The sequence below is a fragment of the Ictidomys tridecemlineatus genome, chromosome 15 (assembly GCF_052094955.1).
Source record: "Ictidomys tridecemlineatus isolate mIctTri1 chromosome 15, mIctTri1.hap1, whole genome shotgun sequence".
Classification (NCBI taxonomy): domain Eukaryota; kingdom Metazoa; phylum Chordata; class Mammalia; order Rodentia; family Sciuridae; genus Ictidomys; species Ictidomys tridecemlineatus.
The window spans coordinates 2,958,591-3,027,103 of record NC_135491.1 but is presented as its reverse complement, the minus strand read 5'-3'; the positions used below and the strand labels follow the sequence as shown (position 1 = coordinate 3,027,103).

At 55.8% G+C, this 68,513-nt stretch overlaps 3 protein-coding genes across 5 annotated transcripts in view; all 3 read left to right on the top strand.

Annotated features, from left to right (window-relative positions):
- Window positions 1-9,866, top strand: part of Cacng7 (calcium voltage-gated channel auxiliary subunit gamma 7) — an 18,369-nt gene extending 8,503 nt beyond the window's left edge. For all 3 annotated transcript variants that reach the window (XM_078031487.1, XM_078031489.1, XM_078031488.1), the window contains 2 exons: window positions 8,975-9,120; window positions 9,471-9,866. In XM_078031487.1, coding sequence (XP_077887613.1) covers window positions 8,975-9,120; window positions 9,471-9,728 — 404 coding nt within the window. In that variant the 3' untranslated portion in view covers window positions 9,729-9,866. The remainder of the gene's footprint in view (window positions 1-8,974; window positions 9,121-9,470) is intronic.
- An 11,872-nt stretch (window positions 9,867-21,738) lies between these two features.
- Window positions 21,739-44,176, top strand: Cacng8 (calcium voltage-gated channel auxiliary subunit gamma 8). Its single transcript, XM_078031485.1, has 5 exons — window positions 21,739-21,985; window positions 24,510-24,973; window positions 35,997-36,080; window positions 37,215-37,355; window positions 38,727-44,176. Exons 2-5 carry the CDS (start codon window positions 24,796-24,798, stop codon window positions 39,482-39,484), a joined length of 1,161 nt encoding a protein of 386 aa, XP_077887611.1. The 5' UTR covers window positions 21,739-21,985; window positions 24,510-24,795; the 3' UTR covers window positions 39,485-44,176.
- A 532-nt stretch (window positions 44,177-44,708) lies between these two features.
- On the top strand, window positions 44,709-57,589 carry Cacng6 (calcium voltage-gated channel auxiliary subunit gamma 6). The gene is made up of 4 exons (XM_005342262.5): window positions 44,709-46,127; window positions 49,642-49,716; window positions 50,907-51,044; window positions 57,140-57,589. Exons 1-4 carry the CDS (start codon window positions 45,794-45,796, stop codon window positions 57,376-57,378), a joined length of 786 nt encoding a protein of 261 aa, XP_005342319.1. The 5' UTR covers window positions 44,709-45,793; the 3' UTR covers window positions 57,379-57,589.
- Window positions 57,590-68,513: the final 10,924 nt, after the last annotated feature.

The window sequence follows — 68,513 nt, the reverse complement described above, 5'->3', positions numbered from 1 at the left end:
CTGGGCTAGGCACCTGGGGCTGCAGGGAGGGTTTTGATACATGAAGAACCCAGAAATAAAGTCGACCATTTGGTGGGTGACGACTCTTTGTGGTGGAGAGAGAGAGGGATGGAGATGACCCCTGCATTTGGTTTAGGCACCGAGTGGGGGTGGCATCTGGGCTTCCTTGGTATTCCTTTCCTGTATACCTGCCTGTCTTTCAACCCTGTCTCAAGGGCTTTCCACTGGATAGCACTTCTCAGGCTTTCTCTTCCCAAGTGTCGAAATTAAGGAATACTAGAGGTCGGAAGTGCTATGGTGTCCAGAGTGAGGAAAGTTTCATTATTAGAAGGGATGAAGGAATAGTGGGATTTGGAGTGAATGAAAGAGCAGGCCAGGCACCATGGTGCCTGCTTGTAATCTCAGCTACTCCAGAGGCTGAGGCAGGAGGATGGCAAATCCTAAGCCAGCCTCAAAGCAACTTAGCAAGATTCAGAATAAAAAATTAAAAGGGTCAGGATGTAGCTTAGAGTGTTACCTGGGTTCAATCTCCAGTGCACAAAAATATATGTTAGTTAAGATTGAAAGGAAGAGACAAAGGCAGTCAATGTGCCTTTGCAGAGGTTCTGTTTGCCTGGCAAGAGTATTCATGAACTCATCCTTGCTGGGTATTTTGTTAGGTGCCAAGAATGCTACCCAGGAGGACCAAGTGGACGTGTACTGGCATCATAGAGTCCCCAGCTTCCTCGTGTTGGGGGACGTGTACAATAAAGAAATGACAAGGGCTGGGGACCCAGCTCAGTTGGTAGAGTGCTTGCCTTGCATGCACAAGGCCCTGGGTTCAATCCCCAGACAAAAAAAAAAAAAGAAGAAGAAGAAGAAGAAGAAAGAAAAGAAATGACAAGCAGGAGCATGTGAAGTGGTGATGTGTGCCACAAAGGATACCAAGCAGGTTAAGGAAGGAGAGTGAGTCATTGCTCTGTCACACCCATCAGAATCACCTGATCTAAAATATCTGCCCCCCCCCACTCCTTTTTATACACACCATACACATTCTTGGCTTTGTTATTTGAAAGTAAGTTGTAGGCATTATGATAATTCATCTCTAAAAAGTCAAGGTCAGCGTGCATCCTTTAAGGATAAAGAGACTCTTCCATAGGACCACGATGCTGCTAGCACAGTTAGAAATTTGATAAACATTCCACAATATAATTTAATCCGTTTTCTTACTGTCCCAGTTGTCTCTCAAGAATGTCTTTTTTTCTGGACTGGGGGTGTAGCGCATTTGTAGGGCCCTTGCCTAGCATGCAGGAGGCCTTGAGTTCTGTCCTCAACGTTGTGGAGAAAGGAAGGAAGGAAGGAAGGAAGGAAGGAAAAAAGAAAGAAAAGGAAAAGAAGGAAAGGAGGGAGAGAGGGAGGGGGGAAGGAGGAAGACTGCTTTTGAGCTTTCCCTTCAGAACAAGGGTTGGGTCTAGGTTCATGCGCGGCATTTCGTTAATAAATCTCTTGTCATGGAGACTGGTTGTGCCACAATGTTTCTTTTCCAACGTTGACTTTCAAAATATATTTCATTCTGAAAATATGGAAAGACTGGTTAGGGAAGCCCCGGGCACCCTTCACTGGGTTCCAGCGATTGCCAGCATATGGCGGGCTTTTTATAGTCACACCACCGTGTCCCCTTTCTGTACTTTGCTGCCTTATTTTAAAGCCAGCCTCAGACAGCAACCCATTTTGTCCACAAGTATTTTAGTATATCCCTGAGTTAGAAAGTACTCTTTTATTTACTATAGCCATGTTGCCATTATCAACAAATAAGAAGAATTGCTCAATATCATCTCTTATCTGGTTAGCGTTCAGTCCTCCCACCGGGCTCCTCAGTGTCTTTTAATGGCTAGTTTGCTGCAAATCAGGATCCAAATTCCACATGTGCATTTCGTTGATAGATCTCTGAAGACTTTTAATCTCAGTTCCTCTCCTTGATTGTATGTTTTTATTTTTATTTTTTTTTCCATTTGTATTTTGAAGAAATCTGGTCATTTGTCGTGTAGAATTCCCACATTCTGGAGTTTCCCAATCATGTCCCCATGCTGTGGTGTAATACACTTCAGCCATCTAGGATCTCGGGAAGCCTGGGCAGATCTGGGTTTGTTTTTGGCAAGAGCACTTCATAGGTAGGTGGTGCTGTTCACGTCCTCCTGCTTTCCACCCATGGACAGACGCTTCATGTCTGGGCCTCTTCCTGAGCTACTGGGATTGCTCTCTGGCTCGGGCACTTTCACCTTGATTCACACATCATCCCCTGAAGGACAGGGGGTCCCACAGAGTATCCCCAGCCTTCATTGACCCGACTCCTCATTTCATCTATTCCTCTTTCTTATATTTTTTGTAAGCTGGAAGTTGTCAGACTAGAGGCTCGATGACAGCAGATAATACGTGGTTACCCAGAAAACTCGGAGGTGCTGCTCTGACTTTTGGATCACTTCAGTAGCAGCTAATGCCAGGCAGTCCCCGCCCCCTGCCCCTGTCAGCCTCAGCCACGTGAAACTGGAGCCCTTGGTACAGGTGATGTCCATCAGAGCTCTCCATTGATGAGGTAGGCTTTTCTCTTTGCAATGAAGAAGTAATTTCCAAGGCTACACTGCAGCATTGTGGAAAAAAAATATCCTGTTTTGGGGTGTTCATTTTTATTTAAAATTTTTTTTTTTAGAAAAAAATGCAAACCTATGGAAAAGTTGCAAAAAGAATACCAGGAACTGTCAGATAGCTTTCACCTAGACCAGCTTCTACCCACGTGTACATGTACACTTGTGTATGTGTGTGTTACGCACGTATGTAATATATACATTGTGCATACACATGGATATACACACAGAAACACCTAAGTTGCAAACACTTCACTCCTAAATAGTTTAGCACATGTTTCCTAAGAACAGGGCATCCACCCCCACCCCGACTGCACTGAGGATGGAACCCAGGGGCACTTCACTACTGAGCTACATCCCCAATCCTTTTTTAAAATGTTGAGAAAGGGTCTTGCTAAATTGCCCAGGCTTAAATAGTTTAGCACATGTTTCCTAAGAACAGGGCATCCACCCCCACCCCGACTGCACTGAGGATGGAACCCAGGGGCACTTCACTACTGAGCTACATCCCCAATCCTTTTTTAAAATGTTGAGAAAGGGTCTTGCTAAATTGCCCAGGCTGGCCTTGAACTTTCTATCCTCCTGCTTCATCCTCCTGAGTCACTGGGGCTTCAGGCTGGCTCTACCACACCCAGCTATAAGGGCATTTTCTTATGAAACCACAGTACAGTAGTCAAACTCAGAAAGTTTAATATTTCAGGTAATACCTAGTCCATACCCAGATTGCGCCAGTTGCCCCAATACTCCTTTGTGGTCTTTTTTTTTTCTGACTCAGGATCCAACCTAGGGCCATGGTTTGCATTTCCTTTGTCTCTTTAATCTCCTTATAGATTAAAAAAAATCATATTTTTTTTTTCTTTGAAAGGAGTGAGCTAGGTACAGGGGGTTAGATGCTATAAAGAGGAAAACGTCCAACATATCCATCTTCCTCCCCACTCCACCTCGCGCTCTGCGGTCCTCCCTGTCTCCCTGCTCTTGCTCCGTTTGGCTTCCTCCCACCTTGAAGACTCGCTCTCCTTGCCCCGCAGGCTTGCCTTTAGCCTCGCGGGCAGCAGTAGGCCTTTCCTGTTTCTGCTGCTTTGCAAAGTCACCGGTGGACAGGCCAAGATGTTCTCCTTTGATACTCTGAACAGAACAGGGAAAGGGCCACAGGAGGCCTCTTGGGTGCTTTGGGATCTTTGAACTTCTTTTTCTCGTTCAGGAGGATCTAGGTGTCCCTTTCCCTTTCATTCTGCCCTTGCCCTGTCTTCAAATTTTCCTTTCTCCTTGGCAGACTTTATTCTCTCTGAACACTTCTTAGAAACTCCGAGAAGCTGACCGCAGCCTCTGGGCACTCCTGGGGCGCCTCCAGCGAGTTTGTGCACATGCACACGAGGACATTTTCCTCTGGAATCCTGCTTTCTCGCGTTCTGTTGCTCTCCTCCCTCTGCGGCCGTGCCTGCTGCCTGCCTGCTCTGCTCGCGCTGCGCTGTCTCTGTGGGTCTGTGCAGTCGATGCTCTGCAGCGCTTTTCTTTCGTCTTTTATATAGCTCCGATGCTTTTTTCCCCCCAATCTTTCATGTTGGCGTTTTTGAACTGTGAAGTCAGTGGTTTTGTAGACTGTCCCACGGTGTCCCTGTGAGTGGATCCGGGTTACGCATTCTCAGCGGGAGCACTACCCGAAGGAAGCAGAGGCTAGCTCAGCCTTCCACACGGGCCCTTGGAGTCCACCTGCCCGATGATTGGCGGTTTCGGCCTCCATCGCTTGCTCAGGGGGAACCTGCCGTTTTAGGAAGTTTTTATCTCTTTGTAATTCACAGATAGTCTAGGGGGAGGTTCTGTCGTCTGTGATGCTCGCTTGCACCTGACACGTGCCACCCTCATGTACAAATGGGGATGCTACTGAAGCCAACCTTATTTCTCTTGTTAAGTTTTAGAAATATCAGCATGGACTCATACTTAAAAAAAGTTGTTTTTTTTTTTCATCTTGTCACGTGACTTTGCTTGAATCATTCACTTTGGTGATCATACTGTCCTCAATTTGACTATCAGGAAGCTCTTCTAGCTGGTCCTTGTGGGATGGGACCCAGGGCCTCACCCATGCTAGGGAAGCACTCTACCACCCATCCATGTCCCAGCCCTGGGTTTGTTTTCACAGTTTAAGACAGGGTCTGACTAAGTGCTGAGACTGGCCTTGAACCCGTGATGCTCCAGTCTGGGTCTCCACAGTAGCTGGGATTATAGACCTGTGCCATGGCTCCTGGCTCTTTACCACCCCACCCCGGCTTCAAATTGGCTGTTTCTTCAGGGAGTCTAGTTCCTTTTAGTGAGGAATGACATTAGGAACCAAGAGCGGGGGGGCTTGGTGTGCTCAGTGCTTTTTGGGGTGCCACTCTCGGGACCTTTGGGTCAGAAGGCTGGGAAATTATACATATTTAAGGAGCAGGAGCTTATCATGATATCAAAACAGTACATGAGTTTTCTTGCCTTACTTTGTTTGTACCTTTCTTCTTTCTGAGAAGCGGTCACTCCCTGAAGCATCAGTGTATTCATGGGTCCACTCAACCTCACAATGCACATAAAATAACTTCAGAACTGCTACCCCTAGATTCCTCCCCTGCCCCCCGAAAAAAATCTACTAAGAAAGGCTCAAGATAGATTACTTTGTAGGTCTTTGGTCTTTAGTCTGATATATATAGGCAAAGTGCTGTTTTTAAAAGCTGTTTGGGGGCTGGAGATGTAGCTCAGTGGTAGAGCACTTGCCTAGCAAGCACAGGCCCTGGATTCAATCCACAGCACCCCCCTCCATAAACATACACGAACACACACACACACACACACACATACACACACACATACACACATACACACTTAGGTTATGCTCCTTCCTACTGTGGCCATATTTTTAATTTAATGTAGGGTTAGATTCATTTATTTGCTTATTTTTAATTTCAGTTTTCCCCGTCTTGATGATTCTCTTTTAATATAAAGTATTTGCCTAGTTTCAGAGGTGCACTGTTCTCCTCCTGGTTGGCACCCACCCCGTTTGCCTCCTGTGTGCCTCTCCGCAGAGAAGCAGGTGCACGCCTGTATCTTCAAGCATGCTTCTTTCCCGCCTAAGAGGCAGCTTGCTGAGCACTCAGGTCCACGAGTTGCCTTGCTCCTTGCGCTTGGTGGTGTGGTCTGGACTGTGACCCTGCCCTGGGTCCCGGAGGTCTCCCTCCTTGTTTCACTGAGGCACAGCACTTTGTTGGTCGGATGTGCCACAGTGGATTCCATCTCCACGAGAGCATTTCCTGCTTCTCCAATTACAAATCATACTGCAGTGAGTTTGCTTGTGCATCTGATTTTCCACCGGATCAGAGGGATGCCTTCAGGATGAATTCCTAGAGGTAAAGGATTGATTCACATGGGGCTTTGTTAGGTATTGCCACATCCCCTGCTCAGAGTCACACTGTTCTGCACTCCCACCTTCTCCCAGTCTCACCTGAAGATCTTGGGAAGCTTTTGATCTTCTGACTGCTTAGTTTTCACCTGCATTTATCTAATTTTGAAAGAGGGAGGTCTTTAAATTTATTATCTATTTATTTAAGACAGGGTCTCACTGTGTTGTCCTGGTGGCCTCGAACCTCTGGAATCAAGCCACACCCCTGCCTCCATGTCCTAAGTAAGGGAATGCAGCAGTTGTGTGACACTGTCCCTGGCTTAACTCAATGCCTTTTTAAAGAGGTGACAAAAGCCAACAAATCCCAGCATCTCGGGAGGCTGAAGCAGGAGGATCATGAGTTCAAAGACAGTCTCAGAAATGTCGAGGCACTAAGCAATTCAGTGAGACCCTATCTCTAAATAAAATACAAAAATAGGGCTGGGGGTGTGGCTCAGTGCCCCTGAGTTCAATTCCTGGTATAGCCCCCCCCAAAAAAAGAGATGACAAACACTAGGCACAGTGGTGCACACCTGTAGTCAAGGTGACTTGGAACCCTGTGCAGTGGCTCAGGCCTGTAATCCCAGCGGCTTGGGAGGCTGAGGCAGGAAGATCACAAGTTCAAGGCCAGCCTTGGCAACTTTGTGAGACCCTAAGGAACTGAGGGAGACCCTGTCTCTAAATAAAAAATAAAAAGGGCTGGGGACCTGGCTCCCAGGTTAAGTGCCCCAGGTTCAATTCCTAATACCGAAGCAAGCAAACCAACAAAAACAGAGGTGACAAACTGGAGGAAGGCACTCAGGAAACTGGGAGAGGCATATTCCCGGGGCAGGAACAGCACAGGTGGAGGCCCTGAGGCAGAAACTAGCTTGATGCACTCGAGGAAGAGGGGAGAGCAAGGGAGTAGGTGGCTTAGGCAGAGGGACGGGAGGGCTTCTCAGGGATGAGGTTGGTGGGGACCAGGCAGTGCAGGTGTCAGTGTCTACAAGGTCACCCAGATTTTTCTCTAAAGGGTCAGATCACAAAGATTTTCATTTTTGCTGTCTGTCTGTCGCGATACTCTGCTCTCCACAGCAGTAGAAAGCAGTCAGCAATATATCAACAAATGGGTGTGGCAGTGAGCCAAGAAATTTGTGTTTATAGGGACAGAAATTTGAAATTCATAGACTCTTCAAATTTGAGATTTAATTCACAACATACCGTTCATGTAATGTGCATCATAGGCTTTTTGGTAGATTCACAAAGCTGTGCCGCCATCTCCTTAGCTAATGTCACAACACTTCATCACCATCAAGAAATCGCACCCTCGTTAACAGCCAGTCATGGTCGCCCTCCCTCCTAGGCCCTGGCAGCCACTGATCTACTTCCTGTCTCTGTGCAGTTGCCTGTTCTCAGTAGGAATGGGGTCACATGGTGTGTGGTCTTTAGCATCTGGCTTCTCTCTTGGACCAGTTTCCCGTGCATTCCCGTGGTAGCCTAGGTCGGCACCCATCCCCTTTGCAGGCCAGATCACATTCCTTCTGTCGATGGCCCACGGTTTGTTTATCCATTCATCAGCTGGTGGACATTCAGGCTGTTTGCACTTTTTGGCTACTGGGGAACGCTGCTACAAACATTTGTGTACAATTTTTTTTGGGAGAACATATGTTCTCGATTCCCTTGGGTATATACCTAGGAGTGGAATTGCTGGGTCATATGGTAATTCTATCTTTAACTTTTTGAAGAACTGCCAAAAGAAATCCATATACTTTCTGCATGCTACAAAATATCATTCTTCTTTTGACTTGTTTTTCAGCCGTTTATTATGTAAAAGCTGTTCAGAAACAAGAGGTGCACTGGATGTAGTCTATGGGTCATGGTTTACAGATCCCTCTTAGAGGCAATGAAAGGAGTTTGGATGCTGGGAGTGACAGTCACACAATGCTTATTTGTAGGACTCTGAGGGAAGACGCTGATAAGGCTGCGTTAGATGGATTTAGGGCAAGAAATGGTATGGCCTCCTTAAGTCACCCAGGTCTGGCTGCTGTGAAAAGCAGAGTTCATATTAGGAAAGTGATATTTGCCTTTTGAAATTCTCAAGCCAGACTTCTCCACACGCTCCATGTGCCTGTTTCTTCCGCTGTAAGTGGTGATAAAATGTGTCTACTTCAAAGGATTGTTTTGAGTTTTGAATGAGTTACTTTCTATTTAATGCTGAGAACAGCATCTAGCACAGACCAAGACCCACATAAGTAGCTGCTAGTATCAATGATGCTGTCACTTCTTTCCAGCTCAGGCCTCGTTCTCTTCCCCATAGAATATCACAACTCCAGTGACTCTCTGCCCATCTGCTCCCAACACCAAAGCCCTGAAAGGGTCTTCTAACACTGATCTGGCTGTGTCCTTCCTCTGCCCCAAGCTGCCATGGCTCCCCAGTACCCCTGGCATCATGCTCAGCTCCTCAGCCTGGCATTCAAGGCCTATCAGGACCTTGTCCCTGCTCCCTTCTCTAGCCTCAATTTTGTGGTTGTTGCCCATGTTGTAGGATAGACTAGCTCGGTGTGCCCCCCATCAAATCTTGCCCATGCTGTTCCCACTGCCAGGAAATGGTTGGGGCTCATCCTTTAGGACTTGGACAAAGGAAATTTTCCTGGATTTCCCTTGGTCCAGCCCCAGGTGGCCTTGGGCCTCTTCTGGACCCACAGAGCTCAGTGCCTCATGCCTCATAGCTCATATCACCCTGCTTGTGATTGTTGGTTGGTGTCCATCTTTAGCTTTCCCAGCTGCACTGAGAGTCTGGGTGGCAGGTTCGGGATAGGGTGAAGAGGAGGTTGTTGGTTCCTCTTCAGACTCCCTGCACCTAATCTAGGTCCAGCCCAGGGGGTCCTGGACATGGCGGGAGGGAAGGCGGTGCTGTGGGGCTGGGGTTCCACTTCCTCATGCACGAGGGCACCTGCTCTGCTCCCCCTAGGCCTCTCCTTGGTGGTGGGCTTGGTCCTTTACATCTCCAGCATCAACGACGAGGTCATGAACAGGCCCAGCAGCTCCGAGCAGTACTTCCATTACCGCTATGGGTGGTCTTTTGCCTTCGCGGCTTCCTCTTTCCTGCTCAAAGAGGTGATGTCGGTGGGGCCCAGACTCTAGGGTCAAGGAGGGAGGGTATAGGGGCCTGATTCCTGGGCCCAGGAGGACGAGGAGGCTGGGATGTAGGCTCTGGGTTATGAGGGAGATGGTGGGACTGGGGGGGGTCTAACCCCTGGGTCCTGGAGAGGAGGGATCTGGGAACTCCAGCTCCTGGGGTCCTGGTGAGGAATGGGGACTGGTTCTCCCGGGTCTGGAAGAAGGGGGTGCCTGAGGGCTTGAGCTCCACGGGCTTGGGGGAAGAGCGGACTGGAGCCTTGACTGTTGGGTTCTGCGAGAGGAGGGGACTGGGAGCGCCTCTGGACTCTGACGGTGCCTTGCCGCAGGGGGCCGGCGTGATGTCGGTGTACCTGTTCACCAAGCGCTACGCGGAGGAGGAGATGTACCGCCCGCACCCCGCCTTCTACCGTCCGCGTCTCAGCGACTGCTCCGACTACTCGGGCCAGTTTCTGCAACCCGAGGCGTGGCGCCGGGGCCGCAGCCCTTCGGACATCTCCAGCGACGTCTCTATCCAGATGACGCAGAACTACCCTCCCGCCATCAAGTACCCCGACCACCTGCACATCTCCACCTCGCCCTGCTGAGGCGCGGCTGCTCGGAGCATCCCCTCGCCCCTTGCCCTACCCCTCCCCGCCGGCCGCCCTGGACCGCAGCCCCGGCCAGGGGTACTCCGGCCAGAGTAAGCTGCTCCACCTTTAGGCCCCGCCCCGCCACCCTCCCTCTCTTCCATGGCTCCTCCCACTTTCCCGACCTCTCCCCTTCATTGGTTCCTTCACTTGAAAATGACCCCGCCCTCCGGTCTCCAGCCGCATAGGCCACGCCCAGACAGTTAGCCCCGCCCCTTCACCCGGTCAGCGAGCCCAGCATCCCGAGCCCGGCCTGAGCCGCTTCTCTGCAGGGGCGCTGGGCTGGAGAGTGGGTTCGGCAGCCGCCAGGAATGCCGATCATCTTCTCCCCTGCGCCCCGACTCCTCTCCCGACCCGCCCACAGCTCCGGGTCGGCTGGGGCTGGAGGTCGGGACAGGGCTCGCTCGGTCTCTGCCACCCCCTCTCTCTGCGCCTCCGAGCCCCCGTTCTTTCTCACTGGCTGGGCCTTTCCTGCCTCCTGAAGGTGACTTCCTTCTAGGGTTCCAGCCGGTCTTCTAGCTTTCCCAACTGTCCTTGGCCTTTCTTCCTCCCGCCCCCTTTCCTCCCTCCACCTGCACAACCCAAGCCCCTCGGTGCATCCAGCCCCGCTCTCCGAGACACGGGTGGGGACCCTAGGGTGGAGGGACCTTCCCCGCGCCATCTGCACACCTGTGCCCGCCTCTCCCCCCTCGAGACCCCGTCGGGGGAGGGAGGGGCAGTAGCGGGGGTCGACACCCCCCAAAACCTTTGTCTTCCATTTTCTGGCACTTCTCATTGATGTCCCTCTTCCCATTTCACACCCCCAACTTTGGCCTCTTTTAAGGGCCCGTCCGCCCCCATGGACAGATGGGGGAGAAGGGGAGAACACCAGGAAATCACCCAACCCCCCTTATTAGGGGAGGAGGGGCGAGGTAGCACAGTGTTGTACACGGAACCAGAATGCCCCCCCTGGGATTGGGGGAGGGGCAGGGGAGGGACGGGGGCTTTTAGTTTGCATCTTGGGGGGAGGGGGGAGGGGGGCCGCAGCAGTTAACCTGTCTTTACGCAGCGATTTTTAATGAGGCTGGGGGGAGGGGGGCCTGGGAGGTGGGGAAAGGGGTGGGGTGGGGGGCCTGGCTCTGTTATTTACCGTGTATCATATGTAAATATCGACAGAAACTTCAATAAACTTTATTTCAAACACGTCTTTGCTTGTCCAGAGGGAAGGGGCTTATAGCGCTGCAGAATAAGGTTAGAGTGGTTTTAGGGGACTTAATAATGAACAGACGCACTTTCACTCGGTCGTGTTAAGTATGAGGACAGCAAGTAACTTGGGTCAGGATTGATAAAAGTTCCCTTGGTATGACATCGTCACTCCCAATGCTGTTACTACTGCCTGCCTTTCTACTTCCGCTGCTTCCTGCAGCTCCCCCTCACATGGGCTTGATTGGCCTCCCCTGTGCAGATAGGTCCAGAGCGGTGAAGGGCTCATCCAGGATCACACAGAAATCAACAGAGCCTCTGGCTGACACAAGTCCATCCATCTGGTTCTGAACTTGACTTCCTTCGCCTTCACCAGGGAGCACTCTCCTCCCTAATGCTTGGCTCTGTCACTCTGTGGAGAAACAACTGCTGCCATTTGTTGCACACACCACAAGCCAGACACTTTCCTCCTGAACACGATCCCTTAGGCACTCACAGCAGCCTGTGTGGAAGAATTATCACTCTGCTTTTGCAGGTGAGGGAAGGAGACTCAGAAATAGGCTCCAAGCTCTATGGTCTCCCCCCACTATAGTGAGGGACTGGGAGCAACCTAGACGTTGGATAAGCTTATTCTTGAGATTGTTTTTCCCCAGTGCTGGGAATGAACCCAGGGCCTCCCACATGTAGGCAAGCACTCTACTGCTGAGCTACACACTCAGCCCCAGAAAACTTATTCTTCAAGTGTATTGGACAGGAAGAATAGGGCCAGCCCCTCATTCTTTGCCATGTCTAAATTTAGCCTCTTGAGGGGCAATAAGAAGCACCTCTGAATCACACCACAGTTGGTGACATCACAGCCCCATTCCTGGATGAGTTGAGCACTTTTTATTTATTAGCTCTTTGGAGCTTCCCACCTCCCCTGAACTAGGCATCCCAGTCTCCCCATCTAATAGATGAAGAAACTGAGGTGCAGGGAAATGAGGTCACCCAGCTGGTAAAAGGCAAAAGAGAATCCGTGCCCAGGCACATCTAACCCCAGAGTCAAGTCTACTCGCTGCTGTAATTTATGACTACAGATCTGATGCAAACTCATTCTGTGACCTTGAGCAAGTCTTTTAATCTCTGGGGCTTTGGCTTCCTTTCCTGTTTAAAAAAAAAAAAATGAGGGGGATGGTTTAGAATGATTCCAAATCCCTCTGGAACAGGGAGGGCGGTGTGAATAGGTTCTCGGGAAAGAACTCTTGTTCAGCAGGGTCAGACTCCCGGAGGGAAATATTCTGAGTCATTTTTCATGATTCCAGGAATTTCTGAAGGTCATGCTTGAGGTTTGCAATGGCAAATACATTTCAGCTTCTTTGTTAAGACTAATTGATTCATAGTGACTGCTTGGAGCACAGTATTAGAAGGATTCTGAACATTTGCTCAGTGGGGAAGAAGTCCCCATTGATTGGTGCTGTCTGTCGTGCTGATCGATTGGTGCTGCCTGCCTTGCCTGCAGCAGGAGTTTTGGTGTTGCAAGTGCTGGATCTTTGCTGACTCTGTCTGAGACCAAACAAGTTGAAATCCTATAGCTCATGTTCTTTTTAAATAATAAGCCAAAGAAAAAAATCATTTAAAAACAAAAAAATCAAATAAAAACTTAAGCAAGGTTTTTTTTTTTAATTTTTGTTTTTTACATTTTAAAAATGGAATAGGATCCCATAAAGATTTATTTATTTTTAAAAAGTCAAGAAAAGTTTCACATTGTTTATCTAAAGTAAACCTGAATATACCAATATCGGAACATATTTCAGGAATATACTATGTATATTCAAGCATATATGCATGTGTTTAAGTTCACTTATAAGGGAGGGTGTAACATACGCACATCTACTTGACATAATGTCATTATATTAGGGAGCACATGTAGTTCTGTACCTTCTGATTTCACATGTCATGTATTATAGAGCTCATCGAGTATCAGTTCACTACTGTTACCTGACTGTTTTCCAAGAATGCTTAATAATAATCGTTTGCATAAATTAGTTGCATAATTTATCAGGTGTTTCCTCTGTGTCAGTCACTTTGTATTCAAGTCCTAAACACCTTACATTCCATAACCCAAGGAGGTTTGACACTCTTATTATCATCTTCATTTTACACATGAGATTCCAGGGCATAGAGAGGTTAATTAATTTTCTCTTGGTCACACAGCTAGAAAATGGCCAAACTAAAATTTGAATCCTGGAAGTCTCCTGAGCCTACAATGCTCCCCCACTGAGCTCTAACCATGTATAATGAAGTCTCACCATTCCACCTGTTTATCTGTGACCATTTTTCACACACTTATATTTTACACACTTGTATTATTTACAAACCATGTTATACATCAGTGGTTCTCAAAGTAGGATCCAGGGTCCCTGGGCATCCCTGGGACTCATTGAAGAGAACCACAACATTGAAACCATTTTTATGACAATATGAAGATATTATTTTTCTTTTTCATCCTTATTCTCTCAGGAAATAGTGTCTGGAAGTTTCATGATAAATCAGAACACAGTAGATTCAACGCATAGGCAGGAACCCTACTTTCCTCTATCAGGCCAAACCTTGAGTCGATTTTTAATAATATTAACCAATAACACTCTATATTTTCTTTGTATTGGAAACCATAGTTATTTTTCTTTAAAATACATTACTTAGATCAGCATGCTCTAACTTCACTATTTTATGTATCAAACACATATTTAAATTATACATTTACTTTTTTTATTTTTTATCCTCAGCACTGCAATAAAGTAAAATAAAATAAATCTTTATTTCAAACTAAGAAATGTAAAGCATGTGAAATATCCACAGCTATAACACACACTCAGGTTGTGTGTGTGTGTGTGTGTGTGTGTGTGTGTGTGTTTTCCAGGGACTTTGGCACACGGTAGGCAAGTGTTCTATCACTGAGCCCCATCCCCAGCCACAAGTGGTGTTTTTGAAGTGTGTGCAGGAAAAACATCAGGTGTAGAGGTTTATCTCACTTTCTTTTCTTTTGTGGTGCTGGGGATGCAGCCTGAGCCCGCCGCCCCAGTCCCAGCCTCTTCTTTGGATGGCTATGCAGTGGTCCGCTGTGTGGAGGTGATTTATTTTGACACTCATTCATTTCATTATTATTACATGTTTTGACACCTGATCTCGAGTTTAAACTTTCAGCAGCAGAGAGGGTGGGAAGGGGAAGGTGGCTTTGCTTTGCCACCTTGGCAATCCCAGCCTCACCTCCAGAGCAATAGCTCCCTGCTGGTGGCTTCTCCTCTGTGTCCCTGGTCCCCTGGTGGGGTGACCTTGACCTCAGGTCACATCTGGCAACATGTGGGCACATTTGGGGTGTCCTACTGGCATCTAGTGTGTGCCCTACAAGGCACTCTGCATGGTGAAGAAGGAAAAGGGACAAAAGCTGGAACCCCTGGAATGTCCAGTCAAAGTCCAGGCCCTTGGCTTCCCCAACCAGGAACTGAGCAAGACACACAGAAGTCACGAAGGTGAAGAGAGCGCCCTGTTAGGTGGAGTGGAGCAGAGAAGGCAGAGAGAGAGAGGGAGAGACCCCAGTGTCCCGAAATTAGGGTCTTATATCCTGAGCCTCCTCTGCCCTGTGGGGCCTGATGGAAGACCTTACCCCAGTGGCTCCCATTGGTCACCTAGATATACCTGATTAGAATAGTTTCCAATTCCTCCTTCCCATTGGCTACTTTAGAAAAAACGAATTAGCATGCTGCCCACTTTACTTCCATTGGTCATTTTAAAATTTGAACCTGTGGCAGAAGTTGTCATGGTGACGTCCTCGTTGGTGGGAGTTGTCATGGTAATGGGATTTGTTGTAAAGCCTCCTGGTCTTGTCCTCCTGCAGCTTCCTGGCCATCCTGGTGTCCCTGAACTCCTACCCAAGAGAGGCAAGTCTGAGAAAACCCAGGCTGGACCTTGTCCCCACCACCCTTCCCACCCGGGGCCTCAGGCCTGCTAGGCCGACCTGCAGCTGAGTGCCACTGCCCCCATCTATATTGCTAAGCTGAGTGAGGAGCGGTGGTTCTTAATGTGCAGGGATTGGGGCCCTCTGAGAATCAGAGAAAGGCTGGGCCCCTAGGAAAACTGCGCCCATTCTCACAAAAGTCTGCACCTGATTTCAGGGGCTTCCCTGGAACCCCCAGGCTCTGCTAGAATTCCTTGGTTGTGTGACTTTGGAATGACCATCCCAGGGCATCGCGTCCCCAGAGACAGCACCGAGTGCATCTCCCCTTCCGAGGGGACCCGCCTGTGCTCTGTCCCCTGGAGAGGCGAGGAGGGGAGGAGGGAAGCTCAGGCCTCCCGGGCCCTGGCGCTGGAATATTTCCACTTCACCCCGAGTAAGGACGGCTGAGAAATGCTGATCATCTCCTCCGGGTGCAGCAGGAAGAGGAGCCACGCCGCCGGTTCCTCTTGAGAAAACACAAAGGCCCAGCTGCTGCTGACAAACCGCTCCGACACCTGGGGAGAGGAAGGGGACGCGGGGTGGGGACGAGGCGGGGCTGGCCGCGAGGGAGGGCCATTCCCTCCTTCATGCTCCCTGGACAGAGGTCTGTGCCCGTCCCTGGGCTGAGGGACAGGGCGAGGGGCACAGGCTTCCTGGCGTAGGGAGCGCTCAGGTTGACCCTCTGGGGCGGAGGAAGGGCTTCCACGGGGCTGAGAGAGGGCAGGCTCCAGGCAGGGGGCCACCCAGCGAGCCCCGCAGTGGGAAGGACCCGCAGGGCTAAAACCACCGTGTGCAGGAGGCCCAGGAGATGGAGCAGGCAGCTGGCGTCCGTCCGGGAGGACAGGAGCGCCTTCCACTGTCCCTGCTGGCAGAGGCGGGACAGGTTCAGCCCTGAACCGCAGAAAGTCCTTGGGGACTGTGTGGAAATGAGCCCAGAGGGGACCAGTGCCGTGGGGTGCAGGCACAGCCCCTGAGAGAGCAGGGCAAGGGAGCAGAAATGTGAGAACCCAGGAAGGAGGGCTCCTAGAGGGCCGCCTGAGGTCTGCACAGGGGCTGCCTGAGGTCTACACAGTACTGCCTGAGGTCTACACAGGGGCCGCCTGAGGTCTACACAGGGGCTGCCTGAGGTCTACACAGTACTGCCTGAGGTCTATACAGGGGCCGCCTGAGGTCTACACAGGGGCTGCCTGAGGTCTACACAGGGGCTGCCTGAGGTCTACACAGGGGCTGCCTGAGGTCTGCACAGGGCCTTCTGAGGTCCACACAGGGGCTGCCTGAGGTCTGCACAGGGGCTGCCTGAGGTCTACACAGGGCCGCCTGAGGTCTACACAGGGCTGCCTGAGGTCTGCACAGGGGCTGCCTGAGGTCTACACAGGGCCGCCTGAGGTCTACACAGGGCCGCCTGAGGTCTGCACAGGGCCTTCTGAGGTCTACACAGGGCTTCCTGAGGTCTACACAGGGGCTGCCTGAGGTCTACACAGGGGCTGCCTGAGGTCTACACAGGGGCTGCCTGAGGTCTACACAGGGGCTGCCTGAGGTCTACACAGGGCTACCTGAGGTCTACACAGGGCCACCTGAGGTCTACACAGGGGCTGCCTGAGGTCTACACAGGGGCTGCCTGAGGTCCACACAGGGGCTACCTGAGGTCTACACAGGGCCTTCTGAGGTCTACACAGGGGCTGCCTGAGGTCTGCACAGGGCCGCCTGAGGTCTACACAGGGCTGCCTGAGGTCTACACAGGGCCGCCTGAGGTCTACACAGGGGCTGCCTGAGGACTACACAGGGGCTGCCTGAGGTCTACACAGGGGCTGCCTGAGGACTACACAGTACTTCCTGAGGTCTACACAGGGGCCGCCTGAGGTCTACACAGGGGCCGCCTGAGGTCTACACAGGGGCTGCCTGAGGTCTACACAGGGGCTGCCTGAGGACTACACAGTACTTCCTGAGGTCTACACAGGGGCCGCCTGAGGTCTACACAGGGGCCGCCTGAGGTCTACACAGGGGCTGCCTGAGGTCTGCACAGGGGCTGCCTGAGGTCTACACAGTACTGCCTGAGGTCTACACAGGATTGACTGGGGTCTACACAGCGGCTACCTGAGGTCCACACAGGGGCCGCCCAGTCCGCACAGGGGCCGCCTGAGGTCTACACAGGGCCGCCTGAGGTCTACACAGGGCTGCCTGGGGTCTACACAGGGCTGCCTGGGGTCTACACAGGGGCTGCCTGAGGTGTGCACAGGGGCTGCCTGAGGTCTACACAGTACCGCCTGAGGTCTACACAGGGCTGCCTGGGGTCTACACAGGGGCTGCCTGAGGTCTACACAGGGCTGCCTGAGGTGTGCACAGGGGCTGCCTGAGGTCTACACAGGGCTGCCTGAGGTCTACACAGGGCTGCCTGGGGTCTACACAGTACTGCCTGAGGTCTACACAGGGCTGCCTGAGGTCTCACAGGGGCTGCCTGGGGTCTACACAGGGCTGCCTGGGGTCTACACAGGGCTGCCTGGGGTCTACACAGGGCTGCCTGGGGTCCACACAGGGGCCGCCTGAAGTCTGCACAGGGGCTGCCTGAGGTTTACACAGTACTGCCTGAGGTCTACACAGGGCTGCCTGGGGTCTACACAGGGCTGCCTGGGGTCTACACAGGGCTGCCTGGGGTCTACACAGGGCTGCCTGGGGTCTACACAGGGCTTCCTGAGGTCTCACAGGGCTGCCTGGGGTCTACACAGGGCTGCCTGAGGTCTACACAGGGCTGCCTGAGGTCTACACAGGGCTGCCTGGGGTCTACACAGGGCTGCCTGAGGTCTACACAGGGCTGCCTGAGGTCTCACAGAGCTGCCTGAGGTCTCACAGGGCTGCCTGGGGTCTGCACACCTCTGCCTGGGGTCTACACAGGGCTGCCTGAGGTCTACACAAGGCTGCCTGGGGTCTACACAGGGCTGCCTGGGGTCTGCACACCTCTGCCTGGGGTTCTGCGGGACCTGCCTAGGTGTGGTGTCAGGAATGGCAGAGGTGCTGCAGAGCACCCAGGAGTGACCTTGACAGTAAGGTGTGATCCACAGGGTCTGCTCCTCACCCAAGGTCCCCACCGGCTGGAGGCTCTAAACAACACCTGTTTATTGTCTCTCAGGTTCCCAGGGTCAGGCGTCCAGCCGCGGGCTTGGGTCTTCTGCTTGTGGCCTCTAAGGCCTGAAATCAAGGTGATTTACCAGGTGTACAGTCGAGACTGTTTTCATCTGAAGGCCCGACTGGAGAGAGATCTGCTTTCAAGCTGCTGTAATTCAATTCTTTATGTTTGTAAGACCGAGGCCCACTTTCTTGCTCCTGTTGCCTCTCAGGTCTCAGCCCTCTCTACAGTGTGGCAGTTTGCTTCTTCAAGGACATCAGGGGACTCTCTTCTGCTTCAGATCTCTCTGATTCCTAGACCCTCTATTAAGACATCACCAGATTAAGTCTGGCCCACCAGACAGTCCTTTCTGATCAGCTTAGTGTCAGCTGTAACTGAATCATGGGTATGATGTCATCCCATCCTATTCAGAGCCCTTTCCCACACTCACGAGGAGTGGATTCTACACACGTGTACCTGAGGGTAGGCATCTGCCTCCCCTGGTGGAGGTGAGGATGGAGGACCTTCTCAAGGGTAGGGCCCTGGCCAGCTTAGTTGTCTGAATGCACATCTCCAGGTCCCTGGGCAAGACCCACAGGGAGGCCATGGCACAGGTCAGGTGAGTTCATGAGCAAACATAGGGGCAAGGTCTAAGGGAGGCAGTGACCTGCAGCTTCTCTGAGGCGCCTCTGAAGCATCCTCCCTGAGCTGTGTGGGAGTGCTGGAAAGGGTGAACACTCCACCCCCAATTCCACCCCTAGGCACAGGCCTAAGAGACGCAAAAACACATCCACAAGGAAATGTCTACTCTAATGTACACAGCAGCATGATTCATACCACCCCAACACGGAGGCAATCCTGGGGCCTGTGATAGACAAATGGATAAAGTGTGGTAAGTCCACGCTGTGGAATATTACTCAGGCATGAAGCAGAACAAAGCCCTGGCACATGCTGCAACATGTGAATCTAGAGGACTGCTGGGCTGAACGAAAGAAGCCATGTGACTTTGCCTCTGAGAAATGCCCAGAACAGGGAACTCTGTAGAGAGAAAGTTTGCGGATTGCCTGGGGCTGGAGGAGATTGTGGGTGATGGCTGAGGGGTGACTGGCATTTCTGTGAGCTAATGAGATTGTCCTAAAGTTGATTTAAGTTGATGGTAGCACACCTCTGCAACTAACAGGCATCAAGTGACCCAGTGCAAGTGAGCGGGTGGCACAGCATGCAAATCTCCCAACAAAGCCCCTAGGAGAGAGAAGTCCCAGATATCAGTAGTGCTGAGGTTGAGGATCCCTGGCTTGTAAGGTCATCCGCTGCCCCGACTGTGACGTGCACTGACACTACGTCAAGCTACGGCACATGCCCGCCTCTCTCAGCCTCGGTTTCCACATCTTCCAAACAGGGGCCCATAACAGAACCCTAACCCTTTGAGGTCTGGGCTGATGCCTGCAAGCTTCGGAGTGTGTAATGGTAGCCACTCAGTCAACTGGTATTGGCTGCCACCTTGTTTCCTACTGGAGTCTTCTCCCTGGCAGAAGAGCGGATGAGTACATTCCAGGTCCCTTCCGTCAGGGACTGTTTTTCTTTGCTTCTAAACCAGTGGTGTCTGAATGCTTCTTGAAACTCCCATCCTTCTCAGGGCACAGTGAGAATCAAGTGAACTCAGCTAAAGAAATGCCAGTGGGCGCGGGAGCCACTGGGTACTGACAGACATGGAAGAGGCCAGCGGTACAGACACTGAGCAGAGCACCAAGAGGAGCACAGGCCAGCCCCAGGAGGTGGGTGGGGCTAGAGGGCTTCGCAACTCAGCCCTGCCCCAGTTTCTCCCTGTGAAGAGGCTGCTGCTTGGTCCCCGGCTCTGCCTCTTATTAATTTCCTGGGTGAGCGATCACACATGGGGACCTCAGTTTGCTCATCTATGACATGGGAGTCTGGCTGCCCACCATGCAGCAAGGACTCTGTCACGATTCCACCAGAGACCGGAGCTGCAGGCTGCCCAGCTGAAGGTGAAGAGGGCCTTACGTTATTTTTTATGACATTGGCTTGGGGAGCAGTCCTGGGAAACCTGCTTACCCAGGGACGCCCTCCTCCCCAGTGTGCTCCACGAACTGGAGGCAGCTGGTCCCCTCTGCCCCTCTGTAGCTGGGAACAGGCGGCGAGTGCTCTGTCCAAGGTCACACGGTGGCGCAGGGACATCCCTGAGATTCAGACCGAGACCAAACTTTCTGACTGCCCTCCTGTCCCAGTCCTGTTCGTGGCTAGTTCCGGGGTGGACACGTGCATCCTTCTGGAAACCCTTGGCTGGGCACCTCTCGGCCGGGCCCACAGGAAAGAGTGTTTCCACAGCTTGTCGCAGGCCACTTTCCTCCCCAGCCCCAGCCCCATGTTGGGGGGACTCTAACTGTACCCCTTCCTCCCCATCCATCAGTAGGGGGTGCAAGGAAAAAGAACTGTTGGTGAAAGTCAAAATGCTCTCTATCCTTACGGATTCAATCGGATTCGAGTCTTGGCAGGATCGTTGCCCCGGCTACTTGGGGAAGGAGGTGGAAAGACCCTGAAAAGTTGAGCTTTTCCTTGGATTTGGGGAAAGGGGAGCTTTCCTGGGGTCCTCTTTAAAAGGCCCTCCCCTCATTTCCGGCCGCGGCTGCCAGCCTTGGCTGGGCGCCTGGATCCTGTTGCCATGACGACAGGAAGAGGCGGTGGCGGCGGCAAGCGATGCTGAGAGATGGAGGCTAGTGGGGGTGGGGGTGGTGGCTTTGAAATGGGGGTGGGGGTAGGGTTCAGGGGCGGGGGACGCGAGGGGGGAGGGGCAGGTACCCTGCGTCTCTGGCCCCCTCAGTGCCTCTGAGCGGACCCCTCTCCTTTATTTTTCTCGGGCTCCCTGTGGTGTTCCCCCTGTCTCTGCCTGTCTCTGGGTCTCTGGGTCTCTCTCCAGTCTCAGTCTCTCTCCATCTGTCTCTCTTTCTGGGTCTCTCTTTCCTTCTGCACCTGGCTTTCTGTCTTCAGGCACCTTCTGTCACCCAGAGCCCTCTCCCCTAATTTTCTCTCCGTATTTACTCTCTCTTCCTGTCAGTCAGCCTCTCTCCACCAAGACCTTGCCCCCTCCCCGCTTCTCCCCCTCCCCCTTTCCATTGCTTCCCCTCTTCCCAGTTCTCCCCCAACCTCTCAGTCCCTCTGTCTGTCTCTCCCATCTGTCAATCCTTCCTCCTCTCTGGATGACTCTGTCCCTTGTCCTCCTTCCCTTCTGTTACTCAGTTCCCGACCCCCCCTCCTCCCCCTTACCCCAGCCCTCCCCCACTCCGTCCCTCGGTTCCTCTCTCCGGGTCTCCGTCCCTGTCCCCTTCTCTCCCCGGGTATTTCTCTCTGTGTGTGTCTCTCCAACTTCCTTCTGTTACCAGTCTCTGCCTCCCCCAAATTCCTCCCTCCCCCATCCCTGTTTCCCCGTCTCCGAGTCTCTCTTCCCGTCTCTCCTGTCTCGCTGTCTCTCTCCCTCCCTCCCCAGCTCTCACTCTCTTCTTCCCCAGCTTGCTTCTGCCACCCAGACCCTGCCCCCCATCCTCTCCCTTCCCCCATCCATCTCCTCTCGGAGGCTCCCCATCCCTCAGCAGCTCCCCTCCCCCTCCCTCCCTCCTCCCTCCCTCTCCCGTCCTCCAGCTCCGCACTTTACCCAGCGACACGAGAACCAAATTGTCTCCTCACCTTTTTTTTTTTTTAATCCAGACCCTCACTCCCGGGGGGGCCCAGACTCAGAGCTGCCCCAGCTCCCCCTCCGCCTCCGCACCCCCATTCCTCTTACGCCTCCTCATTTCGCCCCCACCAGGTCGGACGCCTGGGTCCCTCACTGCTGGGGGAGGGGGAAGCTGGGAGAATTGGGAGCCAAAAGGGCTTTTCTGGGGGGGTGTCGGCGGGGGGGCTGGACATCCCTGCCCAGTGCATCGGAGAGTTGGCCTATCGATCACAGAGGTGAGACCATCTTCTTATTAATCGGAGGTGGGTGGATGTAGAATTCAGGCTCTCTGACCCCCCTAATTCTGGAGAAAGGAGCCGGCCCGCAGAAGAGAGGACAGTGACCCCCTCCTATCCGGAAGCTTTAGAATTGGAGGGTCCCCTGTTCCTTCCTCCTTTGCAGCCGGGGGCAGATGGAGTCAATGAAGAGTCCCTAAAGCCAAACAGATTGTCCCCCAAATTGGCAAAATGAAAAGATCCTCAAATCTTTATTGATGGAGAAATTCCCTCCTTTCCCTCCTCATCCCTTCCTCTCTGTCCCAGGTGGTAGGGGCCCAGCAGTGGGGAGGCACATCCCGGGGTCACAGGCTCACCCCGTGGAAGCAGAGATTAGTCAGGACAGCAGAGGTGGCTGCGCTGGGGGCCAGGGGCTCCGAGAGGGAGAAGAGGCCGGGAGGCAGGAGAGGGGCTGGCTCTGGCGAGAAAAGAGAGGAAGGGGCCAAGACGGAGCGCCAGGACAGAGGCTAGGGACACCACGTCCAGCGTGCCCAGGGCCCAGGAGGGGGCTGTGTGGGCAGGCGGGAGTTGCAGTGGGGGAGGGAACACATGTGTGGGGCACTAGGCCCCGTTGCTATGGAGACGCCCCCCTAGACAACCTTTCTCAGCAGTCCCTCCTGGGAGGACCCCGGTCTGGGGCCAGCTGATGGGGGGCAGAGAGCCAGAGGAAACTGGGAGGCCAAGGTCACCCTGCAGGGGGACCTAGGTTTGGGGGTTGATTTCCCCTCCTGTAAGGCTGCCCAGCTCCTTACTCTAGGGGGACTTAAGGAAGAAGTCTAGGAAAGTGGTGGAAACAGCTAAAGGACACATGGCCAGGGGGAGTGGGTATGGTGGCATGGTGGTGGGGAGCTGTGAGAGAGAGAAGTGAATGGACAGTGGGGGGGCAGAGTGGGCAATTGTTCCCCGTTGAAAAGAGAGTTGTAGTCTTGCGGATCCCATTTTTCTGAGGGTGCAGTGGATTAGAGGATCTTTTTAAGTCTGGAAGAAGTTGGGGGCTTCTCTGTAAGTTCCTGCACATGTGAAATGGCCGTGGGGGATGATGTGGGGGTGTTCCCAAGAAAGACAGTCCATGGGGGCAGAGGAGAGGGTCTCCCTTTTGGCGGAGATGCTAGGAGCTAAAGAGGGTGAAGCTGGCAGGCCAGAGTGAGGGGACTGTTCGTGGTGTAAGAGAAGTTGGGAGGGCGCTTCCTTGAACCTGGAAGAGAGCAGGGTTCCAAGTGAGTTGGGAGACCCAGAGCAAGCGAGGGATCCTCTGTGATGCAGATGGGGAGCTTCTGATGGGGACTGAGGGCATGGGCCATGGTGCAGGGACAGAGGACCAGGGCCGGTGCATGCAGGGGTTAATTTTGGTTAGCGGTGGTGCACAGGTCAGGTATTGGGACTTTCCTGAATGGAGAGAAACTGGGGTTTGGAGGAAGCAGGTGTTGTAGGCAGAGACGCTCTGGAGCTCAAGGTGGGGGGGTGGTCCTAATGGAGGAGGATGTGATGGTTATGAGTTAATCTAAGTTGTAGAGGTAGCAGGGCCAGATTTGGAAGACTTTGTTAAGCAAAGGAGAGAGTGGGGAGCTCTCTTGGAGTCAAAGACAGGACTGGGGAGACATGGGGTCATCAGAGGGGATGTGACTGCCAGGGAGGCATACTCCTAAACCAAACCGGGGGTCTAACCCAGCCTGCACGTTCCACTTCCCCAGGGAGTTTTAAAAAATCTAGATGTTTGGCCACTCCAGGCCAATTAAGAGGAATTTCCCAGGTGGGACCCAGATATTAGAATTTTTAAAAGTCCTCTGGAAAGGTGTGTTGGAGGCTGCAAACCTGTGCCCTGAGGCACAGGGGCTGGGAAGGGAAGGGCAGTGAGTGGTAGTGGTCGGGGTATCCTGGCTTGTGCCGATAATGAGGGTCACTTGGGAAAGTTGTGTTTTTTGTTTGTTTTTTAAGCTGAGGTGGGATTGAACAATCTATTTTTCCTAAGTAGAGGAAATTGTAGCGGTCATGTCAGGCTTATGGAGGGTATTTCTCCAAAGAGGTGGAAGTGGAGGGACTGGGGATTCCCAAATTGTGGAGATACTTTAGGCAAAGCCAGGGTCAGGGGGGCATTTTCGGAGGCCTCCCAGCCATTGCAGAGGTGGGACCCGCAGGGAAGAGGAGAAGGGGAAGGTGGGGGGTCTTGACGGAAAGGAGGAGGGTCAGGCCTCCCTTGGGAGGAGGAGGCAGTGGGGCCCGGGTTGGGTGGCTTCCAAGCGGGAGGACAGTGGCCCGCAGAGAGCAGCTCTCAGGGTATAAAACCTGGCTGCGGGATCTCTCCAAGTGACTCGTGGACTTTGGGGGGCAGGGGACAATACTTGAGGAGGGTTTCCTTTCCAGGGATGGGGACGAGGGTGGAAGGAGTTTCTTCAGGGGACACAGTCTTTCCCCAGCGGGCGTGGGGGGGGACGGCTGGGAGAACCTCGGTGCCATCTAATCCCTTCTCTCACCCTGCCCTCCCCAGCCGGAGACCATGGCCCTGCCCTGACCCCTGCCCCGCCGCAGCCTCCTGCTCGCCGCCCCCACCCCGCCCCGCCGGTTCCCGGCCCCCCGCTTCTGCCTGCGCTGTGACCCCCCCAGCCGCCGGCACGGCCCCGCCCCCGCTGCCCCGGTGGTGGCCCACGGCCCCCCGGCTGCCCGTGGTCAAACTGGAGTCGCTGAAGCGCTGGAACGAAGAGAGGGGCCTCTGGTGCGAGAAAGGCGTGCAGGTGCTGCTGACCACGGTGGGGGCCTTCGCGGCCTTCGGGCTCATGACCATCGCCATCAGCACCGACTACTGGCTGTACACGCGCGCGCTCATCTGCAACACCACCAACCTCACGGCAGGCGACGACGGCCCCCAGCACCGCGGGGGCGGCGGCGCCTCGGAGAAGAAGGACCCCGGGGGCCTCACGCACTCGGGCCTCTGGAGGATCTGCTGCCTGGAAGGTAGGGTGCGGGAGGGCCTGCCGGCCGCCACCGCGCCAGCCCGGCGCTGCGCTGGCCCCCGTCGGGCCTCCGGAGCGCGTCCCTGCTCCGCCCCACTCCACCCATTCTGCTGCCGCACCGGCCTCGGCCCGCCTGCCCTCGCCTCTCTGCACGTTGGTGCCCCCTTCCTCGGGGGAGCCCCTTAGCTCATCTTTCATTCATTCTGTCCCCCCTTCCCCGCTCCCAGCACCCCTCCCTCCGCCCTCCCTCTCCCGCACTCGCTGGGACCTCAACCCTCCTCTCTTTCCTCCTGCCCTTAGTTTGACCCTTCTTCTCCTCTAACCCGCCCCATCCCATCTGCCCTTGGCCTCCTGCATCCCCCCTTCAACGCTCCTACCCCTCCGAATGAATCCACGCCCCTTCCTCCACCCCGGCTTGGCCTCCTCTTGGAACTTCTGCTTTACCTGGAAAGGAGGTGTGACCCGGGGCCCCTCCTCTTCTCCCCCTGCCACCCTCCTCCTGCAGGTCTGTCTTCCATCTGCAGCCCCAACGACTTCTCCAGACTCCCAGGGTGTCCTTTCCTCCTATCCCTTCATCTTCCCTCCCCTGTGCCTTCTACTTCTTCCTCTGCACATTCCTCCACTCCTCCTCCTCCTCTCCTTCCTGCTCCGTCTTCCAACTACTACTACTACCACCACCACTATCTCTCCTTCTCTTTGTGGCACTGAGGATGGAACCCGGAGCCTCACTATGCCAGGCAATCACTCCACCCCTGAGCTGCATCCCTGACACTCTTCATTTTATTTTGAGATGGTCTAAGTTGCCCAGGCTGGCCTTGAACTTGTGATCCTGCCTCAGTCTCCTGAGTCACTAGGATTGCAGCATGCATAGCTGGATTCCTCATTTCTAGACTGTACAGTTTCTCTCTCCTGACCTTGGTCCTCCTCAGATCCCCATCTTGATTCTTTTCCTTTGGGCTCCTCTCTTTCTCCTTGCTAGGTCCCCGTCCTCCTCTGTGATCCTCTCTTTCCCCTTGCTAGGTCCCCGTGCTCCTCTTTCTCCTTGCTAGGTCCCCGTGCTCCTCTGGGCTCCTCTCTTTCCCCTTGCTAGGTCCCCGTGCTCCCCTATGCTCCTCTCTTTCCCCTGCTAGGTCCCCATGCTCCTCTGGGCTCCTCTCTTTCTCCTTGCTAGGTCCCCGTGCTCCCCCATGCTCCTCTCTTTCCCCTACTAGGTCCCCGTGCTCCTCTGGGTCTGCTCTTTCCCCTGCTAGGTCCCCGTGCTCCTCTGGGCTCCTCTATTTCCCCTACTAGGTCCCCGTGCTCCTCTGGGCTCCTCTATTTCCCCTACTAGGTCCCCGTGCTCCTCTGGGTCCTCTCTTTCCCCTTGCTAGGTCCCCGTGCTCCCCTATGCTCCTCTCTTTCCCCTGCTAGGTCCCCATGCTCCTCTGGGCTCCTCTCTTTCTCCTTGCTAGGTCCCCGTGCTCCCCCATGCTCCTCTCTTTCCCCTGCTAGGTCCCCGTGCTCCTCTGGGCTCCTCTCTTTCCCCTACTAGGTCCCCGTGCTCCTCTGGGTCCTCTCTTTCCCCTGCTAGGTCCCCGTGCTCCTCTGGGCTCCTCTATTTCCCCTTGCTAGGTCCCCGTGCTCCTCTGGGCTCCTCTCTTTCTCCTTGCTAGGTCCCCGTGCTTCCCTATGCTCCTCTCTTTCCCCTTGCTAGGTCCCCATGCTCCTCTGGGCTCCTCTCTTTCTCCTTGCTTGGTCCCCATGCTCCTCTGGGTCCTCTCTTTCCCCTTGCTAGGTCCCCGTGCTCCTCTGGGTCCTCTCTTTCTCCTTGCTAGGTCCCCGTGCTCCCCCATGCTCCTCTCTTTCCCCTGCTAGGTCCCCGTGCTCCTCTGGGCTCCTCTCTTTCCCCTACTAGGTCCCCGTGCTCCTCTGGGTCCTCTCTTTCCCCTGCTAGGTCCCTGTGCTCCTCTGGGCTCCTCTATTTCCCCTTGCTAGGTCCCCGTGCTCCCCCATGCTCCTCTCTTTCCCCTGCTAGGTCCCCGTGCTCCTCTGGGCTCCTCTCTTTCCCCTACTAGGTCAGCGTGCTCCTCTGGGTCCTCTCTTTCCCCTGCTAGGTCCCCGTGCTCCTCTGGGCTCCTCTCTTTCTCCTTGCTAGGTCCCCCTGCTCCTCTGGGCTCCTCTATTTCCCCTTGCTAGGTCCCCGTGCTCCTCTGGGCTCCTCTCTTTCTCCTTGCTAGGTCCCCGTGCTTCCCTATGCTCCTCTCTTTCCCCTTGCTAGGTCCCCGTGCTTCTCTGGGCTCCTCTCTTTCCCCTGCTAGGTCTCTGTGCTCCTCTGTGCTCCTCTCTTTCCCCTTGCTAGGTCCCCGTGCTCCCCTATGCTCCTCTCTTTCCCCTTGCTAGGTCCCCATGCTCCTCTGGGCTCCTCTATTTCCCCTTGCTAGGTCCCCGTGCTCCTCTGGGCTCCTCTCTTTCTCCTTGCTAGGTCCCCGTGCTTCCCTATGCTCCTCTCTTTCCCCTTGCTAGGTCCCCATGCTCCTCTGGGCTCCTCTCTTTCTCCTTGCTTGGTCCCCATGCTCCTCTGGGTCCTCTCTTTCCCCTTGCTAGGTCCCCGTGCTCCTCTGGGTCCTCTCTTTCTCCTTGCTAGGTCCCCGTGCTCCCCCATGCTCCTCTCTTTCCCCTGCTAGGTCCCCGTGCTCCTCTGGGCTCCTCTCTTTCCCCTACTAGGTCCCCGTGCTCCTCTGGGTCCTCTCTTTCCCCTGCTAGGTCCCTGTGCTCCTCTGGGCTCCTCTATTTCCCCTTGCTAGGTCCCCGTGCTCCCCCATGCTCCTCTCTTTCCCCTGCTAGGTCCCCGTGCTCCTCTGGGCTCCTCTCTTTCCCCTACTAGGTCAGCGTGCTCCTCTGGGTCCTCTCTTTCCCCTGCTAGGTCCCCGTGCTCCTCTGGGCTCCTCTCTTTCTCCTTGCTAGGTCCCCTTGCTCCTCTGGGCTCCTCTATTTCCCCTTGCTAGGTCCCCGTGCTCCTCTGGGCTCCTCTCTTTCTCCTTGCTAGGTCCCCGTGCTTCCCTATGCTCCTCTCTTTCCCCTTGCTAGGTCCCCGTGCTTCTCTGGGCTCCTCTCTTTCCCCTGCTAGGTCTCTGTGCTCCTCTGTGCTCCTCTCTTTCCCCTTGCTAGGTCCCCGTGCTCCCCTATGCTCCTCTCTTTCCCCTTGCTAGGTCCCCATGCTCCTCTGGGCTCCTCTCTTTCTCCTTGCTAGGTCCCCGTGCTCCTCTGGGCTCCTCTATTTCCCCTTGCTAGGTCTCTGTGCTCCTCTCTTTCCCCTGCTAGGTCCCTGTGCTCCCCCATGCTCCTCTCTTTCCCCTTGCTAGGTCTCCATGCTCCTCTGGGTCCTCTCTTTCCCCTTGCTATGTCCCCGTGCTCCTCTGGGTCCTCTCTTTCCCCTTGCTAGGTCCCCGTGCTCCTCTGGCTCCTCTCTTTCCTCTTGCTAGGTCTCCATGCTCCTCTGTGATCCTCTCTTTCCCCTTGCTAGGTCTCCGTGCTCCTCTGGGTCCTCTCTTTCTCCTTGCTATGTCCCTGTGCTCCTCTGGGTCCTCTCTTTCCTCTTGCTAGGTCTCCATGCTCCTCTGTGATCCTCTCTTTCCCCTTGCTAGGTCTCCGTGCTCCTCTGGGTCCTCTCTTTCTCCTTGCTAGGTCTCCGTGCTCCTCTGGGTCCTCTCTTTCTCCTTGCTAGGTCTCCGTGCTCCCCCATGCTCCTCTCTTTCCCCTTGCTAGGTTCCCGTGCTCCTCTGTGCTCCTCTTTCTCCTTGCTAGGTCCCTGTGCTCCTCTGTGATCCTCTATTTCCCCTTGCTAGGTCCCCGTGCTCCTCTGTGCTCCTCTCTTTCTCCTGCTAGGTTCCCGTGCTCCTCTGGGCTCCTCTCTTTCCCCTTGCTAGGTTCCCGTGCTCCTCTGGGCTCCTCTCTTTCCCCTTGCTAGGTCCCCGTGCTCCTCTGTGATTCTCTCTTTCCCCTTGCTAGGTCCCCGTGCTCCTCTCTTTCCCCTTGCTAGGTCTCTGTGCTCCTCTGTGATTCTCTCTTTCCCCTTGCTAGGTCCCCGTGCTCCTCTCTTTCCCCTTGCTAGGTCTCTGTGCTCCTCTGTGATCCTCTCTTTCCCCTTGCTAGGTCTCCGTGCTCCTCTGGGCTCCTCTCTTTCCCCTGCTAGGTCTCCGTGCTCCTCTGGGTCCTCTCTTTCCTCTTGCTATGTCCCCGTGCTCCTCTGGGCTCCTCTCTTTCTCCTTGCTAGGTCTCCGTGCTCCTCTGGGCTCCTCTCTTTCCCCTTGCTAGGTCTCCGTGCTCCTCTGTGATCCTCTCTTTCCCCTGCTAGATCCCTTGCTCCTCTGAGGCTTCTGTAGTCTTCCTCCCCAGTTTCTCTCTCTCCTGCTCTCAGCATCTCCTTCGTACGTACCATGGGGTTGCTGGGCTGGGAAGCACGCATCCTCCCTGTGCACCTGTCCCCTGTGTGGCCTCTCTCTGCCTCTCTGAGCCTCAGAGTCCAGGTCTGCGAATGAAGGGATAGGACCAGCAGCCCCACAGTGCCCTTCTACCACCACAAGATTGAAATCCCTCTAATTTTCTTACTGGCCACTCTCTTTTCTTCTGTCCCTTTCTCCTGTTCTGCTAAGCACGTACTTACCACAAGCCAGAAATTCTGTTCTCCCTTAACCCCTATGAGGCAGACGCCATCTTCCTGTCAGGGATCAGGAAACTGAGGCTCAGGGAGATTAAGCCACTTGCCGAACGTTACCCAGCTGTGAAACAAGTGGGCTTTGCAGATGTGCTCACTGGCATCTGGAGTGTCTGAAACAAAATCTGAAATTTGAATCAGTCGCCAACAATTAAAAATAGGGAGACCATACATTGAAGACCCATTACTCCAGAGGCCTGGGAAGACCTGGCAGGGTGGGCTGCGTGGCACTGACTGTGACTGAGCAGCAGGTGCGTTTGCAGATCAGGCATGGCCTCTCCACCTCTCCTCAGTGGCCTCCACTCCCTCTTGCCCCACGCACGGGGACCTAGTCTCTCCTTGTCACTGTGGTCAGGATGTGTGAGTTCATGTCCACTCCCAGGTCAGGCACCAGGCACAGAGCCAGGTGTGGGGCTTGCACAGCGGAACCCGGGACAATCTGTACAAAGATTAAGAGCATCGTCCACTCACCCAACAACCAATTTTTATTGGCTTGATACTGTGTCAGGTTCTGTTCTTGATTCTGGGGCAGCAGAGGGGAAAAGACAAAAATTCCTGTCCTTAATTACCTTGTGTTCTAGAGAGACAGATAATATGGAGGGAAATAAATAAAGCATTTAGAGTGCCATGGAGAACCGAGTGCTAAGGAGGAGCAGGAGCGGGGGGCAGGTGTGTGGGGGGAGGAAGCCTAGCACCAGGGACATGGGTGTGCCCAGGGAGCTGGTGCCCTGTGGTGCATGAAGCCTGCAGGAGTTGCAGAGCCCCTGGGTGGGAGTGAGCCTGTGCGCCTGGCTGCCAGGGAGGGTTCGGCATGGTCGGGGCAGAGTGAGGGAAGGGGGAAAGCAGGAGGAATCGCAGGCAAAGAGGTAACAGTGTCCTGATCTCAGGTTCCCGTGCATCCCTCAGAGGACCTTGCTTTGACTCTCGACTTGGGAGCCATGGGAGATTCTTGAGCAGAGAAGGCACAGGAGCCTACTTGGCTTTTACCAGGAGGGCTCTTGCTGCAGGGTGGAGAAATGACTAAGGGGAAGGCAAAAGGGGAAACAGGAGGTGGCTCATCCCCAGTGGGAACTGTGGCTGAGGAGTGGCTTGAATTCCTAGTGCATTCCAGGGCTTCCGTGGGCAGGGGTTGCCACGGTCACTGCTGTGGGGCGTGAGGGAAGAGGGCCGGCGTCTCAGGCCGATTCCCCACTGTGGGCTGGAGCACGCTGGGCACCGCAGGACACTGAGCAGTCTCCCTGGCCTCCCCCACTGCATGTCCAAGGCCCCCTCCCCAGTGTGTTGATCAAAGCTGTAAATCATCCCTAGGTGTTGGGTTGAAATCGGCCCCTCGCCATGCCCAGGCTCTGGCCTGAGCACCTAAGGACATGGACAGCAGGTGTCTCGTTTCATTTCCTTATTAAGGAGGGACCTCGAGGCTCAGGTTTTGTCATGTTGAATTTAAGATACCCACTAAGAGTCAGCACCTAGGACAGAGGGCCGCGCATCCAGAGACCACAGGGGAGTTATTTTAGGCTCTGTGGACGTGGGGTCTCTGTCACAACTGTGCCCGAAGACAACCGGAGACTGGGTGAGTGTGTCCGCCCCAATCAAAGTCCCTTTGTGGACACTGCCATGTGCACTGCATGTCATCTCCCCATGTCATGGGATCTTCGTCTGTCACGGGCCGCACATCACGTACAGATTGTCAAACCCCTTCTCAGCCACCTTTGTCACAGGGCTTCAATCTGCTGCCCCTCCTCGGGGCTGTTGGCCAGCGGGTGCCTGAGGCTGAGTCAGGGAAGAGATCAGACTGGAGGTGGGAATGGGAGGGTCATCACTGTAGCTGCAAGAGAGGTCACCTGGAGAAGGAGCCGGCTCAGAGATGGACTCGTTAGTTGAAGGGTCAAAACATGAGGGAGGGGAGAAGCAAGCCGAGGAGGTGTGAGCAAAACCAGGTAAGTGGGTATCCTGCCTGCCCGCCAGCCAGGCTAGAAGTGTCGAGGACGGGTAGGTGAAGGCTGACTTTGTTGTCACTGTAACTGTCAATCATTCATGGTGGAATGCTATAATAACCCTGCCAAGTAGCTACTGTTAACTGGAAGAGAAAGCAAGGGCTCAGAGAAGTGCAGTGCTTTGCCCAAGGTCACACAGCTCATGCCCCTGGGGGTCTGGCTTGGAATCCAGGTCTATTCTGTTTCCCAGAACAAGCAACAAATCCCCCAGCAGGAACCCAGCCCAGCAGGAAGCCAGGTGAGGAGAAACTAGACCTCTGAACACACTTCCCCTAGGGATTTGGGGTTCAGTCCTCATCTCCCCAGTGGAAAGTAGTATGAGACATAAGCTCTTGGACAAGACAAGTGGATCTACCTTTGTCTGCGATAGGCAGCTGTGTGACCTTGGGCCATGTATTTAACCTTTCTGACCTTGGGCCATGTGTTTAACTACTACTTTTCTTTCCTTCCCTTTTTCCTCTCTCTTTCTCTCACTGGGGATGAAACCCAGAGGCATTTTATCACTGAGCCACATCCCCAGCCCCTTTTTAATTTTTTATTTCAAATCAGGGTCTCGCCGAGTTGCATAGGGCCTCACTAAGTTCTTGAGACTGGCCTCAAACTTGGCCTCTTGCCTCAGCCTGGGATGACGGGTGTGTGTCACCCACTGGGCTGTATTTAGCCTTTCTGTGCTTCATTTGTCACTGGGGAGGTAGGATGGCAGGAGCTCCTGCTGCCCCAGGTCAGAGAGGCAGTGGAAGAGATCCTGTGAGGGCCACTTTACAGGCTGGTAGGTGCTGGCAGGGCTGGATTATGGGGTTGGCATTTTGTTGTCTCTGCTGTTTTCTTCATAGTATTACTAGGCATTCAGGCAACTGAGCCCTGGGTCCTTCCTCCTAGTCACCCAGGCCAGACAGAAAGGTAACAAGGGCCACATAGTTTCAAATATCTAGTAGTGGCATTAAAACAAATAAAACTAAATAGGTGAACTCGATAGTTTAACCCAGCATGGCCCGAATGTCATTTGAACATGGAATCTATACACAAAAAATGAAGTATCGCACACGCTCTCTCCACGTGCAGCCTGGAGCCCGTGTGTTCCCCGCATGCCGGTGGCGGTTGCCACCTGTAGGGCTGGTGGTCATACCAGCGGCTCTGTCAGTGGGTCCTCCAGAGTCTAGGCTCCCCCCTCGGCTCTGCTCAGAACCCAGGAGGCGAACCCACCCAATCCAACCTCCCTCCCCCACGCGTGCTACGCACTATCTCACCAAGAGGGTCCTCTGGTTGGTCCGAGCAGGAAGCCGCGGGACCCCTTAACCCACGCTTCCCAGCCCCACCTCCGTGTGGGCCAGCCAGCAGACAGAGGCCTGTGCTGTAACCACCACGCCATCTCAGGGACATTTGGGTTCCTAAAGCAACACAGCTGGGAAGCCACAACTCTGAGGCTGAGTGTGGAGGGCTTGCCCCCAGAGCCCGGGCAGCCACCGTGGTCTATGGTCCACACAGGCCCAGCTCGGAAACCAGGGCTGCCCGACTTCCTCCAGGAGTGTCCGCTGCAGACAGGCTGACTTCTAGAGCTGTCTTGCCTCAGTTTCCCCAAATGTGAAGCAAGGATCCGGCCGCTGTCTTCCTCCTGGGGCTGGTCCTAAGTAACGAGTGACATGTGGCTCCTGCCCCAAGCTGCCTGGTAGCCACCAGGGCTAGGTGCTAGGCAGCACTGTGCGTCCTGTGCATGGTTTCAGGCCCATCTCATGGAAGTATGGGTGCTTTGAGAGAAGGACTGTGATTCTACCCAAGAAAGAGGGGAACTGGAGCTCACAGTCTCACCTGTGACCCCAAGGATGGGTCAGAGTTCACACCAGGGAGTGCACGTCCATTTACCTTCTCTTTTTAAAGTTGGGGTACAATGTGCATGACCTAAATTTACCATCTTAATAATTTTCAGTAATGTTAAGTACTTTCACATTGTACAACCAACCTCCAGAAGTGTTTTCTTCTGCAAAACTGAAACTCGATCCCTTCCCCCCACCCTCCAACTACCATCTACTGTCGATCTTGATGAATCAGATGCCGGAAGCTCCAGGTGCCTCATATAATCATGCAGAATCTGTCTCTCTGTAACTGGCTTGATTCACATAGCACAACGTCCTCAAGATTCATCGGTGTTATGGTGTGTTTCATACCCCCTTCCTTGGAAAGGCAGAGTGATATTCCACGGCGTGTATACATCACATTTTGTTTGTCTTATCCATTCATCTGTCAATGGACGTTTGAGTCTTTTCCACTTTTTGGCTATCTGATAATGCTGCGATGAAAATGGGGTGTAAATATCCCTTTGAGTTCTTGCTTAGTTCTTCAGGGTGTACCCAGGGTGGAACTGCTGAGTCATTTGGTAATTCTGTTTCAACTTTTGAGGAACCTCTGTACCAACAGCTCACAAAGGTCCCCATTTCTCCACATCTTTGCCAGCACTTGTTTTATTTTATTTTCTGTGTTTTAAAATAGCAGCCTTCCTACTGGGTATAAAATGGTATCTCCTTGTCGTTTGGATTGAATTTCTCTTATGTATAGTGATGTGGAGTGTTTTTTTCTGCTTCTTGGCCCATTCAATCATTCTTTTCATTAAAAACAGTTATTGAGCACTTACTATGTGCTAGGTATTGTCCTGGATGCTGTGAACACAGTGGTGAACAGCCCAGATGCTTACAGCCCAGAGGTGTGTGTGTGAGTTCTGCTTCCTCCACCCATCAGTCCTGGGCTAATGAGCCATGCAGTGCCCAGGTTTCTGTCTGGACAATGGCTGCAAAACATCAGTTACCTCTCCTGGTCTAGACCAAATCCTCACATCAACCTGGACATAGGTCCCATTTTCTGCTTTTTATGGGTGAGGGAAGAGAGAGTTGGCTTATGTATTGCAACAAGGTAGAAGGTGTAACAAGAGTGGAGTCAGGCTTCCTGCCAAAGCAGTAGGACTGTGTGACACCAACATGTTTCATGGAATCTTTTTTTTTTTTCTTTTCTTTCTTTTTTTTAAATTCCTAGGTGCTGGGAATGGAACCCAAGGCTTGGACTACACTAGGCAAGTGCTCTAGCACTGAACTACGCTCCCAGCCCTCAGGGGCTCTTATGTACCTATCGAGTTAATCCACCTAGGAAGCACTTAGCAAATGTTCATTTTTATTGGTATTACTCACTGCCGTGTCCTCCTTCTTACCAATTCTTCTCTTTACCCCCATTTCTTCGGCTCTTCTTTGCCATTGGTCTGCCTTTACTCTCCACTTCTGCTCTCTTCTATTCTGTCCATCATTCACTAATTCATCCGTCTATTGTTCTTCTAGGTCTCTGGGTACCAGGCAATGCTAGGGACAAGGAATCTGACTCCAGGCCCTTCCCCTTCAGGAACTCCCAGCTTGAGTAGGATGATTGTAAATCAATCCAAGCACATCCTAAAGGGGGAAGCCAGGGAGCTGTTGTACCCAAGAGGAGGCCACTGGCCCAACTTTGTGTGTGTGTGTGTGTGTGTGTGTGTGTGTGTGTGCGTGTGCACGTGTGCGCATGTAGGGAATGCTTTTTAAAGGAGCTGCAGGGTAAGTACTACATCAGCAGAGAATGTGAACAGAATGTTCCCTGGCCTGGAGGCTGGAGGGAGCTTGGAGAGTTGAGGAATCTAAATTTACTTATACTTTTTTTTTTTTTCTTCAGCTATGTGCTAGAGGTTGTAAAACAGTGTCTCCAAAGAAGTCAGATAGGTTTCCAGAGGGTGTGAGGATGAGGATCCGAGGAGAGGACACTGGGAGGAAGGAAGAGGAGGGCCTGCAGCACCCCTAGGGCCATCCTACACTCCCTCCTCAGCCACTCCATCTCTGGAGGTGCCAGATTCTGCTAGACTGGGAATCCCTCCCTCTCTTTCCAGGATGAAGAAACCAAACTCGCAACTGGACTTCGCAGGGTCTCAGGGGAAAGTCCAGTCCTTGTTTTCCCACGCATTTTCAGACTTCTCAACAAGTTGAGGGTTACAAGGGCGGCCTGACAAAGTTCAGACCCTTTTCCTCAGAGGGGAAAGAGAAAGCCAGACAGGTTGAGCCCAGGTTACAGGGCAGACGTCCTGGAGCCTGTAGTAGGTGCTTGGAAAGATATTAGCCTTTGGGTGTTTTTTTTGTTTCCTTTTTAACAGGTGGGGAAACAGACCAGAGAGGTTGAAAGTTGTCCCGATACCGACACCGGCTCAGGGCCAGGACTTCTGTTTCACCATCAGACCAGAGAGAAGGGGTCTGGGGAAGGGGGGGGCTTTCTCCCTGTGGGCCGCCCCGCCCCGAACTCTGAAGTTCCCACCCCCACCACCCCCGTCCCTTCTCCAGGGCTGAAAAGAGGCGTCTGCGTGAAGATCAACCATTTTCCGGAGGACACGGACTACGACCACGACAGCGCGGAGTATCTGCTCCGTACGTGGGGTCCGGGACAGCCGGGGGGAGGGGGCTGCCGGGCCGGCGCTGGGATCACACGCGTAGGTTAGCTTCCCAGCCGATCTGAGCGGCCAGACGCTCAGATCCCCTGGCTCCCCATTGGCTTAGTGATGGGTCCCCGCCCCCTCCTCTCACCTCGGGGCGGGCCGAGGGGGGATCTCGGCTGCTGATTGGCCGTCCGGTTCTCTTTGGTACTCGCGGCAGCTGTGCACTAGGACGGGCTGTCGACTCTCGGGCTGGGATTGGCCGCCGCGCCCGGGCCGTGGACCAATCCGCGGCAGGGACAGGCCACTCCAGGAGCGGGCTGGGGAAGCCTGGGCTGCGATTGGTAGTCACCCCGAGAACGCGGCAAAGCTTGGGTGACGATTGGCTGCAGCCTCAGCCGGGCTCTGAAATCGCAAAGTCTGGTTGCCTGGGGTTTTAGAGGTGGATGGAAAGGACTGCAGAGAGATAGAGAGGGAGAAAGACAGATGGGGGGAGAGAGATGGATGGGGGTGGGGAAGAGGAGAGGCCAGGGAAGGAAGAGGGGAGAGGGCAGCTAGGAAGAGGGGAGGGAGAGCGAGCGACCCAGAAAGGTTGAATGAAGCCAGGCAGAAGTCGCGGGGGGGGGGGCGGTGCTGGAGAAACTCAGAAAGAGATGACGCCTGGCAGAAAAGGGAGGAGGAGGGAGGGGAGAGAAGGGGTGTAGACAAGTATGAAGACATTTGAAAGATCTGGAGAAAGGGAAGATTCGTAGCAGGGAACACCAAGAAAGAAAAAGACATGGGAGAGGAACAATGGAGAAGCTGAGAGAAGAATAGAGAGGGAGAGTGATTTAGAGAAAGAGGAAAATAATACGACAGGAGAGGAAAAACATAGGCCAAGGAAAAAAGAAAAGGACGAAAAAACGAGAGGAAGTCAGACATATATATGGAGAAATTTTAAAAAACAGGCGGGAGAATAGATGAAAGAGAAGAGAAAGAATCACAGGCAGAGAGGCAGAATTAGAGAACTAGATCCAGAAAGAAACAGTGGCGAAGGCAGGCAGGAGGCGCCGCGGGCCGGGGAGCGCAGGCGGCCCGTCTGACCGCCCTCGCTCCCTTCCTCCCTCCTTTCCTTTCTTCCTCCCCGCAGGAGTTGTCCGGGCCTCCAGCATCTTCCCCATCCTGAGCGCCATCCTGCTGCTGCTCGGGGGCGTGTGCGTGGCGGCCTCCCGCGTCTACAAGTCCAAGAGGAACATCATTCTGGGAGCCGGGATCCTGTTCGTGGCAGCAGGTGAGAGGCAGAGGGAAGGGGCGGCGGGCTGGAGCGGTCCCCGCGAGCGCGCGCGCGAGTGTGTGCGCGGGTCTGCCTGCAAAACGACCCTACCCCGAGCGCCCCCTGGAGCCCGAAGCCTTTCTAGGCTCTTCCCAAGCTCCATCGCCTCCCGCTGGGTAAGGTAGGTGTATTCTTCTTGGGCACAGATCAGTGTCTGGAGAGTAACCGAGTTTGCTGGGAGCTTAGGTTCCAAAGCCCGCCGTTCTGGAGGCGGAAGGGGAGGAGCTTTGGAAAGGGGGTGGGACCTTGAGATGGGCTTGAGATCTTAGGGTTAGAGGGGCGGGGCTGGCCACCGAAGGGAGGGGCCAGAAGAGGGAAAAACGTGATTTGCTTGAGGATGGTGAGCAGCCTGCTTAGTAGATTAGCCAAGAAGGGGGTGGTTCTGAGAAACCGTGTAGAGATGAAGGCTGAAGGGGCTAGGCCAGTAAAACAGGGTGGAGGAGGGGCTAAAAAGATTGGGCGGTGCCTGGGAAATTCAAAATGGGAGGGATTATGTCATTAAGGGCATTATTAACCTGGGTGATTTAGGGCGCTTAGACCAACTCCTTGAGAGGCATGTTATTAGGAGTAAGACCCCCCTTCCCCTTTCTACTCTGCAAGAGTAGAGCTGGGAAATTCCAGGGGCAGAGTCGTTTGAAGGGGTAGAATAAGGAGAAGAGGGAGGATTTAGCATATTTAAAGAGCAGGGTATGCATGGCGTTGGGTCTAAATCTGCAAGGGAAGATCTGGAGGATCTGAAATTTGGAGCTAGTTAGGCCTGAGAGGGGTGTGGAGGAGCTTTGCCCAGACCCACAGTGGGCGGGGTTTGACAAACTGGAGGCGGGACCTAGAGTTGAATGGGAACCTGATTTATCAAATTTTAAAACATCAGGGGAGCGCCTGGAGTAAATACCCAGGCTGGAGAGTGTAGATCAGCAGTAGACAGGACCTAGAGAGATCACATCGTTTTATTCAAAGGGCAGACAGCGGAAACTGAGTTTATAAATTAAATCAACCAAGAAAGGACCTGGAAACCCAGGCTATGACCGTCTCATCGAGAATAGTGTTTGGACCACAGAACAGTGCAGCAGGAGCTTGGGCTGGCAGGGGCGGAGTCTAGGCCACCGAGTGGAGCTTAGACCATCCAGAGCCCTGTCTGTCCCATTCTATGTGGAGGGGTGGGGGTTTGGGGCCTAGGTCCTGAGTCGAGGTTCGCCCGGTGGGGCGGGGCCTAACTCCCTGGGTGGAGCTTAACCCTCGAGGGCAAGGCCCGGACTGCGGGGCGGGGCAGGGAGGGGCGGGCCCGGGCCCTGGTGGCCTGGAGGCTCCCCTCTAACTGTCCCCGCCCAGGCCTGAGCAACATCATCGGAGTGATCGTGTACATCTCTGCCAACGCGGGCGAGCCGGGCCCGAAGCGGGATGAGGAGAAGAAGAACCACTACTCGTACGGCTGGTCCTTCTACTTCGGCGGGCTGTCCTTCATCCTGGCCGAGGTGATCGGCGTGCTGGCCGTCAACATCTACATCGAGCGCAGCCGCGAGGCGCACTGCCAGTCTCGCTCGGACCTGCTCAAGGCCGGCGGGGGCGCGGGCGGCAGTGGCGGGAGCGGCCCCTCGGCCATCCTCCGTCTGCCCAGTTACCGCTTCCGCTACCGCCGCCGCTCCCGCTCCAGCTCCCGCTCCAGCGAGCCGTCGCCGTCGCGGGACGCGTCTCCCGGCGGCCCGGGCGGCCCGGGCTTCGCCTCCACGGACATCTCCATGTACACGCTCAGCCGCGACCCGTCCAAGGGCAGCGTGGCCGCGGGGTTGGCGGGGGCCGGCGGCGGCGGCGGCGGCGGCGCGGGCGCGTACAGCGGCGCGGCCGGGGGCGCCGGGGGCGGCGGCGGGGCGGGCTCTGAGCGGGACCGCGGGGGTGCGCCCGGCTTCCTCACGCTGCACAACGCCTTCCCCAAGGAGGCGGGCGGCGGCGTCACGGTCACGGTCACCGGGCCGCCCGCCGCGCCCGCGCCCGCACCGCCCGCGCCCGCCGCCCCCGCCCCCGGGACCCTGGCCAAGGAGGCCGCCGCCTCCAACACCAACACGCTCAACAGGAAAACCACGCCCGTGTAGGGGCGCGCGGGGAGCGGGGCGTGTCCGGGGCGCGTGCGCGGGCGCGCGTGCAACGAGGCTGCCGGGTCGGGGCGCCTCGCTCTTCCCCGAGAGCGCGCTGGAGACTGCGTGGCCTTCCCCCTGCGCCCCTCCCCGGCCCCGGGCGTCGGGGAGCCCCCTCACCCGCCAAAGGGACCCCAGGGGAGGGGTGAAGCAGGGAGGGGGCTCTGCTGAGGGAGCGTCGTGTTTTATTTTTTTGTGGGATTTAGGGGGCGGGGGTAGGGCCGTGGTGTTTTTTGCAGTTTTGAGATGTTTTCTTTTTAATGTTTTGCTGTGTGCATGTGGGGGCGGGGCGGGGGGGAGGGGAGGGAGGGACTCCCAGCCCAGCCCAACTCCTGGAGAGGGGCCCATAGCACACGAGTTACACCTACATACTATATATAAGCTCTACATAAAGGGAGAGGTCAAGAGAAGGGACTCGGAAAGGCAAGTGACTAGAGATGGACGCAGGTGTTCGTTCACTTTTCCATTCATCTTTCCACAAGGGCTTATTACGCACCTGCTGTGTGGCAGGTGCTGACACACAGGAAGGCACTGGGGAAGGGGCATAAAGGCAGGCGCAGAGAGTTATTCATTCATTACTGGCAATGTGTGTGCTTAACTGCCAGGCATTGTGCTGAATGCTGAGCATACAGAGGGAGGAAAACAGTCAGGGTCCGGGACATCTTCAGAGTTGCATCTTGCACATGAGACAGACATTAATCCGAGAATTATGTACACATACAAGAGATTACAGTTAGGATGTAGGAGAAACCCGAGATCCTCCAAAATGCTCTGTGAGGGAGGGGGCTAACCCAGTTTAAGTTTTAGTAGACACTGAAAGGATGACAAGGAGACAGCTGGAGCTGGGGCCATGTGTCCCAGGAAGAGAACAGCATATGCCAAGGCCCTAGGGCAGAAAGGAGCTTGCACAGTATGCTGAAGTGTAGTGAGCCGGGTGGAGAGAGGAGCCTGGAGACAGGACCAGATTGTGCAGGGACTTGTAGGTTGGGTTTTATTCATAGGGGGCTGTGGATGGCTTTAAGCAGGAGCACAGCATGAATGGTGCATAAAGGAAAGGCAGGAGCCTAGCTGAGTACGGAGCAGAGGCAACTAAAATACGGCATCACACAGTCACTGGTCTTCCAAGCCGGTGCTGGTGGCAGAGAGGACGCAGTCACACATGCTGCAGCACAGGCATGGTGTCGTGTGCAGGAGAATCAGACAGCAATCCAGGTTTCACTATTTTCTCCAGCCGCTGGCATTCGGGTGCATGTGCTCTGGTCCCAGGCAGGAAGTTAGGGACCCCAGAGGTGCAACAAACCCCTCACTTCCCCAGGAGCTGAGCACTGTCAGGAAGCACAGCCCAGGCAGGGAAGCGAGCGTGGTGACTGGGACCACGATGGGCCCCATGGAACACGGAGGACAGGGTGGCCAGGTGTGGGCAGGGAAGACTCCCTGGAATGTGATGCCCAGTCTCGGTCTTCAAAGAAGCACGTGTCTCCTAGGTGATGAAGGGGACAAGGAAGTCTTTCTGGGCAAGAACAGCTGGGGCAGAAGCCCAGGGAAGAGGAGCAGCGTGATGTTTTGGGAAAAGTGCTGACGCCTCTGGGATGCTGAAATCCAGGGTCGAGGAATAGGTCAGGCGGGGAAGTACCATAAGCCAGGGTCTAACAGTGCCTGAGTCACAGACCAGCCAGAGGCTTCCTAAGGGCAGTGGAGAGGATGACAGTTGAGGGGGGTAAAGGAAGTGGGTGTGCTGAGGAAGGGATGGAGTTGAAGGTCACCGAGAGGGCAGGGTGCTTCATTTCCCTTCATTTGCTCAGCAAGTATTTCCTGTGATGCTGGGTGTAGGGAACTTCCCATCCCGTCCTGTGCTCCAGGGGCTCCCAGTCTGGTGGGGAGAGAGACAGGGCTCAGCTGCACAAGGCAGGACCTGGTTAGTGAGGTACCATGAGGTCAGGGTGACCTTGGGAATAGGAGACATCAGAAGTGGGACCGAGGAGGGAGGGGATCAGAGTGGGCATTAGAAATTTGCTTGGGGGCCTGTGTGGAAGAGTTAGAAATGGGGGCAGGGGAGGCTGGAGTGGGCGAGCCTGGGAGGAATTCTGTGATGGTGGTTTCCGGAAGGAGATGCTGGAAAATGTAGAGAGGATAGAGTCAGTGAGACTAGATAAGACTTAATCTGATGCATGGAGAGAAGAGGGGCGGGGAGGTGAGGAGAGGGCCAGGCAGAGGTGCATTCGAGGGGACGACTGATGGGGAGGACAGAACTGGCTAGGGGATGATGGATTCTGCAATCCAAAGGCCAAACAGCAAGAAAGGTGGAGGGTGGGCCGAAGGAAGAGTGAGATGGGGGGGTGCAGAAGAGACCCAAAACAGGTGAGTCCTAGAGATGGGAAAGGCGAAGACTTAGGAGATTCCGAGAGGGAGAAACTGAAAACAAGATGCGCAAGCCTTCACAGTATTGGAGAATTGCCGAGCGCTGACCTGTTCAAGGCCCAGTCTAGGCCCACAGGGTATGGTGATGAGCTGACAAGGGCCTGCTCTCGGGCTCCCAGGAGGCACGTGCAATACACACTGAAGAGTGCTTGAGAAGTGAAACAGGATGACAGATCAGGGCGACTAGATAAGCTGTGTCAAGAGGTCCTGACTGCCAAGTAGTGTTTGAACAGAAATGTGCATTCTGAGAGGGCAGGGGAGGAGAGAAGGGCTCGGGACAGGAACCCTGGCCACCAAAGGTGGCAGAAGAAGCCTGAGTAAAACCAGACTTCCAAGGAGGCCTTTGTGAGCAGAATAAACAAGGGCTAGTTGACTGGGTTAAGAAGTCCCAAGTGCAGAGGGCAGCTCAGGCCTTGTAGCCTGGGAAGGAATTTGAACTTTATTCTGGGTTTGATGAGAAGCCTTGGGGAGCTCTGAGCACAGGCATGCTGGGATCATATTTTTGTCTAAACAAAACAATAGCAGAACTGTGGTGTTGTGCTGGGAATAGACTTGGGGGGTCAAAAGCAGAAGCAGGGATTGGGATTTTGGAGGTGATGCCTACCGTGGTGGCAAGCCAGCTGTACAGGGAGGTAATGAAGCCCAGGGAAGGGGAGAGAGGATTCTCCGGGTGGGTGCTGCGGCCAGGAAGGGGGAGGCAGGGTTTGGTGGTAGGAATCCAGGGTTGTCGTAGGGATGTGTCAGGTGGGGATGCCTTTGGGAAGTCCGAGTATGGAGCAACCAGTTGGAGACATCAGATAGGAGTGGTTAAAAGATCGTGGCTGGAAATACAAGTCTTGGAAACGTCAGCAGATGGAGGCATGGAAAGCCACAGAATGGGATGGTAACTTAGCAGCTGCGTGCAGGTAGAGTGACCCTGGCAAGAGTCTTGGGGGGACATCTACACTGGGGGAGAAGAGCAGGTAGCAAAGGGAGCCAAGAAGGAGTGACCGGAGGCTGGCAGGAAGCCGGAGAGTCCTTGAGGGCCTAAGCACAAGCATTTCAAGAGGAGGAGGAGGGGGCTGGGGTTTGGCTCCGTGGTGGAGCGCTTGCCTGGTATATGGAAGGCTCTGGGTTTGGTTCTCAGCACTGCAAATAAATACATAAAATAAAGGTCCATCTACAATTAAAAAACATACATATGTATATGGAGGAGGAGGGGCCAGCTGTGCGGAAGCTGCTGCGGAATCGGAGAAGATCTGGGAGCAAGTGACCAGTAGGTTTGCAGAGTGATCCTGGCTGATGATCTGGACAGAGCTCACTTCAGCTCAGAGGCAGGGACAGAAGCCCTTACCGGGGAAGAGGGAAAGGGAATAGAGGCAATTAAAATGACCCAGACAAGGAGAGGAAGACGGGAAAAGGCACCCTGAAATCAGGGAGCTATTACAGCAGGCAGGAGTGAGAACAATGGGGTGACCCCGGCCAGCGGGAGAGTTCAGGGGTGGTGAACAGAGTCCGAGGACCCCAGCCAGGCCTCTTCTGTCCTTTGCTGCTGCTCATGCAGGCTCTGGGACTCTCTGGAGCCTGGGAAGACCCAGCAAGGCAAAGGGAAAGAAGAGGTTTCCTTTATTTTCTGAAACGAAAGTCCGTTCAGACTCCCAGTTGCCAGAACCTGTGATCAAAGAGCTGTGTGTGCCCCTGAGGGAGAAAGGCAGCAGAATACAGAGGTGGTGTGCTCTGCTGGGGGAAGCAGGTACCTTCCCAGCTCCGTGGGGGTGTCCACGAGGCCGGTGCTTCCTCATCACAGTTCCCTGGCCAGTCCTGTGCTCACTTGTTCATTCACATCACCTACCACACCTTATAAGGCTGCCTGTGTACCTGGCCATGAGCTGGGTGGTGCAGAGGTTGCCCCTGACCCCTGACCCAATCTAGTGGGAGAGCCAGACACCTTAGCAGACAGTCGCACCCCAGGGCATTGGGGGCTCCAAGGGAAGAGCACAGAGCAGGGGCAGGCAGGGAGGGGTGCCCCAGAGCCCTGGTCAGCTGGTATTGGGCCTACCTGGAGCAGCATCCTGCGTGGAGGTGGATGGCAGGTGGGTCCCACCTGGGCAGTCTGTAGAAGGGAGGGGGTGAGGGGTGATGACCAGGCCCTGCTGCCATGCCACACGGCTGTCCCTGCCCCTGCTCCTGGGGGAGCTGAAACTGCATGGAAGGTCCCCCAGGGGTGCCCTGAAAATAAATTCATGAAGAGGACGGCTGCCGTGGTTCACGTGTCCCCAAGCCTGGCCCTTCCCTCACCCTTTTATCTTCTGGGATCTGAGGGCCAAACCCCCAGAATCCATCCATCCTTTTAAGACCCTGGGTTCTGGCCCATCTCCCCCAGGCACAGGGTCCAGGCCCCAGTCCCCCTCCCCCAGGCCCAGCCCCCTCCCTCAGACCCAGGGTCCAGGCCCAGTGCCTACCCCTCAGCCCCTTCTGTCCTAGTGACACGGCACTCCAGCTTCCCAGCCCTGCCTGCTCTGGACAGAAACCCGTGGTTCCACTGTCCCGTCCTGTCCCTCCATGTGGGCGTCTGTAGTTGGGACTTTCAGCCCCGCCCTTGACCCTTCAGGAAATCCAACTCTGGGCTTCAGCGGCTTTAAGACCAGTCCCAGCCCCTCCTCTCCCCCACCCCGCCCGGGTTGTCCCCTTAAAATACCCGGGATCCCTATGGCAACAGGCGCCGGCGACAGGTGCGGGTGTTATTTACGGGTCGAGCCCGAAATAGCCGGGAGGGCGAGGGGATGGGCGGGCGGGGCGAGGCCGGCGGACGGACGAGCGGGCGGAGGCCGAGCAGAGCCCACGGGTCGAGGCATTGCGGAGCTGGGGTCGGCGCGGCGCCGAGGCAGGAGAGCGAGCGGGGCCCCTGCCCCGGAGGCCGGGGAGGGAGGCCCGAGGGGGTCTCGAGGCCTGGAGCTGAGCCAAGAGCCCTCGCAGCCGGGCAGGCCCTGGGAGCCCGGGGGAGGGGGGGGGCAGAGTGATCCCCAAGGGACGAGTCCCTTCCGGGTCCCAAGAGTCCTGTCAAGTCCAGGATCCCTTCCCCTGCTTTCTGAGCCTCAGTGAGGACCACGGCTCCTCAAGCTGAACCCAGCGGGGATTCGCGGTTCCCTTCTGAGCAGCGTACCCCAGACTCCTTTATGGACGCCCAGCCACGTCCCTTTTGGACCTCAGCAGGGAGTTTCCGGCTTCTGAGATCTCTTTTGAGCAACTAGGGAGACTCCCTTTCCCTTTTGCTGAATTCCAGAATTCCTCTGAACCCCGCTGATCTGCGGTGAATGCTGCGGCTCCCTGGCTTCTCTGAGACCCAGACCTAGCTCTTATCCTCTGTTCCCCAGAGGGGCCCCAAGCCCTCCCTCCTCAAACTCTGAGCCCAGAGGATCCGGGCCACATCTCTCAAACACACAGCAGGGCTCAGCTCCCTTTTCTGGGCACCCCAGACTCGGAGCCCTAGTGGAGACCCCAGAGGAGTGCCCCTGAGCTCGGGTGGGTGCTCCGTTCTCCTGCCACTGCACCCCCAGGCGCCCCCTGGTGAGGTGAGCCTCAGGGCACCTGCCTTCTCCCGGCTTGGTTCTCTTTGCTGAGTTGCGTGAGCAGCCCCTGCTCCTCCTGGAGGCTTCCCCTGCCTGGGGTCCAGGTTTCTCGACTTCCGAGCCCCGGAGGACACCTGACTCCACCATTTGAGGTTCAGCTCTTCCTCTCTCATCATCCAGCACCCACTGAGCCCCGGCTCCCTTCAAGGTCCCAGGCTGTGCCAGGCCCCTCCTCCCGCCCCTCAGGACCCCTCCTCAGCTCTGCCTGCTTGGACCTCCCTGAGGCCCGTCTGCAGCCAGGATGATGATGTGGTCCAACTTCTTCATGCAAGAGGAGGACCGGCGGCGGGCCGCTGCAGGCCGGCGGCGTGCCCAGGGGCAGAAGGGAGTCCTCCTGACACCAGAGCAAGAGGGGAAGATTAAGCTGGTGCTGCTGCTGGTCTCCATAGGTGCCACACTGGCCGTGCTGGCCGTGGGCACAGAGTTCTGGGTGGAGCTCAACACCTACAAGGCCAACAGCAGTGCCGTCTGTGACGCCGCCCACCTGGGACTGTGGAAGGTGTGCACCAAGCGACTGTGGCTGGCGGACGTGCCCGAGGGCCGTGAGACCTGTGGCCCTGCCGAGCTGCCTGGAGGTGAGAGGCCATGCCCTGACCCCGGTAGAGAGACTGAGAAAGCCACGCCCCAGAAAGAACCCGGGCCCCCAGGAGAGAGCTTGCACCCCAGAAAGACCTGTGCACAGATCTGCCTGGGCTCTCAGAGACAGACAGGGCACTCAGACCTGGCCCATGTTCCTAACTGGCTTGTCCCCAGGGGACCTGTGCTTCAGAGCTTGTCTTCCGGCCTGTACCCCATCACCAGCCTGTGCCCCCGCACCCAGCTGGTGCCTTCAGAGAGCCTGAGCACACCTGACAGCACATCCCCACTCACACCCCCGAGATGCCTGCACCCCGGTGCATGTGCCCACAGAGAGCCTGCGTCCCAGACAGTCTTCCCCCTGGAGACAGACGGACTCCCTGGCTGTGAGCTCTGGGCAGACAGACCGCCCTGCTGCCCACCCCAGTGTAGAATCTGTGCAGGTTCGCTCCCTGTGAATTTGCCAAATGAAGCTCTTGCCAGTCACCTGCCAACGCCCCGGGGCGGGCCTTGTGCTCTGGCACCATTCATTCCTGCCCCTCTCTCCTCCGGAGGCCTGACTGCAGCTCCGGCCCTTCTCACTTTCTCTGCAGACTCTCCACGCCCCTCGCCTCCCCTACAGTAGTTCTGCAGCTGTGCCAGAGGGCTGTCCCTTAGCTCTCACTGACGGCACATGCCATGCCCTTTACCTGTCCCCGCAGGCCTTCTTCATGAGAACTGGGCAGGAGCGCACTTCTCTACCCACCCAAAGAAAACATCTTAGGCATCTCCCCTCTGGCCATTCATGATGCCACCTGTGACTTTGCCCGTGTGGGGTATCCAGCAATGCCATCCACACAATGCCCCACCATCGCAGCATCCCTCAGAAAGGGTCCTGCCCTTCTGGGCTCCAGATGGGGTTTCTGTCCTCTGTTACTTCTCCAGGTGGATTTATCCATAGGGTCCAAATAAGGGTGTCCTAAGCCTTTCCTAGCAAGTGGGCACCAGGCATCCTCTGCTGTCCAGGAGACTGTCTTAGCCACTTCACTCCTGTAGATGAGCTGTCAGCCCTCAGGGTCTTGAGCAGGATGATCGCAAGCTTCCGCCAAGCGGGATTCCCCAGTAATAAAAATGTGAGACGAGTACGTAGTTCCTGGCTCTGTTCTAAGGAGTCGATGTGCATGGATTCGTCCCCTGTCCTGCCAGTCCCGTGAGTAGTGATCATCAGGTCCGTTCCACCGAGGGCGACGCGGAGGCGCGAGGGACCTCGGTGGCTCGAGGGACCTCGGTGGCCCAGCCTGTGAACCAGGCGAGTTATGTGGGGTTTGAATCTTGGCTGTCCCTGCTCCTGAGAGCAGTGCCGCTGTGTCCCACCTCACTCCTCCATAAGGAGCCTCCATGGCTCCTCACGACGCCACCGGGGTGTCCTGACCTCACTAAAAAGAAGATGGGGCTCCTCACGTCTTTGCTGTCCCCTCTGGTGGCCAGGAGGGACTTGCCCTCCTTATAGGGCTCTGACTGTCACCCGTGCAGGACCTCTCAGAGTCTCCTGATGTCTGAGAAACGGAATGACTCATGTCCCTTGGCGGTGACAGCTGCCTCACACCCGTGGCTTTTCAGATGGGATTTGCCATATCCTCTGGGGGTCAAGAAGCCAGAAGTCCTGAGTCATTCGTAGCCAGAGTGGGATACCCCACAGCCCACCTGCCCCAACAGGACCTTCACCCTTCCCTAGGGATGTAGGCTTCTCCACCCGCTGCACCCCACCCTGTGGCAGGAAGCACGGTAGTACCCCTTGCCGCTGCAGGAGCAGGATTCGCACCTGTCACTGCTCCTTGCTGGACACTGCATGTCCCTCCCCTCCCCCGGTGCTCCAGGGGGCGCCCACTCTAGCTCACTGGACTCAGGGGTGTCTCTCTGTCCCTCCATGTCCTCTTCAGAAGGAAAGTCCCGTTTCCACTTCTGCAGGCCGCGTGGTCCCCCTCGGGGGTCCTTTACTCCTGTGGGTCTCACGTCTCCCCCTCCCTAGCCTCAGTTTCCCCACCTGTAGGACAAGAGCGTTCTGACTGGGAGAGCCCTGAGGGGAGATCTGCCTCTAAAATGCAGCTCAGAAAGTTCTTTTCCTTTGTTAAAGTTTCTCGGACACAAAATACACAACATCAAACGAATCCCACTCCCAGGTTCGGGTCCTCAGATGGTGACCAGCCCGGAAGATCCTTCCTGTGCTGTGTTGAATAACCTGGTTCTTTCCCATTCCTTCCTGACTCAGCTCTTTCAGGTGTTTGACAATGCATTCCACCTGGGGAGCAGAGTCAGTTTCTGCCCACCTGTGTGTGCTGATTTGCATAAATGAGGTCGTGCTGTAGATTTCATCCTGCTCTTTAATCGGCCTAATTCGACTTTTCTTGCTCAACACCCGTCTCTCAAGTCTTCCCGCCTTTGTTGTCGTAGTTCTCGGCTACTGCGTTCTGCAGAGCTTTCCACAGGGAGCGTCCCCTCGTATATATGCCTGTCCTTGAGAGAGGGACACCTGGGTCATTCCTGCTCTGTGTTAATTATAATCGAGGCTGCAGTGAACACCCACACCTGTGTCCCCCCTGTATGTGCTTTGTTCCTGGGTGCAGACCCAGAACTGAAACAGCCAGGTCCCGGGGTATCAACATGGCTCATGCGTCACACCGCGATGGGGACGTGTTCTGAGCAATGCATCCTTAGTGGATTTCGTTGTTGTGAGATCATTGCAGAGTGTGCTCACTCAGGCTTGGAGGACTACGACCTTGCTGGGTGAGGTCATCCTAAGGACCTCCGTCCTACAGGGGCCCATGCTCCACTGATGGCCATCATGGAGCGCAGGACTGTGACACGCTCCATAAAGCATGTCCGGTCCTTCCCCCAAAGCTCAGGACAGCCTCACTGCCAGTTGTTTCCGCCTGCTGCTGCCCTTTTAATATTCGCCCGTCTAATTGATCCAAAGGGGCCCCTCCCTGCTGGCTCAAGTGCATTTCTCTGGCTCCTGCTGGAGTGGAGCCTCTTCCTGTGCCGCAGGTTCTCCAGGCTCCTCTGCTGCTAGCGGCCAGGCGGGGTTTGTGCCCTGTGCAGGGGGCGCCTCGGACAGCAGCCTGCGGGGGCTCTTTGGATTCAGGTGGGAGGGAGCACCCCCTCTTCTGTTAGCCTCCCATGTCCTGCTTCTTGGTGGCCTTTGTTGAGTAAAGTGGCTGTCCCTCTCTAATCGCACTTGACCCTCAACAAACCTGCAGGAAGGAGCCAGGAAAGAGATTATCACCTCCTGTTAAAGAGGAAGCACCGGACGCCCAGAGACAGTTAATGGCCCACTTGAGGCCCTGGATCTAGTCCTCTGCAGGGGCGGGAATCCCCGGGCGTCCTGGGCTGCCAAGAGGCGTTTCCCGCTCCTCTGCACCAGGGATGCTAAGGTCCTCTTTTAAGGCCCCTCTGAGCTCTGTTAAGGGTCCACCCTGGAAATGGACACAGCGCCTCACGTCACCTCCCTCCCCCTTCTCTCCCCTGCTCTCACAGAAGCCAACTGCACCTACTTTAAATTCTTCACCACGGGGGAGAACGCCCGCGTCTTCCAGAGAACCACAAAGAAAGGTGAGCAGGTTTCACGCTGGGACCAGGGGCTGGGTGCTGGCCACGCTCAGGGACGTCTGGTGGCACCGCTCCTCCGCCACTCTGCTCGGGATGATGGGCTCAGCTCTGGGGTCCGTGGGAACTGGTGGTGCAGATTCTCCAGACCCTGGGCCTGATGCTGTGACCCCTCACTTTGCCCAAGCCACAGGCCACGGGACTGGGCAGTCCCTCTCTGAGGACAGCACTCTAGCTTCTCATGAATGGGCGCTTGGGGTCCGTAAGCCCCACCCCGGGCATTCTGTCTGGATGATCTCCAGTCTTTGGCCTGACTGCAGGACACAAGCGTTGTCTTCCTCCTCCAGAGGAGATACAAGCCCAGAGAAGGTAGAAGCCATCTCGCCCAGGAAGTGGCAGAGGCAGGATTCGAACCCAAACACATCTTACCGTAGAAGGGCACTGCCCAGAACCCCCTGTGGAGAAGAAAATGCTCTACTTTGGGACCCGTCCTGCACACTTGGCATGTGGCTGCTGTCACAGGGGAGCTGAGTGTTGAATTTTGTTTCATTTGTCACGTTCAATGTAAAAGCCCGCGTGTGGTTAGCAGCTGCCACCGCACTGGACCATGCACCTCTGAGGACTTTGTCCTTTCTGCTCTGAGCACGGCTTCTCCATCACGGGGTGTCCCCACCAGCACAGGGATTGGGATCGTGACATGAATCCGGCTTCTATAAGGATTTCATGAGACAAGGCTTCTAGAGGCTTCCAGAGCCCAGGGCTTGCAGTGACCCCTCACTACCTGCAAGCAGTGGTTCCTGGCCTGCTCCACCTGTTCTGTCTCACCTCCGTGCTGGCGGTGGCATCATCCTGGTGCTCACCTGTGGCCCACCTGTGTGTGCCAAGCACACGGTCCACCCAAGGAGGACCATTCCCCTGTAGTGCAGAAATGATGACCAGATGATAGTAATGATCAGTTGCTCACATCTCCTTCTAAAACCCAGGCTTTGTGCCTTCTGCTCTGTGGCCTTAAGCAAGTCACTGACCCTCTCCGAGTCTTAGTTTCTCCAACAGGATTGTTATTGGACGGGACTGGGCCACCGACTTGACCACTTTTCTACAGTCCTGAATCACCCATCTTCCTGATCCTGGGCCCCTGTAAAGGAAACCTCTTGTTCTCTCTCTGTGATCTCTGCCTCTCCTCTCTCCCCTTGCAGAGGTGAACATAGCCGCTGCGGTGATAGCCGTGCTGGGCCTGGTGGTCATGGCCTTGGGCTGTCTCTGTGTCATCATGGTGCTCAGTAAAGGAGCCGAGTTCCTGCTCCGAGTTGGAGCCGTGTGCTTTGTCCTCTCAGGTGAGGGCGGAGAGCCTGGGCTGAGGGCACTGCATGCTGGGAGGTGGGATCTGTACACACAATTGCATGCCGGGAGGCGGGATCTCCATGCACTGCTGCATGCTGGGATTTGAGGGGAGCCCAAGGGCTATCATAGGCTCAAAATGGAGGAATTCCAAGCCCTTTTGTTGGCTGAGGACTGGAAAGTCTACAAATACCATTTTGATCTGGACCCGAGGTCTCCAAGGATTGTTGCCTGCTTAGAGGTGGGAACCCCAAGCACTGCCGCATGCCAGGAGCAGGAGGGAGCCCCAGGGCCCTAGAAGTCTCAGCCACAGGACAGCTCCAAGCCTGTTGCTAGCTTGGACTACTCCCCAAGTACCTTTTTAGGTTTGGACCTGGAATCCCCAGCACTGCTGTGTCCTGGGGTGGGGAGGTCTGCAGGCACTGCTGCGTGCTCTGATGTGGGGAAACCCAAGGGCTGTATCAGGCTCAACGGTGGCACAGTTCAAGCCTGGTGGTTGGCTGGGATTTAGAGGGTCTCCACACAGGCTTGGAGATTTGGGCCTGGGGCCTGGGGTCTGCAAGGAGTTGGAGTTGAAGGTCCAGAAAAAAATACTGCATCATAGGAAATGTGGCCCTTGACAGTAACAAAGACTTCAGTTTATTATACATCTAGCTCAGATTACCACAGGCCTGCTGCTGTGTTTAACTGCACAACCATCACCTCTGCATTAACCTACGTTCACGAGCATCCTGTGATTCCCAAACTTACACAAAGACAGCTAGCTTAGAATAAAGTTACTTTTAAGTCATGCCAGCACTGTTTTTACAAAAAGAAAAGCTTCACATGATGGTTGCACCAGACTTTTTTGCAAAACAATAAATAATAATAATAATAATAATTGGCATAAAATCCATGACGATAATGTGGAGAAATTCAGTAGGTAGAGATCACTGTTCTTCATTCTGTAGTTGAGACACTGAAGCTCAGAAGAGGCAGATGAGTTATTCGACTCACACAGTGAGGACAGAGGTGGGCTTGAGCCTGGGCCGCCTTCTCCAAGCTCGCCTCTCTGCTGCACACACCTGGCACCTCGGGGAGTACTCTCCTGAGGTGTCTCTGTGGGCTCAGCACGGTATGGTGAGACGGAGGCATAGCCGGGGAGTCAGTCTGGATCCTGAATCAGTATACGACCCTGGGAAAGTTCCATTCATCTTCTGGGCCTTAGTTGCCTTGTTGAATCAAACTTTTCTCAGGTGGAAAGAAAAATCATTGATTACACTTCCTTTCTTTAAGTGTTGATGAGCATCTACTATGATCCAGGCATGATAGGGGCTAGAGATAAATACAAGACGACTCTGCTCTCAAAGGGCCTCAATTTGGGCAGAAAAAGAGTATAACTAATAATTACATAAGTCATGATTCAACTGAATTGGCGATGAGAGTTACCATAAAGCATATTAAGGGGACGTTCTGTGGTGGTGGTATGTGGCAGAATAGCTGATCTAGAAAGCAACAGTTGAGCTGATAATTGAAGGATAATAGGAATTATCCAAGGTACAGTGGTGACAGTTGTAATGGCAACAGGTGATGGTGATGGTGTTGGTGGTGTTGGTGTTGGTGATGGTGATGGTGGTGATGGTGATGGTGGTGATGGTGATAGTAGGGGTGATGGTGGTGTTATGTTCTGGTAACAGCGATGGTGTGATGGTGGTTATGGTGGCAGTTGTGATGGTGGTGTTAGGGATTATGATGGTGGTAATGTTAGTGGTGGTGATGGTGATGGTGATGGTGGTGATGGTGGTGGTGGTGATGGTGGTGGTGGTGATGGTGGTGATGGTGATAGTAGGGGTGATGGTGGTGTTATGTTCTGGTAACAGCGATGGTGTGATGGTGGTTATGGTGGCAGTTGTGATGGTGGTGTTAGGGATTAGGATGGTGGTAATGTTAGTGGTGGTGATGGTGATGGTGATGGTGGTGATGGTGGTGGTGGTGATGGTGGTGGTGGTGATGGTGGTGATGGTGATAGTAGGGGTGATGGTGGTGTTATGTTCTGATAACAGCGATGGTGTGATGGTGGTTATGGTGGCAGTTGTGATGGTGGTGTTAGGGATTAGGATGGTGGTAATGTTAGTGGTGGTGATGGTGATGGTGATGGTGGTGATGGTGGTGGTGGTGATGGTGGTGGTGGTGATGGTGGTGATGGTGATAGTAGGGGTGATGGTGGTGTTATGTTCTGATAACAGCGATGGTGTGATGGTGGTTATGGTGGCAGTTGTGATGGTGGTGGTAGGGATTAGGATGGTGGTAATGTTAGTGGTGGTGGTGGTGGTGGTGGTGATGGTGGTGGTGGTAGTTGTCAACGTGATGGTGAAATAAAATGGGCAAAGGCTATAAAGCATTAGGGAAGTTTGCAGAACAGAATGAAGATCAGAGTATAAGGCAAGGCAAGTCTTGCAAAAGTGCACACAGTAGCCTCTATGAACAGGTGAGGTAGAGGCCTGGAGGGCGTGTGGGTGTTCAAGAGCCACACGAGTGGAGAAGAGTATTGCCGTGTCTTATGAATGGAGATCTCCCTAGATAGAGGGCAAAATTCAGTTGTTCCCTTCCCTTTCTTTCTTCTATTCGCTAGTTCATCTAATTTACTGTGATACAATGAATAAATGCATACCTACACCTCTACACACACACATGATACATACGTTGCACATGCATGCACATATGCAGGTGTCTGGAGGCAGTATCCTAACAGTGCAGAACGGTGCCTGTCGCCACGCTGACGGGTCTGACTACTCAGACAGGAGCCGCACAAGCAACCCTGCAGTTAGAAGCCATAGTCGGTGACATGAAGGACAAGGAGCGTCCCCGCGGGAGTGAGCAATAAGAGTTGGGCAGCCTGTCCGAGGCAGTGACCTCAACGATGTCACATCATAGTTAAGCAAGGAGAAGAGAGCTTGGTGAACCTGAGGTCCTGAGAGGGCCACTGTGACCCGGCCTTGGAGAGGGGTGTGCTGGGACAGACGGCGGGGAATCAGCAGGAAAGAGCGCGTCTGGATTGGAGACCGGCTTCTGATCTGGGCAAACCCTTCCCATCCCTGACTTAGGTCTCCTCACACCCAGAACTCCCTTGCTTTATTCAGATTTTCACACCCGCGACTAAAAGGCCCGACCAGAGCGACCGCAGAGGAGGAAAAGTCCATTTTGGGGCTCACGGTTGCAGAGGTCTCAGTCCCTAGAAGGCCAGCTCCCTTGGTCGGGGCTCGAGGTGAGGCAGGGCATCATGGCGGAGGAGAGTGGCTGAGGGAAGCCCCGCACGGCAGGGTGACCAGGAGGCAGAGACGCCCCTCTCCAGACACCAACATCTACCCCAAAGGCAGGACCCCGAAGGCCCCGTCCTCCAGCCTCACCCTTGGCCCCAGTCACCACTCTGTTAACCCTACGGGGCCGAATGCACTGAGTGGGTTGAGGCTCCCACACGCCAATCATTTCTCCTCGGACCTTCTTCCACTGTCTCACACGTGAGCTTCTGGGGGACACCTCGCGTCAACCCTGACCCTCCCAGGGTCCACCCATCAGTGTCCACCCTTCCTTCCACCCACGGAGCCTTGCAGGGACCCGCCACTCCTCCTCCCTGCACTGTGCGCCCTCTGGGCCATCAGCCGGGTGGGTGGCTGGGTGCCCTGCGCAGCCCCCCAGGGACTGAGTCAGAGGACACCGTGGACTACACGGCTCCCCGGGGCCCGTGCTGGGGCGCTCACACCTGCCTCCCCCCGAGGGCGCCTCAGAGTGTTTTATTCGAGAGTTGGATGTGTCCTGTGGGTTGTGCGGCCGGGCGGAGGCGAGGTGGCCCTGACACTGTGTGGTTGTGCTGGGTGTGGGGATGGGCGGTGTGTGTGTGTGTGTGTGTGTGTGTGTGTGTGTGTGTGTGTGTGTGTGTGTAGACTAAGGAACAGGCACAGCCGACAGCACGTCTTTTCCTAATGTCTATGTCAGTGTCCTTCGGGGATTCAGGGCTGTGACAGTTGGGCGTGTGCCCTCAGGGTTAGGCCTGGGGTGAGATGGCACTAGGACAGTCTCAGGTGGATCCATCGTTGTTAATCACCAGCCGTGAGCAGCTGCCACGGAGGAGAAGTAGAGTGTGAGGAAAACATGTCGTGCCTCTGCTGGGCCTCTGCTGGGCCTCCACAGGGCCTCTGCTGGGCCTCCACAGGGCCTCCACAAGGCCTCTGCTGGGCCTCCACAGGGCCTCCACAAGGCCTCCACAGGGCCTCCACAGGGCTGGAGGGCCTCCAAGAGCCTCTGCTGGGCCTCTGCTGAGCTTCCACAGGGCCTCCACTGAGCCTCCACAGGGCCTCCTCTGGGCCCCCGCAGGTCCTCGGCTGGGCCTCCGCCCTGCCTGTGGCCAGCTGCCCACGCCTCCGTCTCTGAGGAGGAAGACCCAGTCATACTGGGTTGCAGTCCTTGCTGACGGCCTTACTTAATCATTTCCAGATGTGGCCATGTTCTGGGGACTCGGGGTTGGGACCTCAACACGTGACCTTTAGCTGACCGTTCATCACTGGATGAAGCTCGGGGGGACGGGGACTTGGCTGGTCTCTCTGTGTGTGGACCCTTCTCACCCGCAACCCCACTGAGGGCTGCTGAATGAGGCGGGTCAGCCCAGGGGAGGGGCTGCCCGGGCTCCAGGCTGCACCCCCAGGCCCCAGGTTTTAAAGAAGGAGGAGTGGAGGTGGAGAAGAGAAGGGAGGCAGTGGCCTCCGGCCCAGGGGGTGCTGTCTGGCGGTTCAAAGACTCTGCAGCCCATTTGCCACCTCGGCCCCACCCACCCTGTCCGGTCCACAGTGACCTGCCCCAGGGCCTTGGTGCTGGCTGCTCCCTCTGCTTGGAGCAGCGTGGCTCAGTCTTCTGTGTGGCCTGCTCCTTTCCGCCCCTGGGCTCAAGCGGCTCTGGGTGACGCCACCATCTGAAGTGCCCGCCCACCCTGGCCGTGGCCCTGTGTGAAGCTCTCCCTGCCAGGCATCGCTTTCTGAACTACCCACTCTCCCGAGTTCCCTGGGGAGGCCGCACCCTGGCAGCCTGCCGCTGGAGACGTGCAGGACACGAGGCTCGTCAGGCAGGACGACTCCAGACGTCCCTGAAACAGAGCTTCAGATGTGACAGGACCTTGGAGCCAACTGTGGCTGCTCCTGGCCGTCAGGAGCTCTGGCCTGTCCGGTGCTGCTTCCTACAGGTTCACAGGTGCAGCTTGGTCCCTTCACGGCTCCGGCCTCCTTTGCCTCGTGTCTGCAGGCCTCGGTGCCTTGGCTTAGCATCTGTCCCCTCCTGGAGGTGGCTCGGGGCAGAGAGCCGACACTGCCTCCGTCTTGTGTTCTGCCATTTCTTAACTGTACGGGCCTCGGCCTGTTTCCTTTCTTCTCTTTAGTGATTCACTGTCACTCTTCAGAAAGAGCCTTCGCGAGTCTTCTGGAGGTGGGGCGGGTAACAAGGGATTGAACTCAGGGCCTTAATCCCTGAGCCACGTCCCCTTTTTTCAAAATGAACTTTATTTAGAGTCAGAGTCTCGCTGAGTTGCTTAGGGCCTCGCAGAGTTGCCGAGGCTGGCTTTGAACTTTCGATCCTCCTTCCTCAGCCTCCTGAGCTGCTGGGGTTACAGGCGTGCGCCATTGTGCCCGAGTCTTGGAGTCTTAATTTGAACTTTGTGTTTCTTGATTCCTGTGTTTACTTTTTGATTAAAATCACAGGGCGATGCACCCAAGATGCCAGTTGCCCTCTTGCTCATTTGGAAGCATGCCAGCCGGTGGCATTGGGGACATTGGCAGCCACACGTACGAAACTGACAACCCGTCCCCACCCCTCTGCCCACCCCTGGGCAGCACCAGGCTGCTTTCCGCCTCTGGGGACGGTCCTGCTCCTTCTCTCCGCTTCCCCAGCAGGGCCTGCGATACAGGAGGTGCTCAGCCACCCCGTCCACAGGAGCGCCAGGGCCTCGCGTGGCAGGCGCCACGTCTGCCTAGATCTGTGCACCACCCGGGTGACTTGGTGCCATGTGCGTCGTCCCGCTGTCCTGTTTAAGGAAGGGTGACAAGACCAGCGGCCTCTCTCTGTCCCGCAGGCCTGCTGCTCCTGGTCAGCCTGGAGGTGTTCCGCCACGCGGTGCAGGCGATGCTGCAGGGAGCCGCCCCGGAGCCCGGCCCGGCCCCGCGCCTGGCCTATGAGTACTCCTGGTCCCTGGGCTGCGGCGTGGCGGCCGGCCTGGTCCTGCTGCTGGGCGGGGGCTGCTTCCTGCTGCTCTCCCTGCCTTCCTGGACCTGGGGGTCGCTGTGCCCCAAGCGAGGACCCCCGGCCACCTAGAGCCTCCGCCGTGCCTCCCAGGCCCCGGAAGACCTGCCCGTCCCCCGGAGGACTGGCCCTCCCTGGGCCCCTGCACCTGCTCCCACCAGCGCCTTCTCCTCTGGGAACACGCTCTTCTCGCTCTTCTGGGTGGCTGACTTGGTGTCCTGGGGTGGGACAGGAAGAGGCTTTCTGCACCTGAGGGTTCCCTGGGGGGGCTGGGGGGACCTGATGGGGAGACTGAGGCTGGGGTGGGTGGGGGGTCTCGGAGGGGGTCGGGCCTCCCTTTTCCAGGTCTGGACTGGTTCCCCTGCGGAGAGACTCCTGAACCTGCAGCTCGGGTGGGATTAACTCACCGTGACCTAACTGTGACCGGATTTGAGATTAAAGATTTGGAGATGGAACGGCTTTGATTTGGAGTGAGTCTGTGACGCGGCCGTGCTTTCTGGGGCAGGGCGGAGCAGCCTGTGTCCTCCCCAGAAACCCGCCATCACACCTGTCAGCCCTGGAGTCCCGCGGGAGCCCAGGGACGTGGAGACAGGAGTGACGTGGGTGACGGTCGACTCGTGTCCCCACCCAAGGCCACGTGCTGGGGGCCCGACCCACAGTGCCTCAGAGTACAGCCTGGTGGGGAGAGAGGGTCAGCGGGGACCGGGTGACCGGCTGTGTCCTTGTGAAAGGCGGATGTGGACACAGACGCACAGAGGGACAGGCACCTGAGGGAGCAGCGGAGGAGGAGGCCCGACCACCCTCCCTCCCCGCCTCGCGGGGTCCAGGGGTGGGGGACAGGGGCTGAAAGACGTGGAGGTGGCTCTGGAATCGGGTGCTGAGCACAGGCTGGGCCAGCTGTGGGTCGTGAGAGAAGCAGCCCCGGTCCCCGGGAAGCCTGGGGAGACTGTGGTGTCCTAACAGGGGACATTCTGGGGAGGGTTAGGAGGACCAAGGAGCAGGACAAAGGAGTGGGTGCCACGGACCCCCACCCCAGTACTCCCAGTGGGCGTGAGTGGGCACTGTGGTCAGGGCCAGCTTCTTCCCTTTGGAGACCTCATGCACCTGGCACCTCCTGTGTTCTGGGCACTGGGCTGAGCGTTCATGAGCGTCATCTTGGCAACAGGCCCAGTGCTGCTGAGCTGCCGTCCGTGGGCTCGTTGGACTGCTGTAAGCACAGAGGATCAGAGCAGTGAAGCAACTTTCTCCAAGTCACACAGATACTGAGTGGAGAAGGTGGGGTTCACACACGGATCTTCTGCACAACCATCCTCACACGTGCCAGGGAGTGTGAGAGGAGAGGGAGGATCAGCATCCCTGGAAACGAGGACCTCCCACCTCCATCCGTGAGCTTGGAAGGGGTCACGTTAGTTACTGCACCGAGTAGTGAGGTGACGTCACGCTGGTTCAGATGGCCCACGGCCAAGGTCAGGGAGAACAAGCTCCAAGGAGCTTTAGACGAGAGGAGACCTGGGAGACAGGCCAGACGCAGACGGTGCAGGGTCCTGGGGCAGAAATGGGCCACCGACAGAAACACTGGCTAAGTCGGAGGCCTCGCGGGCCTGACCGACATGGTCATCTGGGGGGTCACTGCGGGGGAGACCAGGGCCTGGTGAGGACCTGGGGCCCCTCTGGACTGCCTTTGCAGCTTTCCCGTTGTCTGAGATGACTCCAAAGGGGAGGTCCCTTCCCACAGACAGACTCCACCCGTGGGCCGGGAGCTGGGTCCTCCTGGGACACCTGTCATCCCCGATGTGCTGGGCAGCAGGCAGGAAAGTGAGCTGGACCTGCCTCCCAGCGCAGCTCGGCCGGGCCACTGGGCAGCTGGCGAGTGCAGAGGTGGGGGCTCCAGCCGTGAAGCCCAGAGGGGGAAGAACCCCTGGGGAGGGGGCTTGGCTCAGGCTCGGGAGGAGGAGACCCCTAACTTGAGTCTTAGGAAGAGTAAAAGCCGGCGTTGGGCTCCTGGGCTCTGGGCCTTCCAGGTAGGAGGGAGACCAGAGATGGCGGAGCCTGTGAGTGGGGTCTAGGGGGCAAGAGAGGCTGAGGTCTCAGTATGGAGGAGGCGGGGAGACCTACCTGTCCAGCTGTGTCACTTGGCCTTTGTCTGCGGGCACTAGGGAGCCATGGCGAGTTGTTGAGCAGAGGCAGGCCGAGGGGTTAAAACAAATTTCTTGTTCTTGAAATGATAAAGTCATAGACACAGAAGGGATTGGTGGTTGCCAGGGGTTAGGAAAGATTGGGGGTGTCACAAAGGAAGGCACTAGGAAGGATCCCTCGTGACAGAGATGACCCAGCCGTCCAAATAGAGAAATCCCCTGGGTATGTTTTTTCTGAATTAAACCTTTCATTTTTGTGGGGGTTTTGTCCGGTTTTATTGAGGCGTCATTGGCCACAGTGTAAATATCTAAGATGCGTAAGACGGCGCTTGACATAGCTGTGCCCTGAACGTCGACCCGGTTGGGCGGACCCACGGGCTGCTGTGCTGAGCCTGAGAACTCGTAAGACCCCTTGCTCTGCTGCCATCACCCTCTGAGACCTCCTGGAGCGTGCCGGGCCATGTCCCCAGAGTCTGGCATGACTGACCTCACTGCAGGTGACCTCACTCTGCCTCGGGCTGCGTCCGTCGACGTTCAGACATGGAACATCTCGAGTCCCGCCATGCATTCAACACACCTCACCAGGGACGTCACCGCCCAGCCACACACATGCTGCCGAGATGGCGGTTTCCCCGTGTGACCCCGGACCTGCCACCAGGTGTCCACCAGGTGTCCAACCCCGGGAAAGATCAGCTTCAAAATTCAAAGTGTGGTTTCTTGTGAATACGTATTGCTTTTGCACCATTTTAATCCACAGAAGCATGAGCCCGGCAGGTTCATACAGGTACCGTGGGACGTAATAGGTTCTGTGTTTGGCATGTTCCCTGTTAATCTTCTATGGGGAATGTGGCGTTCATGTCCTATAGCATGACAGCAGGGGTAGTGTCATTATAGGTTGCCCCAGGGTTGAAAGCCACCGAGAACGTGGCTCTGCCATCCAGGAAATGTGGGGGACCACTGGGGGGCAGTGCTCCCCTGGCTCCTGGTGTGCCCAGCACAGTGCTGAGGGTGCAGAGGGCAGAGAGCCGGGCGTGGGCCCCTCCTGGACCCAGCAGGCAGAGGCCGTGTCCCCCTGGGTGCAGCGCCTGGACCCAGAGGGGCAGGTTCAGCCCCGAGCGACCCGGGGGCCTCTGGATGTCTCCATTTCTCCAACCTCCCAGACTTCACGGACCTCCCAGGGTCACTGTGAGGAGCAAATGCGATAATAATCCCCACAGAGCGGGCGGGGCCTCCTGGCACCGGGTCGTGGGACTTGTATGGAGTGGCACTCCCGGCCTGGCGTACAGTAGAGGGCAAAGCAGGACCCCTGTGGAGCCTACGGCGTGTGGTTGGAAACAGATATTAATCACATCTCCACACTAATGAGTGTGTAATTATAAACTGAGATAAGTGCCGGGGAGAGATCCGCAGCAGCTGCCCTTCCTCTCCGACTCGGTGCCCAGCTAAGGGAAGCCCAGAGCCGTCTTGGCCCCGGGGTGGGGGCCTCACTCTGGCCTTCTGTCCCACCTGGGCTCAGGGAGGGAATCGGCAGGCCTGAGACGGGAGGGAGAGCCTGGCAGCCCTTGCTGACCACGGCCCCACTCTGCTAGGCTGCTTTGCGTCCCTGTCACAGAATACTCAAGAAGTCAACTTAAAAGGAGGGAAGGTTTCTTTTGGCTCTCAGCTTCAGGCTGTGGTCACTTGGCCCTGCCTGTCCTTCCAGGGAAGTCCTGATGACCAGCTTCTCCCACTGGTCCCACCCCCTAATGGAGCCAGCACCTCCCAACAGCACCGTGGCCCTTGGCCCTCAGGACGCCCCTGGTCCAGGCCAGCGCCCGTGTGGGTGGGGACGGCCGTGCATGCACCCCTTTCTGTCTGTCTCTGGGGTGTCCTGGTGTGCTGCCGAGGTTTCTGGGCACACGCTTCTCGGTGGCCTCGAGCTGTGCCTACTTGGTGCATCTCTGCAACTTCTTTGTATCTGTGTGTGTGTGTGTGTGTGATGTCTGTCTGCAGGTTTCTACTTGTCCATCTCTACCTGGCCCAGGCGTCTTCACAGAGGGGGATGGGAGGGAGGAGGAGCTTCCCTCTGACCACGGCCTTGGCAAACCCAGAAAGGGGAAGCCATGGGCCTCGTGGGAAGGAATCAAGAGGAACTGGCCCTGGGCACATCCCTGCCTAGTTGTGTGACTTTAGACAATTTGCTTCCCCTCTCTGTCTCCGTTTCAGCTGTTACACGGGGTAGTGATGTTCCTTTTTAGTGGCATTGCTGGGAGTGAGCTAATCCAGGTAAAGTTTCCAGCAGGCCTCTGGCACAACACCTGGGCCACGCATGCTGGCTCTTTGGGACGTGACGATGGTTGTCATGGTTTGGGTGTGAGGTGTCCCCCAAAGCCCCTGCCAGTGCAGGGATGTTTGGAGGTGACATGGTTGGCCTGTGAGAGCTGTCCCTCCATCAGTCCGTCCTAGTCTGAATGGACTGACTGGGTGGCCACTGTGGGGCGGGGGGTGGCCGGAGGAGCTGGGTCACTGCCCTGGAAGGACTGGTCTTCCGGGGGCCCGTCCCAGCCCTGCTTCCTGACTCCCCATGACGGATGGCTGACCCCCTCAAACGCAGCCTCAGAGCAGGGGAGCGGCTGCCATGGAACTCTGAACCCCCGAGCCCCGGGAACTTTTGCTCCTCCAAGTCGTTCTAGTCAGGCGTTTGGGTCTCGGGGACGTGAGAGCTAAGACGCGCCTGGTAACGCAGGGCGCCACAGGCAGGTGATGAGGCCGCGGCTGTTTTAATCTCACCATCCGCCATTCAGTTCTGCCTTCCTCACCCGCCCTCTCAGGAGTGACTAGCTGTGCTGGAGAGGCCCAGAGTCCCGAGGGACCGTGGGGAGCAGGGAGGTGCCAGAAGCCAGCCCGCTGGACGGAGGCTAATGAACTTGAGCTCCTCCCGCCTCCCAAGCCACTGGGTGACAGGCACGTGCCACCTTGCCCAGGAAGCAGCCTCGGGGTCCCCCCTCCAGCTTCCACGACTGGCCTGTCCCTTTGTGGCCAGCTCATTTCTCTCATTGGGAGGGGCAGGGGCCGGTTTCCCTCTGTGTACCCATCAGTCTATCAGGTCACGGGCTGCTTTGCCTCCTGGTTGGTGTGCAAGACTCTGCCTGAACGCGGCCGCGGACACCCGTCCGATTCCCCGCCTCCCATGCTTGGCCTCTCTGCCCAGGTGTGCAGTTGCTGGGTCACGGCGGCTTCCATTTGGAGCTAGGATGTGGTGTACGAGTGTTCGCTGTGTCAGTCGAGGACGCGCCGTGAGACAAGCCTGCAGGAAGGGGACTTTAAGACTCAGATGTTGCAACCCAGTGACTACAGTTAATAACAACGTGCGTGCTGTGTTGAAGACCTAGGAGAGTAGATTTTAAGTGTTCTCAGCACAAAAGGGAAAAAAAAATTGCTGATCGGCTGAGCGCTGTGGGGTAATTAGCTGGCGCTCCCCATTCCCCCACGTTACATTTTCAAAACATCATGTTGCTCACCGTTAATTTGTACAGTTTTTATTTGTCGACTAAAAGCCAATTAATTAAAAATAAATCAGTAATGGAGAAACATTTCAGTTTAATACTGTGGTGGGGAAGGAGTTTGCTGCCGAAGTAACCACATCATTTCCCGAGGTTGGCAAGGGGCACGCTGCGGGGTGGAAGACGGGCACAACGGCCAGGGTGAACGCCCACCGTGGCTGTCCCCTCGGCAAGGGACGAGGGTCTTTCCAACAGGACAGGGCCCCATGTCTCAGCCCCTGCTCTGCTTTAGGGAGCCCTGGGGACTTGGGTCAAAGGCTTGGGGTGGAGATGGGGACATGGTGTGGAGCGGTGCCGGTGAGGCTGGCTTAGGTAAGGAACAGGGGTCACGTTTTCATGACGGATGCTCTGTGCACACTAGAGGTAAGGCAAGAGCCACTGAAGACTGGGACAGAAAAGTGCCTCCCTCCCCCTCTGCCTGTGGTGGGCAACGGCATTGGCCGCCATCTGGCTGTAGAAATGGCAGCAGTGCCCTGGTCCCCACAGGGCTGCAGGAGTGATTGCCCTCGCCACCGTGCTGTCCAGTCAGGACAGCTGCCTCTCCCCAGACAGCGCCTCTGCCCTGGCCAGCTTCTGGGAACCCCACCACCCCTCTCTGTGGCACGTGCTCAGGAGCCTGTGGTCAGGGATGCACACGGCATGGTCAGTGGGCTCCTGCCCGCTGCACGACACCGGCTCAGCTGGGGTGGCTGTGGGTGTCTTGAGCTCAGGGTGCTGGACTTCCCTGGAGTCATCTGGAAGCTTCCCCACCCACATGTCAAGCTGGCCAAGCCGGGGGACAGTGACTACAAGCCTGCTATCTAGGTGGCCAGCATGGTGGCCTCAGGGCCACACAGTGCAGCATTTGGTTCAAAAACCAGGCAGAAGTTGGGTCACCTTTTATGACCTAGACTCAGTGTCACTTATGCCGAACCAGCACGGCTCACCAGGGGACGGCCAGTGTCGGGCAGCCTGTGGCAGAGCGGCAATCTCTCCTCCAGGGTTCGAGTATGGAGCTGGGTTTGGAGGAGTTGCTGGGTGTGGTGAAGCCAGACAGGAGCAATCGTTCTTTGCAGGGCTTGAGGGAGAAGGTGCAGGTGGACCAAGAACTTAAAATAAGCACCTCTAGGCACCGTGGCACACGCCTATAGTCCCAGCTATTTGGGAGGCTGAGGCAGGAGGATCACAGGTTCAAGGCCAGCCTCAGCAACTCTGCAAGACCCTATCTCAAAATAAGAGTTACAAAGGGCTGAGGATGTGGCTCAGGGGTAGAGAGAAGGCTGCTGGGCTCAATCTCCAGGACCAAAAATTAAAATCAAGTAAGCATGAGAAATACACCAAGAGAGGTAAGGAAACAGGTTAGCCACGCGAAGCAAGAACAGTGATCTACAAAGCCAGGAGTCTGTGAACATAATGGGTATGACGATGTATGGTGGTGAATAAAGAATGTGGGGCTACCCTCTGACCGACAACCAGCAGCCTGGGTAGAGCTGGAGTGCTGACTGGGGAACTTCTCCAGGCCACGCCCGTCATTCCGCGATTCCAGAGGCTGAGGCAGGAGGACCGCAAGTTCAAAGCCAGCCTCAGCAACTCAGCAAGGCGCTCAGCAACTCAGTGAGACCCTGTCTCTAAATAAAATACAGAATAGGGCTGGGGGTGTGGCCAGTGGTCCAGTGCCCCTGAGTTCAATCCCCAGCACCCGCACCCCACCTCAAGAAAAAGAGAGAGAGAAAAGGAAAAGAATCCACTTGGACAACACGGATGAAGCCGGAGCACCTTCCATCAGGCGAAACAATCCAGGCAGCGTCTCCTCCCACAGGGACCTAAGCCCACACTATGGAAGCAGAGAGTGGATCGGCCCGTCCCAGGGGCTGGGGAGGGATGGGCCAGTGTCGACCACAAGACTCAGGGGGTTGGGGAGAGAGGAGGGATAAACTCGGGGATCTCCTGGGCTGCTACTCTGAGGAGTCACCCGGCTCCTGGACCCATCTGCCCTGAAGTGACCCGCCTCTGGCCTTGGGGTCAGGGGAGGTGTCTCTGTGGCCTAAGCCCCTCCAGCAGGGCCTTCCGAGCGGGGGGCCTGCCCTCCTGCAGGTGGAGGGGCCTCCAGCCCTCCTCCCCATCTTTTTGAGATCCACGTGAAATAAAGTCCCCGACTCCACTTAGTGGTCAGCTTGTGGCAGTTCAGCTGGGCAGGCGTGGCCAACACTTCCTTGTCTTTGATTTGGTTTTAGTGTCCAGAGACAAAGTCACACCACATTGAAAGACCTAACTGGCTTCCGTTTGCCGTCTTCAATCCGACAACACCCTGCTCTACAAAGTAGGAGGGCCGTGCGTGGGCTGAGCAGGGAGGTGGGCTTTACAGACAAGGATGAAGAGGTGGCAACGTCACTTCCGAGCTACCGTCCCAGTGGGGTTAAAGCAGAGGGGACGTCCTTGTCACGCTGACTCAGGTAGACCGGAAGCTCCTGTGTTTAGAAAACAGGCCTTTATTAGAGTCCGGTTTGATGACGTGGCCCGAGGCCCAGGTGACTCCACTGGGGTTTGGTCTTGTCACCTGGGCCCAGAGCAGGAGGCTAGTCCAACACTGTAGCTCCCCCAAAAAAGTCTGGTGATGGGGACTCTTCTTGGAAGGGAACTTTAAGATCCTCAGTGTCAGCATTTCTCCCAGGGACGTTTAAGGTCGCCAGGTTTTATTAAGCAGATTGGGATTTGGATGAGACAGATGAAGCTCAAAGGTGATGTAACCAGCTGAGCCCTTGAGCGGCTCCGCCAGCGACAAGCTCCACAGATTTATTTACTCAGGAGTTTTGTGGGGCCCAGGCGCCTGCAGAGATGAACACAAAACCCGGGAAAACCGTCCTCTCCGCGCTTAGACTTGAAGGGACAGAGGGGCAGAAGGTGGCTGGAGGAGGGCGCGGCCTGGTGGCAGGGCTGGGACAGAGACCCGGCAAGGCGTCGGGCCGGCTCTTCTTGGTCTCTGCGTGACTTTCCTTCACCCAGGGAGAGGGCAGGCCCCTCTGGAATGAGGGTCTTCTGCTCCACCATCGCATGCCCGTCAGGAATGCCGCCACGGCCAGCTCCTACACAGACAGGCCCCCAAGACTGGGGCGCTGCTAGCTTTATGGCTGGGGGGCAGCGGGAGGGGGAGGGGGGAGAGAGCTTTGGGGCTGGCCTCCAGGAAGAGGAACTCTGGCGCCTGCGGCCAAGCGTCTGGGAACAGCGTCAGGAGAAAGAGGGGCAGGAGGAGGTCAGAGGAGACCCCTAGGCCCGGGCAGCGCCCTCCAGTGAAAGCGCCCAGCCTGCTCTGCGCACGCCCAGGTGCCCTCGGAGCCCAGCGGAACCACCGGGAGCGAGTGAGGGCCGGGCCTGCTGGTCGGCGCCTCCTTACCTGGAACCCGGGCACCTCCCTGGCAAGACGGCAGCCCTCGCCTTACCTTCCTGTCACCCTTGGCCGTACCTGGAAGTGGCTCTGGTGGCAGAAAAGCATTGGAACGGAATCACCTGACGCCTCACACATTAGTCTAACCGTGCTGGTGGGGCGGGAGTGTGAAGGCCGGGTCCCCAGACCATCTGCTGGGCTCTGCCTGGCGTCCTTCAGGCTCTCCTTCTCTCTCCGCCCCTCCTGCTTTGTGGAGGAGAAGGGCAGCTGCCGACGGGTGCACCCTTGAAGAACATCCTTGGTGGGGCTGGGGGTGCCAGCGGCTGGAGCACACCATCGTCTCCACCCCAACCTGCAGCTTCCGACTTTCCATTCTTTCCAAAGGACCCTTCCTCAGCTGTGGTGCAGGACGGAGGTGGCCAGAGCCAGCCAGAGCCAGGGGCAGTGGCGCACACCTGCAATCCCAGCAGCAGGAGTCGGAGGCCAGCCTCAGCGACCTAGCGTGCCCCTGTCTCAAAAATAAGTAAATAAACAAATACAAAGAAGGGCTGGGGACGTGGCTGGGTGGTAAAGCACCCCTCGGTCCAAAAAAATGAAATATAAAGACTAAAATGGATCCAGAGGAGACTCAGGTGTGTCCACACCTTGTCCCCAAGAATCAAACACCTCAGAACAGAAATAAGGTGACGTTGGTGGAAAGCATGGTGTGCCACCTTTACTCACCGACCACCATGGCTGGCCTGCCGTCTTCCTGTAGGTGACAGAGCATCTCACCTGCTGATCGGGCCCAGAGACCTTGGATGCCAAGATTCTAGGCTAGGACACTGTGTACAACTTCAAGATGCCAGGAACCCAACTCCTCCACGGCCCTGGCCCCTCTTTGTGTCTCTTTAGGAGGGACAGTTGGTGTGTGTGGCTTGCGCCCTCTCCACCTTAGGGGCTGGGCAGCGGATGGTGGTTTCTCCTTGGGGTCCAGCTGGACCAGAGGGAGGGAGACAGGAACCCTGGAGGCTCACGTAGCCGCTGCAGGAGCGCCACCTGGAGGCAGGAGGTGAGGCCTGCAGGGAGCGGCTGGAAATGTACAGAAGACCAGGGAGGTGACCTTAGGTGGCCAACTGGGGGAGGTGCGCAGGAACAGCAGGTGAGGGATCTGCAGCCTTGTGAGCCCGTGGGAGAGGAGCAGATGCTCCAGGTGGGAAGCAAGAGCTGGCTGACCATGCTCACCCTGCAGCGCCGTCAGCCTCCAAGAGCCTTCCAGTGATTGAGCCTGTCCCACACCATATCTGACCCACAAAAGGCGAGGACATAACAGAAAAGGAAAAACGCTGAGACCAGAAGTCCTTATGACCTTAAGATGACCATAAGCATCATGAGTCTTACCTCCAGGTCACCCAAGGCCTCGGGAAAGTGATCCCACCAAGAGGTGGCCCCTGGGGGAAGAAAGCAGGTGTTTGCTGATTTGCAAGATAAATGGTTTTGGGCTGGAATCCTGGCTCAGCCATAGAGCCCTGGTGGACCCAGGTTCAGTTCTCAGCACCTCATAAAAATAAAGGCATTGTTCTGTGTCCATCTACAAAAAAGATATCCCCCCCCCCCTTAAAAAAAAAAAAAGATAAATGGTTTCCTGCTCCCAGTCAGCTGAGCTGTTTAACAGCACTGACTGCTTCCCTGACTTCACTTAAAATGCCTACGAAAGGGCTTGCATAAAAAAAGCACTGCAATGCTTTAATTTTAATATGCCTATAAGTTCAATCTATAATAAAATGTGTTAAATGTGTTAAATGTCAACATAAAAAGGAAGACGCGGAAAGCAGGGTTCCTGGGCTGGTGGGGCCGCTGCAGCGCGGACTTCGCCTTTGCACCCTCTCGGGTCTCTCCCTCATCCCTGTTGAAAAACAGAACGTCCCGCATCCTGAGACACCTGTTCACACTACACCAGCCCTGGGAAGAGGGAGGTAGAGGTCACACCACTGGCAGGACCCTCGGAGACCTTCCTGTCCACCGCGAGGAGGCGCACGGAGCCCTGGAGGTCTGAAGGGAGCTACCAGCTTCGCGCCACCTGACCTGTGCCCAGGGCTGAAGACAGACCTGCTGCTCTCCCGGTTCCTGCCTGGGTCCCTGCTCTCCAGGGCTTGCAGTGGGCCGTCCTCACCATGTCCTCTCACGCCC

Excerpts from the sequence above, each read along its gene's own strand:
- Cacng6 (XM_005342262.5), top strand. The coding sequence starts at position 45,794 with ATGATGATGTGGTCCAACTTCTTCATGCAAGAGGAGGACCGGCGGCGG. Across the intron at positions 46,128-49,641 it reads CCCTGCCGAGCTGCCTGGAG|AAGCCAACTGCACCTACTTT; the intron begins GTGAGAGGCCAT and ends CTGCTCTCACAG. Across the intron at positions 49,717-50,906 it reads CCAGAGAACCACAAAGAAAG|AGGTGAACATAGCCGCTGCG; the intron begins GTGAGCAGGTTT and ends CTCCCCTTGCAG.
- Cacng8 (XM_078031485.1), top strand. The coding sequence starts at position 24,796 with ATGACCATCGCCATCAGCACCGACTACTGGCTGTACACGCGCGCGCTC. Across the intron at positions 24,974-35,996 it reads GAGGATCTGCTGCCTGGAAG|GGCTGAAAAGAGGCGTCTGC; the intron begins GTAGGGTGCGGG and ends TCCCTTCTCCAG. Across the intron at positions 37,356-38,726 it reads GATCCTGTTCGTGGCAGCAG|GCCTGAGCAACATCATCGGA; the intron begins GTGAGAGGCAGA and ends GTCCCCGCCCAG.